Raw genomic sequence first — 68762 nt, forward strand, 5'->3', positions numbered from 1 at the left:
GGAGGAAGGCGCTGACCACGTTGCCGAGCAGCCCCAGCACCCCCGGTTCGCTGTAGAAGACGGCGGCGAAACCCTCGGCGCTCGCCATGGCCCTTCCAGACAAAACAGCAGAGTTTTGCCCCCACAGCCTCCCGGCCATGCCCTCTGCACCGGGCTCGGGCGCCCGGCCAGCCTGCGGAGCCGTGCCCCTGCCCTGAGCAGGGACAGGCTGGTGACAGGCTCAGGTGTTTCCACGTTCCTCCCCGCTCCGCGCTGCAGACAAAGGCTCGATTCAAAGCACCACTTGAGGTGCCTACTTTCCGCAGCCCTATCCAGAAAAAACACACACAGCCTATTTAGGCGAGCAGGATTCCTGGCAAAAACATGTTTAGGTGCCCCAAAGCGCTGCAGGTGGTGGTGATGGTTGCTGTCCCCTCTTCTCCAGGCTGCTGGAGATGGAGACACATGAATAGCCCAACATAAACCAACAAACATCCAGACGAAAGCCACAAGGTATTTTTGAGCCGTTCCAGGACGTTTCTTATCCACTGTTGCAGACAAACAGGGCAGGCACGGTGCGCACACACACTGTCTCCCTTCCAGATGGAATTTTCCAGCTCCATCCCTTTCTTGAAACCCCAGTGACTAAACAGGCTATTTTCAAACCCTTCATATTTCTCCCATGAACTCGTCTGTTTGCAGGCAGCCCCCACGTTTCCACTCCTCGGCACTCCTGGGTACCAGGAGCTGAAGTTTTCTCTCTGGAGGGTTTTGTTGGGAAACAAAGATGAAAATAAAACAGCAATGTTCTTGTTATTTAGGTATTTTTAGAATATTTGGTGAGCTAAAAAAGCTGGAAAGGGAGAAGGTGATGTATTCTGTTCTCAGCCATTCCAAAGAACCCTTTGGAAAGGGAGGAAAGCTCCACTATTGTTAGGGGGAGTGAGGAGGAGGGAAGGAGCACCACCCAAAGAAAAATAATGTGGGAATAATAATGAACCTAAATCCCAGGATCACACAAATCCACAGGCCAAATTTACATTTTGCAAACAGTACCCTCTGGACTCTCTTATTCTGCTAAAAACCCAGTGTTTTCCTCTCTCCATTTATTCTAGAGGATGTCACTTCCCCAAAGGAAGAAGGATGAAGGATAAATTGACTCCGACAGCTCCAAACTGCTTTGGCAACATCAACTCTCATCAAATAAGGAAAGGCTAAAAACCTCCAAGCAAAGCTTGGGGAACAATGAATTATTCAATTACTTAGTTGTGCTAAAGGCTGGGATTTTGGGTTCAGCGAGGGAGATGCACCAGATCCCAGCTCCCAGGTAGGATTTCTCCCTTTTCCCATCAAGGCACTGCCTTTAAGGAGGTCCCAAGCAATTCTGTGTCCTTGGGCAGAGCTGAGTGGATTTCATGATTTCATCTCTTTTATTGTTTTAAATGACACTTCTACATAAAGAAGGACTTTGGTTTAAATGGTTATACTTGGAAATGAGCCACAAAGTTAAGCTCCTCCAGATGTTTTGCCCTGAAACAGCCCAGGCAGTGGCTCAAAGGCACACTCAGAGCCCCTGCTTGGAGTGGGTCCCAGGAAGAGGGTGAGATAGGATTTGGGAGGGAGATGGGCTGGCCAGGTGACTCCTTGGCTCCCAGCAGTGGTTTTTAATCTGCCAAAGCTCATTTTGTTGTTTTTTTTTTTCTGAAAACAGGCCTGCAACAAAGAGCTGGGGATGGGGAGGGAAGGAGAGACACAACTCACAGGGATGTTTTCCTCTTCTTCCACTGCAGGCATGGGAGAAGGGAGGAAGACAAACACCAGAACCGCTGTCAGGCTAAGGGGAAGGATGTGAGAGGATCCAGCCCAAGATGTGGAAAAGGAGGAGGAAAGTGGGATTGGAACCAGCTGCAGTTGAACCCAGTGCTCACACCCACCCCCCATACACCAACCCAGGCTTGTGGTCCCTGCCCCAGGACATTGGGCACAATGGCCCTGGACATTGTCCCTACCTCTGCTGCAATTCCAGGACACATCAGACTGGGAAAATCCTCCTGGTGCTGCCTCAGGAGCAGCAGCACCCGAACACTGGGGGCTGCACTGAGCTGGAACAACGAGGCCCAGCGGGGGAACCCCCAAGGGGTTCCCTGATCAAATATGGCCTGGGATAACCCCACCCATGGGTGCTGTCACTGTCCCTAAGGAGCCATTTCACCACAGAACCCTGGTGGTGCGACAGGATAACGCGGGGCTGTGCAGGAGGCAGGGGAGCAGGTGGAAAATCCCTCTCTCCTGGGTGGAATCAGCAGCTCTCTGCAGCCCAGGGCACCAGCAGCACAGCCACAGTCCAGGGAAGCACGGGATGGAGATGTCCCCGTGCTGAGGAGGCACCTGGACACCTGGGATGCTGCCTGAGAGCTGCATCTCCCGGAGGGATGGGGCAGCCCGGGATGATCCTTGCCTTGCTCAAATCCCTCGTGCAGCGAGGGCAAAGCCAAAGCCACACCCTCCCTCATCCTGCCCCCTCCACCTTCTTCCCCCTCCCTGCTTGCCCCCGACATCCCTCACCCTGGGGTTGCAGGAATGCTGTGTGAGGTCCTCCCTCCCTCCTGGCTCTTGGCCCCCGCTGACCTCGGAGCCACATGGGACAGGCTCTGGACACCACTTCCTTCCCTCCCTGCTGTCCTCACAGCAACTTCCCTTCACCCCCTTCCAGGAAAGGTCATTCCCATCCCATCCCATTTCCACGGGGCTCTCAGCTTTGCAGGAATTTCTCTGTGCATCCAACGGCTGCTTCTCCATGACCAATATTAACACGAATATTCCAGGGCACAGCCATTCTGTCCCCAAGAGGCTGGAGCAAGGCTTCCCACACCATGGACACATCTGCAAACACTAAACCACTCCATTTTCACTCATCTCCTGCAGCACCTTGCCATTAGTTTTCCATCCCACCTAGTTAGTGATAACAAACATTTACAGAGCTCTGAGGAAACACTGCTTCTCTCCAGATAAACACGGAGAGAGAACCAAATTCATTTTGGATAAACACACAGCGAGATGAACAGTGCACAGCCACAACACACAGCTGGATTTCACATCACAGCCCTGTCTCTCCTCTGGTGCAGACCACGATGGAATTGCCAGGGATGCATTGCTGCAGCAAAGGTCTGCATGGGAGTTAGTAAAAAATCCAATTTTAAATAAAGGCGTGTCCCACCAGGCTGTTACTCTGCCCAAAATAATAAATGTTCCCAGGTTCCACTGCTGAACAAAGCTAACAGCCGTGGTATTCCCCCAAAATCCAAACATTGCTTTGGGAACAGAGGCTCCCGGTGTTCCCTGGAAGCTCCAGGCTGCACTCCCAGTTCAGTGACCCAGCAGAGCTGGAGATGGAGTAGGAAGAGAGCTGGGAAAGACTCAGCCAAACACCCAAACACTGAAGGTATTCAAGAAAAGCATCCAAGAAAACCACCACTGCCTCACTTCTGCCTCTGCAGCTGGGATTTACCTGCTTTGGTGACACTTCAGCTCAATGGGAGGATGCTCTTGTCCCTCTCATTTCCTGGTAAATCCCACTTTTATATTCCTCCTCGGGAGGAGGAGCCTGGAGCCAGTTGCTTCACCCATTGGCACCTGTGACACTTTGGAGACAGGAGTTTCCTTGAAACTTGTCAGTTATTGTCTGAAATCTTTATTTATTTCCTGAAACCGGGTGTGTGTGTGTGGGGGGGGGGGGGGGTTTCCCTTCTGTCCAGCAGGGACAAACCACCCCTCCTCACAGATTCCCCCCACCCTCTGGCTCCCCAGGGGCTGATGTCATCCCCCTGGAAATTTAGTTGCACAAAACAGAAAGCAAATTGCCTTTTGGACGCAGATATAAACCCTGCCACCAGCACCTTCCAGCCACACACCTCTGCCATCCCTCGCACCGAGCACTCCGAGCCGGGAAAGGCACTGGGAAAAGCAGCCACCAGCATGCTCTACTCCACCTTCCAGGTAAAACTCTTCCCTCCCCATCCCTGAGCTCACCTTTTGCACTTTAAGGAGGAAATGTTGCTTTCCGGGCAGTTCCTCCACTGGTCTACCTGATTGTGGCATTAAACGGGCACCTGCCCCAAAATTAACAAGTTCCAATGGTTTTCACAGTCACTTAATTCAGCTACTGACCTTTTCCTGCCATCCTGCTCCTTTCATGTGTCCCAAACATCCCCTGGACCGTGCCATGTGGGGATTGTTGTTGTTGGGATGTGCTCCGTGGGTTCTGCTCCTTGTGCCCACTCTGAGCTGGTCCCACTCGCTGCAGGATCTGGTGGCAGGGCTGCAAAGGCTCTGCTGCCCCTTCAGCTGTGTGCCTTTATTTCCCTGGATGTTCTTGGCATCCCTGCTGGATGCAGCTTCGGAAAACATTTTTCTCCCTCCTTTAAATATACTGTTACTTTTACGTGCTCGTTTGATCTGTGAGTGTCTCACGAGGAGAGGCACAACCAGGAAAACTGCTCTGAGAAAGCTTCCAGCAGCTCCAATGACAAATTCCCTCTCTGTGTCTCTCCTCTAGAAATCCCAGAAGTTCTTGGCAAGCTCTCGGCAAGTCCACAAAACTGCTGCCCACGGTTTGTATCTGTCAGCATTCCCCATCCTTTCCTAGCGGGCATCCCTAAATAATTGCTGGAAAAGGAGGTGCTGGGCTGAGCACACCCAGAGAAATCCTCAAATTCTTGGAAGGAAAAGCTTCCAAAAGTTTAGGGGTACTCTGGTGCTTCTTGCCCTCGGGGATAAAGGAACAGGAGAAAAGCAGCAAAGAGTAAAAATGTGGATTGTTAGTCCTGTGCTAAACCAGATCTTTAACTGGTTTAGAACCAGACTTTCCAAATTCTTTAACCACAAATGTAAGATGTTGAAAAGGTGGCTCAGATCCTTAACTCCTCCGCTTGTCACTGCTTCCTTCTTACACCTGATCCTACCCTGGGCATTGCCTGCAGACATTCATGGATCTCTTTCTGTGGCTCCAGCACTGCCCAGCTTTGGATAAATTAAATACACTTTGGCCATGTAGACACTTGGTCTATTTTGTCTCTTAACTTAGTCTATTAACTGATCTTAAACTATACCATGGTTTATTATGCTTATAAACTTATTTCTAAAGGTTTTCTTGGTTTAGTATAAGTTTATTATAAGTTTATTGATTTATTTTAAAAAGAGCTCTTGGCTTATTGTAAGTTTATGATAGGTTTATTAACGCATTTTAAAATATATTCTTAGTCTATTGCCTCAATTTATTTTAAAATGAGTTATTAACACAATAAATGCAAGGAATATTGCTTAAAGAGACCTGAGGACAAGAGAAATAGTAATCCAGAGGGATTTATTTGGTCTTGCATCCAATTTAATTTTTTTATGAAGTCCTGCCATACCAAGAGGAAAACCCCGGAGTCATGGAATGCTTTTAGCTGAAGGGTTAAAAACCCCGCTGCCTGCTGAGGTGACAAAGAGCATTTGAAGCCGGGGAGGAAGCAGTCCAGCTGTTCTGGGTGCTGGGTGACGGGGGCAGATGTTCCCTGACATCTGGGCTCCCGCTGCGGAGGGTGCGGGGGGAGCGGGGGATGCTGCGGGGGTCCCGGAGCGCTGAGAGCCGCGATTGCTGCGGGATCGGAGGGGAATGTTCCCGGGTGAGTCAGGCGGTGATGGCATTCCCAGCTGTGTTTACAGGAGCCGCAGGCCGGGCTCCAGGTGAGCCCGAGCGTGAGCCAGCGCTCCGTGAGTCACCGATGCGACATTTCGGGATGAATCCAAACGAGGGATATTAGGGAATGGTCGTTTCATTAATTGCCGTGTTTGCTGTTCCAAAACCAAAGCCTCTTGTGTACCTGCCGATCTGGATGAGCTTTCCTCTTGGAGCAAAGTATTTCTTTTTTACCTGTGATTCATTTAATTTGAACATTAATTCATCTTTTATCCCCATCTCTGTGTGCACCCCCACATCCACCCGTGAGTAAATTTTTAGATTTGCCATCCTGCAAATGTTGTCCACGTGGAATTTTATTTTTCCTGCTCTCCTGTGCACTCTCAAATTAAAAATATAAATTGTAACAGGCCATAACAATTTTCATTCTGCAAGTTATAAATATAATTATATTCATAGTATTCTGTATTTTAATTATAGTATTAAGAATAATTTTATAAATTATAAATTACTATATGAATTATAAAAGTTATTATTTAAAATTAATATATAATAATGAGATAGATATAATCTAAACAATTTGTCTCTGAAATTAAAATATACAATATACATAAACTGGGTATTTTCCACAGAATTTTAACTTACTTTTAATGATTAACATCCTATGGAGTACATAGGGCTTATGAGTTTTGGTGGCTGAGTCAAGACACTTCAGTGTCTTGTAGGATGAAACATCTGGATAAATCCAGGTTTTGGGGCTAGTCCCGCTTTCCAAAAAAATTATGGAAGTTTTGGATTTCTGTGGTCTGTTCATATTTGGCTTTCCTCTGGATAAAGGGACATAATTTGTGTTGATACTCCCCATAAAAATGCTTGTTGGAACCCCAAGGTGAGGGGATGGGGCTGAGCTCTGAAGTTTCTTCACCTGAACCTTCTGGAAGCCACCCCAGGAGGAGCCCAGAGCACCTGTGGAATATGAAACTTTATGTATAGAACATACGGAACCAGAGAGTATCCCAAGCTGGAAGGGAGCCACGGGGATGATGAATCCCAGCTCCCTGCCCTTGCTCCCCAAACTCACCCACCTGGCTCGGGCAGGTGCAGTTCCCTGAGCCTGGTGACACCGGGGGCACGGGGCTGCGGCCGCCAGCACAGGGCTCACCGCTGTCCTTGTCCCCTCGCGGTGTCCCGGCGCTGCAGTGGCCGCCCGGAGCGCTCCCGAGGACACCGTGACCAGCAGCTTCGCCTCGTTCATCCGCGCGGCGCGGCCCGAGCACCTGTCCCCGACCGTGCGGCAGCGCAGCAAGAGGATGATCCTGGACAGCATCGGCGTGGGGCTCGTGGGCAGCACCACGCGCGTCTTCGACATCGCCCTGCGCTACTGCCGGGTAGGGACAGGCAGGGACAGCCCTGCCACCGCCACTGCCACTGCCAGCCTCACTGCCACCGCCACTGCCACCCCCACTGCCACTGCCGGTGCCACTGCCAGTTCCACTGCCACCCCCACTGCCACCGCCTGTGCCACCGCCAGTGCCACCGCCACTGCCACCACCACCACTGCCACCCCTAGTGCCACCGCCAGTGCCACTGCCATCCCCATTGCCATCCCCACTGCCACTGCCACCACCACTTGCCACTGCCATCCCCACTGCCAACCCCACTGCCACTGCCACCGCCACTGCCACTGCCACTGCCATCCCCACTGCCACCACCAGCCCCACTGTCACTGCCACCGCCACTGCCATCCCCACTGCCACCTCCACCACCTCTGCCACCACCAGTGCCACTGCCAGCCTCACTGCCACCGCCACTGCCACTGCCATCCCCACTGCCACCACCACTGCCACTGCCACTGCCAGCCCCACCGCCACTGCCACCGCCACTGCCACCACCACAGCCGGGGCTAATCCTGGTGGCTGCTGGGGCTGGGGGTGGCTGGCACCATCCCCGTTCCCTCTGCTGCCTCGTGAAGGCTGCCCTAGAACAGAGGCTGGATGGAGCTAAAGAATAAAGTAGGGGCTTGTTAGGAGGTCTCAATGGATTCACCTTGGGCAGCACAAGAGACCAGCCAGGGCTACACCCCAGGTGAACCCAAAACAGTCACAAAATGCACGAGCGCTCACGGGGTCCCACACCATTGTAAGCCTTGGTCCACCAGCACACTGGACTTAATTGCCCAACTACAGTCCCAGCCTACAAAGTCCCACCTTTCCTGTTTTCTTTCTTCATTACACATTGTTTATGCTCTTGGGCCTGAGATTTGGATCATTTGTCCTTGGTCCCCAGCTAGAGAAGGAATTGTTTTGTCTCCCTACTTTGTGAAGAGAGCTCACCATGCCCTAATATGAAGCCCAGACCCACACACTAAAGCAGCTCAGAATCTGAAAAATATAAAAGCTGAAACCTGAGGCATCACCCCCAGGGCTCTCCTGACATTCCCTCCTTTCCACAGGAGCTGTACTCCTCCGTGGCCGTGAGCTCAGTCTATGGAAAGCCAGGAGTGAAGCTCTCCCCGACACTGGCTGCCTTCACCAACGGCGTGGCGGTGAGGCTGGATCTTCCCAGGGGATCTGTGCGCCCGGATTTTCCAAGGGGGATTTGTACTCCTGGATTTTCCAAGGGAGATTTGTGCTCCTGGATCTTCCCAGGGGAATTTGTGCTCCTGGCCCTTCCAGGGGAATCTTTGCTCCTGGCTTTTCCAAGGGGGGTTTTTGCTCGCAGCTTTCCCAGGGTAATCTGTTCTCCTGGCTTTCCCAGGGAAATTTGTGCTTCTGGCTCCTCCAGGGGATTCTGTGTTCCTTGCTCTCCCAGGGGAATCTGTGGTGCTAGGAATTAGCATTCCTGGAAGCAGAGTACTCAGTGGTGGGGAATAAAAGCCGGGAATCTCCTGGCTTTTACAGGAGCCAAACCACCCCGTGGGGACACCGAGTGGAAGCTTTGGCAGAATTTCCTCAGGAACAGCAGCAGGGAGCCTTCATTCCCTCAGCGTCCGACCAGCACGTTCTCACCTCTTTTTCCCTGGCAGACTCATTCCATGGATTTTGATGACACCTGGCACCCTGCCACTCACCCCTCTGGGGCTGTCCTGCCAGCTCTCCTGGCAGCTTCCCAGATGGTCCCACCCAACACCAAACCCAACGGCCTGGATTTCCTGCTGGCTTTCAACGTGGGCCTGGAAGTGCAAGGGAGGCTCATGCACTTCTCCACGGAGGCTCACGATATTCCCAAAAGGTAAAGCTCGTGTTCTTCACTGAGGATGAAGAGGGTTTGTGAGTCTGGGTTTTAAAATATTTGTTTAGGTTAAGCCAAGTTTAAGTCCAGTTTAATTTAGCTTTACCCCAGGGTAAAGTCTTAATGAGAGCCAAATGCCAGAGGTGATTGCACCGTGCATTTATTTGGTGATTTCCAGAGATTTTGCCTCAAAAATAGCCCTCAGGAGGACTCCCAGGGAGTCTGCAGTGCCACTGTCTGACCCAGCCAGGGCAGGATCCCAGAACCAAGCAGAGTTTGGTGGTGGACACTGGCCCTAGGCCAGCTGCCACTGGTGAGATCCAAGCAATGGAATCAACCAGGAACTGTTCCCTTGGGTGTGTTTGAGGCCGAATTATTAGTTTGAGGGATAGAAAGTTTGGCTGTGTGGACACAAACCATGGTATCCCCTGGAGAAAGTTCAAATTGCTTTTTGGAGATACTGAGCTCACCCTGGTGTTCCTGAAGAGGTTTCAAGGAGAAACTCCGTTTTCAGACTAAATTTATGTTAATTAACTCTAAATTCAGAGTTAAACTAAGCTGAAGTAAAACTCTGATTTTAAAGTTAAATTATTAGCTAAAATTTATGGTTAAATTCTGAGTCAGGTGAATCCCACCCGCACCAAAACCACGAGGGAGTTCCACTGGCTGACGGGTCCCTCATTTCCCGTTAATTTTTCCGTGGGAGGGGTCCTTTGGTTCTCCCTGTGCCAGGCAGCCAGGGCTGCTCATTCCTGCCGTCCCCCTGCAGGTTCCACCCTCCCTCGGTGGTGGGCACCCTGGGCAGTGCCGCAGCCACGGCCAAGCTGCTGTCGCTCAGCTCTGCCCAGTGCTGCCACGCCCTGGGCATCGCCGCGTCCCTGGCCGGGGCACCCATGGCCAACGCTGCCACCCAGGCCAAGCCGCTGCACGTGGGGAACGCCACCCGCCTGGGCCTGGAGGCCGCTCTGCTGGCGGGCCGAGGGATGGAGGCCAACCCCTTGATCCTGGATGACATCCCCGGCTGCTCGGGGTTCAGCGCCTTCTACAGCGTCTACCAGCCCAAGCCGCTGTCCGCGCCTGGCGAGCACCACGAGTTCCTCCTGGAGAAGCAGGACATTGCCTTCAAGCGATTCCCAGCCCACCTGGGCATGCACTGGGTGGTGGATGCTGCCTTGTCCGTCCGGAACCTCTTCATCAACTACGCGGGGTCCTTCTCCCCCTCTCTGATCCGCAGCATTATGCTGAAGATCCCAGTGTCCAAGTACATCAACCGGCCTTTCCCCAGCTCGGAGCACCAGGCGAGGCACTCCTTCCAGTTCAACGCCTGTGCTGCCCTGCTGGACGGCGAGGTGGGCCTGGGCTCCTTCTCTGAGAGCAGCATCCAGCGGCAGGAGCTCAGGGAGCTGCTGGACAAGGTGGTGGTGGAGCACCCTGAAGACAATGTGGCCAACTTTGACAAGATGTACGGAGAGGTGGCCCTGCTCCTGCACAGCGGGGACATCCTGACTGGCAAATGTGACACTTTCTATGGGCACTGGAGGAACCCCCTGAGCAAAGAGTCGCTCCTGAAGAAGTTTCGATCCAATGCCTCCCATGTTCTTCCAGAAGAAAAAATAGAAGCCATCATCACTCTGGTGGACAACCTGGAGAACCTGTCAGACAGCTCCCAGCTGGCCTGCAGCCTGTGAGGGGACAGCATGGGGGCTTGGTGAAGGGCTTGTCCTGGTGAAGCTGCAATTCCTTTCTTCATTGGTGCTTTCCTACTGATTCCCAAAGACAGGCAAGTTCCCACCCCTTCCAGTAGATAATTCCAAAGGAACCCACGAGCCAGGAGTTGTGTCTGGGTTAGCACATGGAGTAAACTTCAACTCCTGGTTGGTGCTGGCTGAGAAGCTCAAAGGCCACCACAAGTATAAAAAAATTCCCATGGAAATCTCTGAGAATCCTGGGTTATCATCCAGTTCTCCAGAAGGAATGGTGCTTGTGCATTTCTTACAGCTGGATTCCAAACCTTTTCTGTGCAGAATGCCTGACTGCCGAGCCCGGGAAGAGGATGAAGTTCAGCTGCAGAGCCTGTGCTTTTCTTAGTGCTCCTCTGGGCACTTTTGGGGTTGGGGTCAGGCAGTCCCACTGGCCACAGGAGAAATCCATCCTTGCTGCAAACAGCCCTGCCTGCAGAACTCTCCAGCACAGAGGGATTATTTTCCTTCCCAGTGAAAGCCTCCTATTTCTGCAACCTGTGGGCACTGTTTGCCACTTCTCTGTGTACAAAGGATGGTTTGTGGACCATTGAGACTTGGATGTCTTTTGTGAAGGGGAGACAGTTGGTAGGTGAGGAATCCTACATCAGTCCTACACCCTGAGGGTGATCCCTGCCCATCCCAAGGCTGTTCCACACCATCCCTCCTGGCTTTCCTAGGCTTTCCCAGGTGCCTGTTCTGAGCTGGCCCACCAGCTGGCCCATGGGCTTCTCTGTGAGGTGACTTGGGCACATAGACTGTGACTCCCATTGGGAAACTCTTGTTTCCCCCCTGTGAGGGGAGGGGAAGCTCATTGAGACTTGGTTCTTAACTCATCTTTCCATGAAAATGGATGAAATCTGGAATCTGTGCTCCTGAGCAGCCATTCCCTGGAAGGCCCTTTCCCCTGCACCCTCCCTGAGTGGTGAGATGGAGAACTCAACACTTCTTTACATTAAACACTGGGGTTGCTGATCCAAAGAGCTCCTTTCCAATATGATTGTGATAAAATTGTGGAATCTGCTGTGGGAATCAGTATTCAAGAGGGATGAGATGGGAGCAAACAAGAAGGAAGATCCTTTTCTCTTGCTGGTTGTGGTTTGTGCAGGGAATGAACCATCCAGAAGAAAACTGCTTTCCCACCTCTGTTCATCCTCTCTCTCCCACTGTCCAATATTCACAATGAATCTTGCTGAATAAAGAATGGAATTAAATTCATTTTCTCCATAAAGCTTTAATGCTGCATTATGGAAAACATCCATTTTAATTGGAATACTCACAATACAGAGGCTTTTCCAATAGATGGGGAGCCCAGCAGAGGTTGGGACAGGGACAGCTGCAATGCTGCCTGTGGCCAGTGGTTCCTCCAGGGAAAAACCTTGAGCCCCACTCTCTCTTTCTCCCAGAGACAACTACAACCATCAGCCAGCAAAGCCTCCAGTGCTCCAACACCATCACTCCAAGAGAAGTTCCTCCATCATCCACACATTCCAAATACTTGCCAAATTTCCATGACAAGTTTTGAGTTTCCCATGGTTTGGGTCAGGTGTGAGATCCCCAAAAGTGTCACTCCATGTTTCACCCTGCGGTGAACAGGAAAGCCACGGAGCCAGGCAGGTCCTCCAGGCCAGCCAGCACTTAAAGGGATTGATGTGTGGGACAGAACCAAGATGGGCTCCAGTGGAAGGAACAAAACCCTCTCCCATGGGCATTGACCCTCTCCCATGGGTGCTGACCCTGTCCCATGGGCTTTGACGCTCTCCCATGGGTGCTGATCCTCTCCCATGGGCATTGACCCTCTCCCATGGGTACCGACCCTCTCCCATGGGATTTGACCCTCTCCCATGGGTACCGACCCTCTCCCATGGGTACCGACCCTCTCCCATGGGATTTGACTCTCTCCCATGGGTACCGACCTTCTCCCATGTGTACCGACCCTCTCCCATGGGATTTGACCCTCTCCCATGTGTACCGACCCTCTCCCATGGGATTTGACCCTCTCCCATGGGTACCGACCCTCTCCCATGGGTACCGACCCTCTCCCATGGGATTTGACTCTTTCCCATGGGTACCGACCTTCTCCCATGGGTACCGACCCTCTCTCATGGCTTTGACCCTCTCCCATGGGTACCGACCCTCTCCCATGGGATTTGACCCTCTCCCATGGATACCAACCGTCTCCCATGAGTACTGACCTTCTCCCATGGGTACCGACCTTCTCCCATGGGTACTGACCCTCTCTCATGGCTTTGACTCTCTCCCATGGGATTTGACCCTCTCCCATGGGATTCGACCCTCCCCTGTGGGAACCAACTCTGATCCATGGGGATTAACCCTCCCCCATGGGCTTTGACCCTCTCCCGGGAGCAGGACCCTCAGAGGGATCCCACCGCAGCCGGACACGGCCGGGGGACATCAGCACCCTGGAGAGCAGCCACCGGCTGCTCCGCGGGCGCCGGGAACGAGGAGACTCCAAGGGACATCTTGGGATGCCATCCCAGATCTCCATTCGAGGACATGCCCGTGGCTTTCTCCCATGGAATTCCTGTCTATAGTTCCCACAAACGACTCAATGGAAACCGGCTCATCCCCGCTGAGCATCCAAAGCACTGAATTGTCTTGTAACCTTGCCTTTTTTCGCACCATGAAGAATTTTGGATTTCCCACAAAATTCCAGCAAAGAAAAAATGAGCACGATTCATAGGTTGTTTCAATTTTATGGAGGATTTGCACTGTAGAGGTCAGAAGAGTCCTCCCTCCTTTCCAGCGCTGTTCCCGTGAGGATATCGATGCTACCTCAGTGTGGCCAGCCTCGGAACTGCTCTGCTTGAGAATCCCCAGGTCCTTCATAGTTTTATACTTTTTAGATTACTTTGAAATGGCTTTTTAAATAACTAAGGGAAGAAGAAAACTCAGGACAGTCCCACAAATAACCAGGGGCCATCAGAGTCAGACTCCTCTGCGTCAGACCGTCCTCAATCCCTGTGTAAATCCAGGTGAACTCCTGGACTTCGGACACTCTGCCCTTCATGTAGGCTCCTCATCCCTGCTTTTTCCATTCCTGAGTGACAGAAATCCCACAATCATTGATACAGAGCTGAGGATGAAACTTGGATCTTCAGTTTCAGGAGTGTTTGAGTGTCACACCAAGGCCAAATTCCCAAACCCCAGGAGAGGAATGTGTTTGGACAGCCACAGCTGGATTTAAACCTCAGGCTTGGTGGGAGAGCCACCAGCACCAGGCAGCTTGAGACAAGAAGCAGGAGGATGAGAGGGAGAGAGACAGAAATGTCCAACTGTGGAATAGTGACTCTGGAGAGGAGTGACAGGTGGACAGTGTAGCAAAAGGAATAGCAGGAATTAGGGAAAATGTCCCAGCAATTGCAGTGCAGCAGCAGCAGGCCAAATCTTCCCAAAAGACCATGAAATCTCCATGATGGAGATGCATAAAAGCAGGATTCACACCCAGAGCAGAGCAGGCTTCTTTGGGAAAACTCCCAACATCCTTGCAGCCCTACTTTGTGGCTATGATTTGAGGCTTGTCCCAGGTTTATACAATTAAAGCTTGAACCTTTAAATGGGCCAGCCAAACGTGGCCTCTGCAGCCCAACTCCTGCTGGGATGGGCTGTGGTCAGGGCTCCCCTTCAGTGCCTGCAGCCACATCTGTGCAGTACCTGGAAACCTCAACCAGGTTCTCGTTGGGGTCTCGGAAGTAGACGGAGGTTATTGGACCCACAGCACCAGTTCTGGCCACTGGACCTTCTTCAATGGCCACCCCACAGGCCTGGAGGACACAGGAGAGCAGGGGTTTGATGCTCACATCATCACTGTGCCCTCCTCCCCCAGCCTTGACAGCGTGAACTGCTGGATGAGGCAACCCTGACATTCCCCAGGAAAGTGTCAATTAGAGGCTCTGGATTTGTGTCTCCTGGGGTGACACTGCCCTGGGGACACTCTGGGCCTGCCTCACCTGCAGATGCTCCAGCAGCTGCTCCAGGGGCACCTCTGTGATCAGGCAAAAATCCGCAGAGCCAGGAACGGGACGCCAAGCCTTGGGCTCAAGCTCCTGCCCAGCCTCGTGCAGGTTGAACTTCTGCTGGCCAAAACGCAAAGCTTTGCGATTCCCCTGCTCCCAGAGGAAAAGGCCAGAGTAAGGGAAGCTTCCTGGGCTGGACATCTTCAGCACCCACCCCCCCGGACATCCTGGACACCCTGAGGGCTGGTGGGGTCCTGCTAACTCAGGTCAGGGCTACCTTGAAAGTCACCACCTCCATGCCCACGACTTTGGAATAAAAGGCCACAGTGTCCTCAATGCTCTTCACAGTCAGCACAAGGTGGTCCAGGCGCTGGATGAAACACGAGGGTGGGCTTGTGCCCTCTTCCTTCCAAGCCATGCTCTCAGGGCTGGGAACTGGCATGGAAAAACAGAGAATATGGAAGTTAGGAGCATCCAGCTATGCAGGGAAATGGAAAACGGTCCAGGGAGCTGAGGGCTGAGTGGGGATCGCCCAGGTTTTCCTCTGTCCTGCAGGTGGCAGAAGTACAGAAGCAATAAATCCTCCTCCCTGCACGAGCCTCGGACTCTGCTCTGCACCTGGTGGTACTCGAGCCTGTCAGAGCCCTTGGGTGGGCCAGGTGTGGGGGACCAGCTGGGTGACATCGCTGAGGGCTGGTGTCACCAAAATGCCAAGCTCCCAACACACAAAACCCGTGTGCACCAAGGAAGGGACCATGTGTGTGATCCTTCCTCCAGCCCCCTCTGGGTCCTCCCAGGTGTGGGCACTCACCCAGGCGGAGCCAAGCCAGAGAGTGGAGACAAACTGGGGTCTGGTACAGCAGCAGGAAACATCTGGGGACGTTTCTTGTCATTTGTCTTTAAGCTGCCAGATGTCACCACCAGGCAGAGGGTGAGGCCAGGGCCTCAGGGTGATGGGGAACCAGGGTGTGGGGACTCACCGGGCTGGGGTCACAGAGGTTCCTGGAGGCTTAGGTTGGGCTCACATCCTCTGGCACTGCCCTTGGTTTTTGGGGACATGGGTTAGGGTGCTGGCAGGCCAGGAGTGATGGTGGGACTCAATGATCTCAGAGGGCTTTTCCAGCCTAAATGATTCCATGATTCTGCATGGGAAGTGGTTGGTGAGGAGAGATCCCACAGCCCCACTGGCACAGGAGCAGGGTCAGTGTAAAGCCAGGTGCAGTTTCACTGGGATATCTGCTCACTGCAGCCAGAGGAGCCCATTTGGAGCAAGATCCCATCATCCCAGTCCGTGGCACTGGGCATGGCTGTGCCCAGTGACTGCACCAGTGATGGGGAGCCATCACCCTGCCCCTCCATGCTCGTGTTTGGTGTTCAACAACCTCGGAGCCACCTGACCCAACCCTTCTGCAAATCCCTTCACCCCAGGCGCTCCCAAATTGCAAATCCCACCTACAGCCCCCAACTCCTGCCCTCTCCTCTCAGGTGAGCCCCTGAGCCAAAACCAGGAAGGAAACGGGGCTGCAAAATCCCTGTTACCTGCAGAGGGACGAGGAGCCGGGAAGGCAGCGCTGGATGATTTCCTATGACCATCCTCTTCCTGCTGGGAGCAGCCACGTCACGGGACAAAGGGAGGGAATGATGAGATTGGAAACGGGAGCTCTAAACATTGCTCCCTGCAGAGGTAGACCTTGACCCAAAGGCCAGCTGCTTGAAAAATCCCAGAAAAATACTCTGGATTTTTCCCTTTACAAGGGAAAGCTGGGTTTATGTGTTGGCTTAAAGTCCCCAGTGAAGAAGCCAAGATGTCCCTGGAGAAGAGGGGCTGTCCAAGCAGCCACAGCAGCCTCTCACATCCCTGGAAATGCACAGGGAATCTTGCCTCCAAGGTTATTTTCTAACATGCAAAACAAAATAATCTTTGTCCTGTGAAGCAAGTATCAAAGAGTTCAAACTCTTCAGTTGTTTAGGAAGAAGGTTGTGATGGACAACATGTGAGCCCCATGATCATCCCAAGAAACAGAGACAACAATTAAAGAATGACAATATATTGGTGAGTTGCTGTAGGAAGATTCCTAAAAATGGGTTACAAGCAGGAAATTCCCTGCAGGATTGGTTTGGATCTCTAGGACTGCACATTTCTCCACTTCAGTTAAGGTGTGAGTAAATCTGAGCTAAAAGCAATAAATACATTAATATTTACAGCTCTGGACTTCCATCTGCTGGATGACTTTCAGCGGAGAGCCGTGGAGCAGAAGCACCTGTTGGGACACCTGGATGTGGGAACACCTCACACTCAGAGTGTCTCCATGTGGTTTAACCCTCTGGTTTAGCACAGGCTCACTGAAATTCGAGCACAGAAAAGGAGAAAGTCCCTGGAGAGAAGACATTTTTCCATTGTGAATGTTCTGCAGAGGAGCTGCGGCACCAGCGCTCACTTAGGGAGAAATATGAGGCTTGAAGTGTCATTTCCTGGTGGCAAAATGATTTCCTGGAGCAGGGAAGTTGTGGTTTGGGTCTGACAATTCCACTTCCCCAAGAGAGATTTAGTCCAGGACCAACAAGTCAGAGGGACTTTGGGATTAAGTTCAGGGTAAGAACCCAAATATCCAACTTGGGAATGGTTTTGTGTTCAGCTCCTTGGGAACGTGGCTGCAGACAAGGATTCCTGCTCTGGACATCCAGAGAGGGATTTCCCTACATGTTGGATGTGGTGATGGAGTTGAAGTAACTCAGCAAGTCCTCCATGGTGAAGTCCAGGGCAATCCCTGCTCCTGCATAGCAGCGTTGGATGAGATCCTCAAACTCTCGGTACTGCCGGATGAATCCCTGCTCCATGGCCTGCCACACCACCTGGAAAAGCAGAACCCCTGCTCCATGGCCTGCCACACCACCTGGAAAAGCAGAACCCCTGCTCCATGGCCTGCCACACCACCTGGAAAAGCAGAACCCCTGCTCCATGGGCTGCCACACCACCTGGAAAAGCAGAACCCCTGCTCCATGGCCTGCCACACCACCTGGAAAAGCAGAACCCCTGCTCCATGGCCTGCCACACCACCTGGAAAAGCAACTTTCAGCTCCTTCCTCTGCCCCTGCAGCCACACAGGCAGTGCAGTCCTGAATCCCAGCCATCCCAGTCACACCCATCCCACTCCAGTTACCGGCAGAAGATTTTCCTCTGGGGACAGATGTTTGTGGATTGTCCTGTAGAGGGTCTCCAGGGCTCTTTTGACTTCCTTGCCAGGATATTTTTCGACGACTTTCCGGAGTTCCTGCTTGCTGTAGGCCAGCTGGAAGCTGACCTCCTCTTCCTTCACCCCCTGAGCCAGGCGGGCTTTGACCCCCTCAAAGAAATTCTGGGAAGGGAAGGAGACATTCCCTGGGGAGCCATCCCGAGCTGGATTCCTGCACCAGGGCTGACACCTGAGTGCTGTCCTCAGTTCCCATGTCTAATTCAGTTGAAATGAAGAATTTAAGAATGTTTAATAAAATGTTGGATATTTTTATCCTCCAGGAAAGCAGAACTTAGGGAATTTCATGGTTCTCTCCCCTCCCTGCTCAACAAGCAGCATCCCTAAGGGTTGCAGACCTATGGAGCAATGGGACTGCTGGAAAATCCCTCCAGATCCTTGGCGCTCCCTCCAGTTTTCTCGTCACAGAGAGTCTGGAGCCAGAGGTGGGGAAGGGGGATCCCAAAACCTGTAGAGGTGTAAAGCAAAACCTGAATTTTCTCAATTCTCCTGCCATCTCTGCCAAAGCTGGACAGGGCATCCCCCATCTGCTGTAAAACAAGGGAATAATCCCTTCCTTCATCTTCCTGTCTCTTCATATAGCCCAAGAATCTGTTTCAGTATTCCAGCTGCAACTTGGCTGTGGAGAAATACCCTAAATCCCAAGGATTTTGAGTTCCTAAATGCATTAACTGTTTCCAAGAACCAGGAATCGGCTTCTGCATTTCTTGAACCTCTTTGCACCTCCACTTGGTGAAAAGAACCTGGGAGAGCTGGAGAAGGCCACGCCAGGATTTCCAGGTGCTCTCATATCCCACTCATTTTGTCATGAGCAATAAAATGATCCTTTCCCCTGGAAAAGGAAGGATTTGAAGCCATAGCAGAGCACGAGGCACGGAGCTGGTTTTCCAGCCAAGCCAACAAATGTTTGACAGCAACAACTGGAAACTAATTGGAAGTAACAGGTCCCATAAATAATTCCAGCTGAGCTCCATCTGCGAGACATTTTAGGGAGAGGGAGGGAGCGGAAGAGCTGCAGTCTCGGGAAGGAGGGAATGTCTGTTTGAGTTAGCAGAGCCAGATGCTCTTAGCTCAGTTAACAAAGCAGCCACTTGGGAAGCGTTGGATGGATCAGCCCAGGCAGCTGTGAAAAAAGAGCTGGGGTCTGCCAGATGCCGGCACGCAACCGGAGTGGGAACGGGAACAAACTGGGAACAGACTGGGAACAGACTGGGACCAAGCTCCCCACCAATGCTTTGGAATTCTGTCCCCAATATCTTGGTCCACCATTTGGAAATGGGCACGAGGACAAGGCAGCAGGAAAATGAACAAACCCACACATGGTTTGGATTGTCAGAAGAGGGAGTGGGAAAGGTTTCCTTGGGGGAAAAGCAGGCTGATCGCATTGTCTGGATGTAAGGAACTGTCTCCAGTGAGAACAAGCTGGGATGATCGATCAAACCTGCCCAGGGATGTGATAGAGTCCCACCACTGGAGCTTTCAGGATGTGACTGGCCAGGGAGCTACAGAATCTCATCCAAGCAGCCTTCCCAGTGAAATCTGGAATGGGTCATCCCTTGGGATCGTTTCCAGCCTGGGATTCTGTAATGCTGCTGAGGTGGGACTGCACAGCCAAGCCCAGCACTGGTCAGGGAAGAGAACACTGTGGGCATTCCACATCTACTGTAAAACAAGGGAATAATCCCTTCCTGCATCCTCCTGTCTCTTCATACAGCCCAAGAATCTGTTTGGGTGCTCCTGCTGCAGTTTGGCTGTGGAGAAATACCCTAAATCCTAAGGATTTAGAGTTCCCAAATGTACAGACTGTTTCCAAGAAACAGGAATGGGCTTCTGCACCATTTACACCTCTTTCCACCTTCCCTTGGTGTCCATGCTCGGACTGGGAGAGCTGGAGAAGGCCACGTCAGGATTTTGGGAATCCCTGAGCAGAATGAAATCCCAATGTTCTCATATTCTGTGACAACAAAGTAACATAATCCCAGACTGGGTTCAGGGCAGGGAGATTTGAACACCAGTTAATCCAGAGTTTTGGGAAGAGCCCTTGCCCTTGGAGACCCAGGCCAGGGTCCTGCACTCACCTTGAGCCTCTCCAGGGGTTGGCCCACGTGCGTGGTGACGTATTTCTCCATGTGCTCCCTGGATCTTTGCTTGGCTTCTCTCTTCTTGCTCTCCAAGCAGGGGATGTTCCTTTGGCACAGGAAGTTGTGGATGTGGTGGAAGTTTTCCATCATCACCATATCTGTGTTCACCTTCAGGTTTGCTGAGGAGAGGCTGTTGACTGGAAAGGAAGGAGGGAATCAGGTGTGGAGAGGAGCCCCTGCAGGCTCTCAGGAGGGCTCATTTGAACCACCTCACTTCACAGGGAGTAAATATAACACAAATCCTGATCCCTGTCCATGATTCCCTGCCTGACCTGCTTCCCTGCAAACATTCCTGGAGCCTGGCAGGCCGTGTCCATGGATTTATCAGTGGGTCTCCCCAGGGTCACCTGCTCTGCACCACCTCAATGGTCAGCACTGGGAATTCTGCAGCCCCTCAGGCCCTCTCCAGGGAGGAAAACAGGATATTTCCACTGACAGGAAGCTGAGGATTCCACTGGGACAACACAGGGATCTACTGGAAGCTCCCCATCCTGCTCTCCCAACCCCTCTCTCCTTACCAACACCCCTTGGTGGTTTTGGGGGAGTTTTTCTGTCTCCCAAGACCTTGTAAGAGGAGTCTGATCCATGAGGAGCCCTGCCTTCCCCGTGGGGCAGGGGATGTTGGAACTGGAGCCAAAGCTGAGCCCTTGTGTGTATCAGCCCTGTCACCCCCGGGCCTGTCCTGCTGTGACAGAGCACCTGGAATTTGCCTGGTGCTCCCAGGACCTTGCTCGGGGAGAGAGATTTGGGTACCCAGGGACAGGCAGCTCACAGTGCCCTGGTGGCCCGGCTGGTCCCTCCTGCAGCCACAGAGGCACATTTCCTGACCAGAACACCCAGCCTTGGCACTCACTGCTGCTGAAGACGCTGCTGGCCAGCCTGAGCTGGGCCTTGTCCAGCTCGCCCCGGCGCTGGGATGTCCGGAGCATCTCCTCGGAGGAGGCCAGGAGCTCCTGGAAGCGGCTGACGCAGGGCAGGACCCCCCCTCTCATCCTGCTGGGTGGCCTGGCCTCCTCAATCTCCTTGCACAAGGTGCCCTGGGAATGACACAGAGAGGTGGCACCCTTAGATCTGACCTCATGTGGTGGATTTCAGGCCAGGAAACAAGGCAAGGAAAAAGGTTGGGAAGGCTTCTGCCATTTACAATGTCTTCTATAATCCAAGGAAAGTGATAGTCCTTGTTTGAGGCTGGCATGGAGCTGTGCCATTGGCAGGGGCTGCCCAGGGAGGTTTGGGGTCCCCGTCCCTGGAGGTGTCCAAGGAACACCAGGGTGTGGCACTCAGAGCTCTGGGCTGGGGACAAGCTGGGGGTCAGGCACAGCTTGGGCTCGGTGATCACGGAGGTCTTCTCCAACCTCCACGGTTCTGAGATTCTGTTTGGAAGGTTCTGGAAGAGGTCAAACATCGCTCGGGTCTGTCGGGCTCCCTCCCACGATGGACACTCACGATGCATTTGTTGAAGTTGCTCTTGGCCAGGAGCAGCACATTCCCCAGGAGGGAGTCGAGGAAGGACAAGGGGGGAGCTGAGGAAGGGCCCCAGGTCCCAAACACGGAATCACTCAAGGTCACCAGGACCTGCAGGCAGCCCAGTGGGTGAAGCGTGCTGCAGACATCCAGAAATGCCCTCAGCTCCGGCTCCAGGCAGCTGAAGATCTCACTCAGCAGGTGGGTTGTGGCTTCTTCTGGCCTTAAGAACCAAACCAAACCATGGGAAAGGTCAGGAATTAACTGGGAGGGGACACTTCAGCCTGTCAGAGCACCCAGGGCATCCCATCACCCACGTACTGGCTCCGGGTCTTGGTGTGAGGAGGGTCCTCTGGAGGTGCCATGGGCTCTCCTCCCTTAGTGGCAGATCCCTGAAAAAAGATTAGAGTGGAAACTATCAAAGGATCTCGGAATGGTTTGGGATGGACCCCAAACCCCCTGCCATGGCAGGGACACCTCCCACTGTCCCGGGCTGCTCCCAGCCCCAGTGTCCAGCCTGGCCTTGGGCACTGCCAGGGATCCAGGGGCAGCCACAGCTGCTCTGGGAATTCTATCCCAGCACCTCCCTCCCTCCCTCACAGGGAGGAATTCCTTCCCAATATCCCAGCAAAATCCACCAAATGATGATTTGTCTGCTCTCCCTCAGCCAGGAAAATGAGCTCTGGATTTATTTCTGCTGCCTCCTGCTGAATGTTTGGAGACCCCTGATTTTCCTGGAGCTGTGAATTAAATTCCATTTAATTCTCCTCTTTAAGCTTCCCCACTGCTGGTTCCTGGAGGATGAGAGCCCAGGAGAGCCCAGGTACCCCATGGATGTGACAGGCCTGGAGAGGACACGGTGCTCACCCTCACCTCCAGCGCCTGCAGCTCCATGGAGTTGCATCCCAGCCAGAAGAATTCCTGCAGGAATTGCTGCTCCGAGGTGCAAAGGGGCTGTATCTCGCTCAGCACCTGCTCCAACACCTGCTGAAAAACCACTTTTGGTCTGGAAACCCTCTGGGATTCACTGGGGACACTGGAGCAGGTCCGTGTCCACCTGAGGGGACGTGGGGCAGCACAGGGAGTGCCTCAGGCTCTGCTCAAGGGAGGGAGCACGGGGTGGGTGGGACATGGAACACCTCAGGAACCGTCAGCTCCTCACCTGTGGGAGTCCAGGGCTTCCCTCTGGCTGCCCTGGCAGGTCTGGGACCCTGGCAGGGGTCAGGAACCCCCCTGGACAGAGCCCCCAGAGACACTGGCTGTGATTTCTGTCCATGGAAAAGAGTTTTCAATCTTACAGGATCAATTACAAGCTCTGAGTGTTTGATATCAGTAATAATTAAGTGTGGCACAGGTGCAAAAGTAAAATTTTAGGATTCTAGATGGGGGGTCCAAAGGGCACAAGACAGAGTAAATTGGGTGTGCCTTGTCCTTTTTCTCCTTCTTCATGCCCTCCATGTCTCACTGTGGTGTTGGCATTTCTCTGTTGGTTCAGGCTGGGGACACACTGTCCAACGTAGGTGACAGATATTGGCACGTTCTTGTAAATCCAGCCCAGGGAGTTTCTGGTATTTAATGTTTGTCACATCCCACTGAGGGCAGAGCCCCACACGCTGCCCTGCAGGACAGAGCTGGGCAGGGCAGCAGAACATGTGAGAGATAAACAGAATAAACAACCTGGAAACCAGCACAGACCAATTATGGCTTCTGCTTTGGCAGCGGGGCTGACAGACAGAGACTTTCTACAATCTGGGAATCATCAATACCACGGATTCTGACACTCACCCTGCCGATGTTCCCCCTGGCCAGCGTGTCCTCCTGGCTTTCCCTGCTCCTGGGGAAGCTCCACCGGGGCTGCCTGGTCCCTGTTGGCTTCTCCCAAGTTTCCTGCAGACCTGCACGAGGTGTGGGATGTCAGAAATCTCGTCCCCCTGGGATTCTCCAGCTCCTGGCGTCCTAGATATTGAAAGTCTTAAATGTCTTTTTTATATCTCAGCCGATGCATTAATTAATCTTTTCCTGTTGCATTCAGATAAATGGGGAATTCAGATGAAGTCCCCATTTTTTCTCTGCCTTCTCATCTGTTTCTCCCTCTTTTTTGTTATTTTTGTTTCATTAAACTGCCTTTTGATTTCACTGATTGAGGTGTTTATCCCTTTGCTGCCTTGTGCTTCGTCCTTAAAGCTGGGTTGTGGAAAATCCCAGGGGATAAGAGAACAGATTGGCACAAAAACCTGCAAAAGTCTCTGGTAAATTGTTTGGTGCTTAATTTTTATTGTAAATTGCCATAAAAAAATATCCAGGGGAAGCGGGAAAGGCTTTTTCTCAAAAAATGCCCTTTTCAAATGAAAATCTTTCACCTGGAAATAAATATATTTCTCCAACATTGACAGTTTTAGCACTGGGGGCTTGGCCTGACTGGAAAAGTTGAAAAAAAACCCTTTGAAATGTGCTTAAAAACCAATTTTCTACTCCCTGAAAGGAATCAGTGTGGAAACATCTAGATTATTTCCTAATTATTTCTAAAAATGGGAACCATTCCCCTATTCCAAAGGTTCTGGGGGAGTCAGGTCACCTCTCCATCCACCATGGTATCTCAAATATCCTTATCTGAGGCACTCCCTGAAGAGTTTTCCCTTTGGGAATGATTTGTGAGCTCTGCGCTGAGCAGGGATGAGGGATGAGCCAGCCCTGCTCACGACCTCAGCCTTGCTAAAACCGGGACTAAATTAAGGAGCTGTTTTCTAGTCTTTTTCTCACCATTACATTATAATTTCACCAGCTGGGAAGTGAAAAAACCAGGAAAAAAGAAATCTTCCAACAGCAAATGGGAAAGAATTTAACAAGCCTATGGAAAACGGAATGGCAAAATAAGAAAGGACTTAATTACTGGCCTCTAATTAATTGTAAACAGCTCAAGGTTGCCTTCTAAAATCTCCCATCACATAAAGCAAGAAATCAGGAGGTGGTGCCATAAATAAAATCCTTTATGAGGGCAGGGAATCAGCCCAAAAAATTTACTGGGATAATCAGGAGAAAGGAAGTTGGCCTGGAGACCTGGACTGGGATATTTCCCAGCAGGGATGAGGGAGGTTTGACAGCAGGGATGAGGGATACTTTGGGCAGGGATGAGGAGTGGTTTTGGGCAGGGATGAGGGAAGTCTTGGGGCAGGGGTTCCATCCATGAGCAGGAGAACCTTGGTTGAGGTTCCTGCAGAAGTTCAGCAAAGCCAAAGCTGCCCTGCGAAACACCCCGGGAGCAGCCAGCTCCGCAGGAGGATGGCAGGGACAGCCCTTGGTGCCAACCTCCTGCAGCGGGACACGTGTGCAGCATCCTGGAGAGCCACACGGGGAATTTCGGCCGGGCCTGGGGCTGGGAAGGGGTCACCTTCCCCTGCTCTGCCCCCAGCGCTGCAGAGATGGCACAGAGAGCTCGCCTGGGACACCACCAGCCCCGGGGAAGGTGCCACGATCTCTGTGGGCACCACTTGCTAAAAATTCCCCCTTTTCTCACGAACAGTGAGGTTGTTCCAATGTTGTGCTCCCATCAAGGATGTGTTAAACAATCCCAGCCCAGCCTGGGGCTTCCTGTCTGTCCCAGACCTGTCCTCACCCTCTGGAGCGGAGCAGGGACATCCCAGGACAACAAAATTCACCCTGTCCTGCCAGTGGAGCAACCCTAGCTCTGGACAGACACTTTGGGATGATTTCTACCAGAGCAGGAGCACCTTGTAGCCTTCCAAGGGTTTTCTCCTGGGGTTTAATCCCTCCTGGTTTACAGGCTCATGTAGGATTTAAAGATGGATAAAATGCTGGAAGGAAATCCCAGTTTAACATTGATGGAAGGGGATGGAGCAGACTGGCTGCCACACGTGCCCTACACCACCTTTTGTTTCATTTAACAACTTTGTTCCCATAAATGGTCCAGTGGTGCCCATGTAGGTGCCATTAGGACTATTTAGGTGAAATTTCCCTCCTTTTTTTTTTCACAGACTGCTGTGCAGGTGTTTGTGTCAGCACTCCCCATCCTGCCTTGGTGCCAGGCTTTTGAGGTGCCCTGTTTTCCCAGCAGCTGAGTGACTTTCCCAGGGGAAGTGATGCTGGGCAGGAGGAGCTGGAGGGGGTGGTGGGGATGTTTTGGGTGTGAGGAACCCCAAAAGTGAGAGCCACCAACCCCATTCCCTCCCTTCAGCGCCATCCCCTGGCTTGGGATCTAGACATCAGTGATGAAGGAAGTGCAGAGCTGGAAGTGCTGACTCTGATGGACAAAACACAACAGCCTGACCTTCAAACTGGGCCAAACTGGCCTGGAAATTTCCATTACAGCCCTTTGTTTTGCTGAGGGAAAATATGACTTGTGGGCCATAAAAAAATCTCAGTGGAGACAGATCAGTTTCTCTTTTTATCTTCAGAAACACCTGACTGGAATATTTTGAGTCAGACCCAGCGATTTTGGTGGAAACGAGCACCTTGGGACAACACGGCCTCGCAGTCAGCTCACTGTGAAATCATTCCAGAAATATTGCTGTGAATTCCCTCAGTCTCCTGGGACAGGCTTCCCCCTGCAGGGGAAAGTCTGAGGAATCTTGCTTGAAATAAGGACCAGGCTTTATAGCATCATAAAATCACGGAATGCTCTGAGCTGGGGGTGACCAAAAAATCACCTTACTCCACCCCTGCCACCAGCAGGGACACCTTCCACTCACTATCCCAGGTTGCTCCAAGCCTGTCTGACGTGGTCTGGAACACTTCCAGGGATGGGGAAGGGTCTTCTGGAGCCTTCCCCAGGCTGAACAACCCCAGATCCCTCAGTGTGTCCTCACGGGAGAGGAGCTCCAGCCCTTGGAGCAGGTGAAGGCAAGGGAAGAGAAAACCTGGTTGGCTTTTTTAGGAGATAATGGTGGAGTGGGAATCTTTGAGAGCAGGGAGAAGGGAGCTGACAACAGGTTTTGTTTTCCAGGCTCTGCTACATCCCCCTGTCTCCCCTGTGGCTCCTTGGAACACAATCCCAGCCACCAGTGCATCATTCCTGAGCCCTGCACAGGGAAGGGAACAAAAGCTCCAGCCCTGAGAAGCAGCTGAACAAAAGTGGGGAATTCATCTCACAAACACTGCCTGGTGTGGAGCAGAGTTGGCTTTTCCCACTCTGCCACCTGCAGACCCAAGAAATAAAGTCCTGGGGCAAGCCTGGGGGAGCCACCTGTGCTGGAGGTGACTGTCACCATCCCTGGGTGCCAACAAACCCTGCCCAGCAGCACAGAGGGCAGATTTTGAATCACTCACTTCCTTTTCTTCTTCCTGACAGGGACATCTTGGCCTGTTCAAAAAGAGCTTTGATTTCCCGCTCGTAGAGTCTGCCAAGGTTCTGGGAATAGACCTGGAATGGGGAGAAAAGGCCAGGAAAGGGCAAAACATCCAAATTTGATCATTTCAGACCTTTCACTTCAACACAGCTCTGCCACCCCCCAGCTTCCTGCCAGGCACAGAGCTCCAGGTTGGCTGGACATTCCCAGAAGGACAAAACTCTGGAAGCTCAGGTGCCTCACAGCTTTGGTGAGAGCCATGTCCCACCAGGAGCTCCCAGCTGGAGCTGCCTGTCCCCAGGGAATGGTTTGCAGTGCTTGTGGAGGGTTTCAGCCATACCTTGGGGAGGTCCCAGAACAGAGCAGGGCTGGTGTTCTTCAGCCAGGCCATCAGGGGGGTGTAGGGCAGCAGCTCCTCGTGGTGGGGTCCATGGCTTGGGACAGCCACGGAGTGACCCAGAGCAGGGGCCTGGGAATTGCCCTAAAGGGAGAGAAAAGACAGGAAAAGAATCACAAAAAACAGCCTGGAAAATCTGCTGGGACACTGCACCCACAGACTTGTGCAGGTGGGATTGGAGTGGGGCAGGTTTGGAGTAGATCCAGAAGGAAAAGTTTGCTCAGGGCTGTGCCCAGCCAAGGTTTGCAAATCTCCATGGATGGAACTCCCACAGCTCCTTCCCAGTTCCCTTCTCAGAACCACTGCTTGAAACCAAACACTAAGGATGTAAGGAAGTAAGGATTTGGGAATTGCTCCTTTCCGTGGAAGGAAATCTCTGGGATTGCTGCCCACAGGGGTCTTGTCCATCAAATCTTTTAAACTGCCAGATCATTACTGGAAGGTGTTAATGAAAGGATCACGGAACTCGGGTTTACCCTGGGATTTTAGCTTACAAACAGATCAACAACCCCCAAAATAAAATAAGAAAACCTAAGTGAAAAATCTCCAGACCTAAGGACCTAAAGAATGTCACCAGAGGGATTTGGGGAACATGGATTTCTACATCCCCAAAAAATTAACCTGAGGACTGAGGGGCAATGGCAAGGGGAAGATGTCTTTGAAGAGACAATCTGGCAAAATCCTGCCCCAGCGGAATCCCCTGCACCACTGGCCCAACTTCCCCAGAAGATTCCAATTTCCCAGGATTTAAGGCTACCATGAAGAGTGGAGCCCACCTGCAGCTCGAAGATGTTGGTGATGTGGTGGATGAAGGCGCTCTCAAAGTTCTGCTTGAGGGTTTCAAACAGGATCAGCTGCTCAGCCACTGCCTGCAGCTTCCGGTAGCCTTGGGGGGAGAAAAGGATAATTTGGGATTTGAGGGGATCCAAGGGAGTTGCAGACCCACATCCATAAGAAAACTGGGAACTCAGACAGAACTCTGAGATAAATCTACTCAAAAGCTGATGAAGGGGCAAAAGCTTTCCTGTGGTACCAAGGAAATACAGACAAGGAGTGGAAAATAAAATTTAAAAAATAAAAATAATCCGTGAGTCTGACCTCAGCAAGGAGACACACCCAGTCCCACCACAAGGAAAACTTGGGATTTCCTGCCAGGATCAAGTCCCTGCACACTTCCAGGAATCCAGAAACTACTCACTGGGATGGATGGGAAGGTCCATGCAGGAGGACAGAGCCTGTGCTGCAGCCGTGCAGGCTCTGATGGCGGCGGGGCTGGACAGATCTGCCCGGCTCAGGGCGGTGTGGTGCTCCTGGCTCAGCTGCAGCTGGCTCTGCAACACAGCCAGAGAGGGCAGCTGCAAACACAGCCAGCCCTCATCCTTCCCTTCCCTTCCCTTCCCTTCCCTTCCCTTCCCTTCCCTTCCCTTCCCTTCCCTTCCCTTCCCTTCCCTTCCCTTCCCTTCCCTTCCCTTCCCTTCCCTTCCCTTCCCTTCCCTTCCCTTCCCTTCCCTTCCCTTCCCTTCCCTTCCCTTCCCTTCCCTCTGGGAATGCTGCTGGCTGGAACAGCCGAGGGCTGCCCTCGGCAGCAGCCGCTGTGTCTGTCAGGAAATCCATGGAAATCCCCATGAAAACCAATGTTCTGCACAGGAGCAGCTGCAGTGGTGGCCAAGGTAGGCCTGGTGTTGCAAACTAATTAATTAGTTCATTAATTGCTGGTTTACTATTACCAGGCCATTATTATTGGCTATTAAATCACTAATCAGCTTTGTCATTCCTAATCCTGCCCTGGAAAAGGACTTTCAGAGACCCCTCTGGGCCATGGTGAGGGTCCTGCACATCCCAGCTCTTCTCTGTCCATCCTTACCTCACATCTCCATCCCCCATTTCCCAGCCAGAGGAGCTCCGTAACCCTTGCAGACAATTAGAGCTTTCAGTGTTTAAAATTCCCTGGAGGTTTTTCCCAGCAGATTCACCAGCTGAAGATTAATGTCCTTGCACAGCCACGCACCGTGAGGAACACGATCTCATCCATCAGCCTGGTCCTGTTGGAAGCGAGGCGGTGCAGCAGGGAGCTGTCCCGGTGGATGTGCTCCATCTGCTGCCTCACAGCCTCCAGCAGCTCATCACAGACCCGCAGGGTCTCCTCCACCCTGCCCACCTCGGCCAGGGCCTCGTCAAGGGCGCTCAGCAGCTGGGCCACCTGCTGCTCCGAGGAGATGATGGCCCGGAGGTTGGCCTGTGGGAAGCAGGAGCAGAGGGATTCAGAGCTTGGCAGGGGATGTGGCACCATCCCGGGGTCAAATGTCCTGTCTGTCACCCTGTCCTGGCTGGTAAGATAAGCATGTGTTCTATTGCCATCTGTTGGAGGTTGGGCAGCTTTCTTATCTCTTCCATGAACAATGTCTCCCTCGGGGAGATATCTTCTGTTAATGGGCCATTAATGACTCCCTGCATGACCAGTAGAGTTCCATCATCCCATGGTGAGATGCTCCACCCAGAGGGAGGAGCCAAGCATTCCTACCTGCATAAAATCAGCATTTTTTGGGACACTGGCAGCCACTTCACTGGATTCCCAGAGAAGCAGCTTCTTCTCTGCTGGATCCCCAGAGGAAGACCAGGCCCAACTCCTCCATCACCAGACCTTCAGAGAAAACTCCACCCTTCTCCAGATCCCTGCTCCAGCAGCATTTCATCTGCCACTCCAGGAGGAGCTGCCACCATTTAACTGGACTATTCCCAACACCCTGACTCCTCAGGGTGTCAGGTTTCTGACTCCATCCCTGTGTCCTGTCCCTCCATCCCCTGTCCCCAGCCCCTTCTCCAGCTCTCCCAGACTCCCTCAGGCCCTGGCAGGGCTCTGAGACATCCCCAGGTCTCCCAGCCTCTCTAACTATGCACTCTCATCTCCAAAAGCACCAGCCATGCTCCAAATTCTGCTTCCCTGACACACCCAGGGACTCCATCCCATCCCACCAGCTCTGCCCAGAGCTTCCCATTTATTAATTGTTCTCTAATTAGAGCCAGCAGCCTCCCCCATGCCTGTTTCTGCCCCTCCTTCAGGCTGTCACCACGGGGAGCATCCCCGGTGACACTGATGGGACAGTGCTGATGGAAAGGGCTCTCCAGAGGCTCCAGGAACAGGAATATCATCCAGCTACAGCACAGGGCTGCTGGGAGCTGCCTGCAGTTCCACATATGTTAGGATCCTGGAATTCTGGAGGAATATCAATGTCCAAATAAGAGCTTTTGGCCTCCCGGTGTCCCGGCCGTGCCGTCCTTCCCTTTGGAGAAATCAACTTTTCCTTGCTGCCAGTGCAGGGATTTCTGTGATTCCCAGAACAGCTGGGTTAGAGGAGGGTGATTAATATGGGAGAGAAAGCCAAAGTGCTATCACTGGGATGTGGGGAAAACATTTAAATGGATGCATGTGCTGGTCTAACTTGCTGGGATTAATAACATTTAATATTGGAGATTAAGGCTCGGAAATGGAAATGCTCATTAATTAATTTGTATTAGAGGGAAGTCACATTTATTCATTAGAGGGCATTAAAATAATGTATTCAACGGTGCCTTTCATCTCAAGAAACTTAATAAAGATGTATTTGTTGCTCTCCCAGGGTGTTTTACAGATTGGAACTGTCACAAAGTGCCTGAATTCCTTGCCAGGAGCTGGCAGGAACAAACCTCAGGAGTTTGGGCTTCCAGATTAACTTCCAATTGTAATAAATCATATATGGGAATACTGCAAACTCTGCAGCTAAAGGAGGTTCAATTTAGGGTTTGTGGTTTTTTGTATGGTTTAGGATATTTCCTTTGGCTTCTTTTTCCCCCCTTTTTCCTCAGCTACCAACCATAAAAACCCAGATATTTTAGCAGAAGATAAATGCTCAGAGCAACTTTCCCAGGTTTTTTGTTCCAGCACTTAAAGGAGAAATTTCCTCTGCAGAAATGCAATAAATCACAGCAACACAAATGGAGTCAGTAAAGCTACTGAGTTTTACTGACTTCAAAAGTCATGGAATGGGTGGGGTTGGAAAGAAGCTTAAAGCCCATCCAGTTCCATCCACCCAGTGATGGGAGCCAGGGATACTGAAGGATCCTCTTCCAGAGGACCCTTGAGCTCCTCGGTTTCATTTCCTCCCTTTCCCTTCCAAATCTATGGAAAACCACAGAATCCTGGAAGGGTTTGGGATGGAAGGGACCTTAAAGCCCATTTTGTTCCACCACCTCCCACTATCCCAGGCTTCTCCAAGCCCCATCCAACCTGGCCTTGGGCAATTCCAGGGATCCAGGGGCAGCCCCAACTGCTCTGGGCACCCTGTGCCAGGGTCTCCCCATCCTCACAGGGAATTCTGGAAATATCCTGTGCCTTTCCCACTGCCCCTTCTTACTGGTTTATATTTTTCTTTTCACTCTCCTTCCACCTCTGTTTCATTTCCCCCCTGCCTTTCAATCCCCTGGATCCTGCTTTTCCTTCTTTAGGGACCCCTTTTGCCCCTTGCCTTTCCTCAGCCAGCCCCAGAGCACCCCACACCCCAGTGCCCCACAGTCAGACCCTTCCTATTCCCATTCCTCCTGGAATTTCTCTCAGAGCGCAGGGAAGAGCTGCTGATTCCCAGGGGCTCAGTCCCTCCTTCCAGGCACCTCCGTGGCTCCGTACCTCCTCCAGCCCCTGCAGCTCCTGGCCCAGGTGCTCTGCGAAGGCCACGGAGTGGTTCAGCAGGGGCTCGTGCTCCTCCAGCAGCGCCAGCACGGCCGTGGCCTCCTCCGGGGTCACCTCCTGGAACGCGCTCAGCCCCTCCTGCAGCTCGGCCTCCTGCCCGTGCTCCTGGGGCCGCTGCATCCCTGTGGGGGTGGGCATGGCCAGAGCCTTTCGGTGAGGTCATTTCAGCAGCCCTGCTCAAATTAGGGGTGAATCCCAACAGGTGGAATGAGACCACGGAATGGGGCAAAGAAAGATGAGTGTGGGATAAAGGGTCAGCTTTGCAAGAGGGACAAAACAGACATGGGGGTTGGGTTGGGTTGGCTTGGCTTGTCTTGGCTTGGCTTGGCTTGGTCTGGGTTGGGTTGGGTTGGGTTGTGTTGGGTTGGTCTGGGTTGGGTTGGTCTGGGTTGGGTTGGGTTGGGTTGGGTTGGGTTGGTCTGGGTTGGCTTGACTTGGCTTGGCTTGGCTTGGTCTGGGTTGGGTTGGGTTGTGTTGGGTTGGTTTGGGTTGAGTTGGTCTGGGTTGGGTTGGTCTGGGTTGGGTTGGTCTGGGTTGGGTTGGGTTGGTTTGGGTTGGGTTGGGATTTTCCTGGCTCATGTCTCCAGGATTTTGTGCTGAGCCATCCTGATGTGTCACACAAAGCTGGGACAAATTCCAGAAGTGAAGAAACAGCTCAATTTAAATTAGGAACTTCTCTGATTTAAATTAGACATGAGGAAGAAGGGTTTGATATTGAGGGTGGGGATGCCCTGGCACCCATTCCCATGGAAACTTGGCAGTGCCCAAGGCCAGGCTGGACACTGGGGCTCGGAGCAGCCTGGGACAGTGGGAGCTGATCCTGTCCATGGTCCTTGAGGCCTCTTCCAACCCAAACCCGTGTTTTTCTATGAAATGGACTGAGAGTCGTCTGCTGTAGAGTTAAATATACGTACAAATAATGCATATAAAAAATACACTTTGTATTCACAGATGTATTTATTTCTTGATGAGGGGATGTCACCAGGCTCCTGCCCCGGTGTTACCAACCCTCACCTCCCCAAACCAGAGACTCCTGGAAATGAGATAAATTGTTTTTATTCCCAGCCTGGCTCTGTGTACCCATGGATAAATTGATGGCTGTGCCACCAGGCACCAAACCCAGCTCCTGCTGCTCCCCTCTCCAGATACCACCTCACCCTGTCCCACCACCCTCATTCACTGCCTGAATTTATTCACTTTTCACCAATGGGGACACTGCGAAAAGCTCAGAGTGCTCCAAGTGTGACAAGGCCATTAATTAATTAATTAATTCATTAATTACCTTCCACTGCACCCGAGGGGATGTTCACACCGGGGACAGCGCTGGTTCAGCTTCCACAAGCACTGAGGAAGGTTTTCTTCTCCAAGCTGCTGGAGGTCCACTTGTAAAACTTCTCCGAGTGAAGCTCAAAGTCTAAGCTGGCCTATACCTAATACCACAGGTAATTAACACATCAATTAACATGGTTCAACCAGTCCTGGTCAAGCACTTCTCATCTAATTCCACGTTATAGAACCCCTTCACCTTTCCCTGCTGTTCTGGGGGATGAGTGATGAGTTTTGACAGTGGCTAGTGGCAGATGTTTGGGATCAAAAGCAAGCCTGGAGTTCTGGTGCCTCCAGGATTCCCTGGCAGCTTCCAGGATCCCATGATCCAGCAGCTCCCTGAGCTGGAGGTTGGATGCACAGCCCTGTGTTTAACAGCCCTTGAAGGAGCTGCTGTCCCTGCTCTCCTCTGGTGGTTTTCGGGATAATTCAGAGCATTGGCACTTCCAGCATCCTGCGGGAATGAGCTGGAAGTGCTGAGTGGGAAAGGGTGAGCAACTGGAGGTAAAAATTTGGGATAAATCCAGCACCCACCCCACCCCCACTGCAGATATTCCCTCTGCAATCCCCATCCCACTGGAATCTCAAAGCTCTCTTCACTCCAGGCTGGAAATACCCAAAGAAACCCCAGGAAGTCTGCCACGAGCTCAGCCCTGGAATGCCTCTGGAGGCAGTGTGGATAATCTGGATATCCCGTATTCTGGCAGGGGAAGGAAAATGGATGGGGAGGAAACACTCTTGGCATTTCCCATGTTGTTTCCATCCATACAAATGTTTCCATCTCCCTGTTCCCTCTTGATGCTGTCTCCTGGAGGGCATCTCCAGCCACAGGAGGTGCAGTTTTGCCACTAAACTTCATGTAAATGCAAAGAACAATGGAGGATGCTGAACTTGGAATAGCCCACAGCTGGAAATTCCTTCCTGCACCATCCCAGCTCTGCAGCACTGCCTGACCCTCCTGGAGAATTTCTAATTATGGGTACTAATCACCGTCACAGCCGTGGGGAGCTGATTGGGGTCACTGCAGTCCTCAAACGTGTTCACCCCTGGCCAGGTTGCTCCAAAATACCTTCAAGTGACACTTCCACACGGGTGCCAGCCCCTGAGATGACACAGAATTTCATGAGGAGCTATTAAAGCAAGGAGGCATTAATTAATCACCTCATGAATATTCATGATGTTTTGGTCAAGGCAGCTGGAGCTTTAGCAGGGCTAGACCTGTCAGCATTTGCTGGTGCCAAGAAAATCCTGGTTGGAATTCCAGCTGCTGAGGGGGTCCCATTTGAGGGATGAGAGGAATCATTCTGGCTGGCAGGGAGACAGGAATGGGTGAGGAAGAGGCTCCAGGCCTGGTGAGGGGAAGAGACAATCAGAGAATCCAGGAATTGTTTGGGATGGAAGGGACCTTAAAGCCCATTTTGTTCCAACACTTTCCACTATCCAGGGTCTGTCCAACTCAGCCTTGGGCACTTCAGGGATCCAGGGGCAGCCCCAGCTGCTCTGGGCACCTGTGCCAGGGCCTGCCCACCCTCCCAGGGAGCAATTCCTCATTCCCAATATCCCATCCAGCCCTGCCCCCTGGCAGTGGGAGCCATTCCTGTGTCCTGGCACCATCAGAGGAGGATGTGGAGAGGTCATCCTGCTCATCCTGCCAGCAGGAAGGTGAAAGGAGACGAGGCTGCAATCTAAAAATACATCTGGGAAGGCAAAGAGCTGCCTGAGCTAAAGGACATCACAGCACAACAGGAGCAATGGGGGAAGGAATGCAGGCTGGGAATCACAGGAAGGAGAACCAGGTTCTCTCTCTGCCTCCCAGCAGGAGGTGGGCAAAAACACACCAATATTTAAGATCAGTATGATCGGTTTATCCCATGGGATGTCAAATGAGAGGGAAAGGCTGAAAATACAGCAGGTATCTCTGAATTCCTGAGGAGCCCAAGCAGTTGCAGGAGCCAGGTTCACCTGATAAAGGACTTCTCAGGTGTGGTGGGAGCTCCTGATCTCCTTGTGTGTGGGAAATGTGAGATAATGAGGGATTGGAGCAGATCTGGTGCCTGCATTGGGATTTTTCCTGCCACCCATGCTGTACTTCATTTGTTCTGGATGTAAAACTGGGAAGCTGCTCCTTTTCCCATTTATTTTCACATTTCTGAAACCCCAGGCGTGTTGCCAAAGCCTCTGGAACATTCCCATTAATAAAAACCCTCATTATCCCAACTTCAACGATGCTCTGCCAGCACCAGCAGCAGAAAGAGAGAACCTGATCCAAGCTGCATTTCCTCAACACCTTAACGTCACCCTAAAGGCACAAATTCCCACTGACTCCAGCCCTCCATAATCCCTCTTTCAGTAAATCCAATCTTTAAATCCCTTATGGAGTTGTCTGTCAAGGAGCTTTTTCCCCATGGCCAGATGGGCCTGGCTGTGTCCTGCCAGCGCTGGTGGCCAGAGAGGAGCAGAGCTCTGCAGCCTCCCCGGGCTGCTGCAGACAGCTCCAGAGCTCCTGGGCCTTCCATGGAAGCTGTGTCCATGCTTCAGCAGGGAATCATGGAATAGGCTTGGAAAACCACTCCAAAATCAAGCCCAGCCCTTGAGTGAGCACCACTGTGACCTCTAAGCCACGCTGAGGTATTTGGCCAGGTCAGGTGTTTGGGCAGCCTGACTTTCCTAAATTAGAGATGGATGATCCAGGAGGGAAGGAAACCCCTCAGCATCCCCTCAACATCTTGGACACAGGGGGCTTCTCCCTGCCAAACACAACCAGGATGGAGAGAGATCCATTCAAGCTCTGGCTGCCCCATCCCTGGAAGTGTTGGAGCAGCCTGGGCTCTGGAAGGTTCCCTGCCCTTGGCAAGGGGGAAATGGGATGGGCTTTAAGGTCCCTTCCCAACCAAACCGCTCTGGAATTCTGTGGCTGCCAGGTCTCAGGAAGATGGGTTGGAAGACACCCTAAAGCTCCTCTCCTTCCAAACCCCTACCATGGGAGATGTTATTGGGGTGCTTCCCCATTCCCAGCAGAGCCAGCAATATCAGGATTCCCTGCAATCCAAGGCCTGTAGGTCCTGGATAAACCCTTGGAGACCCCCAGCCGTCCTTTCACAGCCTCTGAGCGGCATGGGGAGGGGAAAACCCAGTGGCTGCAACTGCAATATCAGGTTTTGCAAATATTTGAGTGACAACCAGTGGTAAATAAAAATACAGACTGCAGGAAAATAATAATAATAATAATAATAATAATAATAATAATAATAATAATAATAATAATAACAGGCACTAGGAATGTTTGGGAGGAGGAATCTGTTGTTGAATTTGTGGCTCTGCAGTGAACTGAAAGCAATGAACCCCTCAAAAGCTCCCTCCTGGTTAATCCCTCAGCTCAGCCACACATTCAACGAGCTTGGAATCACATCCCCAATTATTAAAAACTCCTACCATGCCTGTGACCTCCCCAAATAAAAAGTAATTTACAGCTAAAATGATTCTGTCAGCACCACATCTCTCTGAACCTTTCTGGGTTACCCGGGTTCCTCCATTCCTGTCAGGTTTTCAGTCTCTCCAGAGGCATTTCCCCCCCACACCCCCATTTCCCAACACTAATTCATTTAGAGCAGCACTTGAACTCCAGGAAAATGATGGAAAGGCAGAGTAATAGAGGGCTCCATGCTGCTGGATGAGTTAATTCGGGAGGCTTGACACTTCCCGTGGCTGGAATTGAAAAGCTGTCGGCAGCAGAGCAGGATCACAGCCCCCACCACACCCCCCCAGCATCCAGAGACAACCTGAGAGACTTAAAGATGTCAGGGAAAGCTCCTGAGCTTCCCCCATCACCCACCCAGCTGCTGGGAAAAGGGAAAAGGGAAAAGGGAAAAGGGAAAAGGGAAAAGGGAAAAGGGAAAAGGACTTTGGGAAAGGGAAGGGAGGGCAAAGATTTACCAGAGGAGCAGAAATGGAGAGGATCAGTCCCAGGGAGCCTCAGAACAGGAAATGATTTGTGGGTGAAATGAAAGCCCTGAGAGCAAAACAGGAAGCCTGAAGGACCTGAGCAAAGCCCTGAGCTGAGGCCAGGGCAGGAAATCCCCAGGTGCAGGACGAGCATCAGAGCTGCAGAGGGAGAAAAGCAAAGCAAAGTGAAATCCCCCTTCATTTCCTCTTTGTTTGGGTAAAGAGTCAAAATCAGGGTTAAATCTCCCTTCATTTCCTCTTTGTTTGGGTAAAGAGTCAAAATCAGGGTTAAATCCCCCTTCATTTCCTCCTTGTTTTGTTAAAAACAGTCAACATCAGGGTTAAATTACCTCCATTTCTTATTTCTCTGTTAAAAAAGAGTGAAACAGGGTTTAAATCACCTCTATTTCCTACTTCTTGGTTTAAAATTGTCAATCTTTTCAGAGAGAAATGGTTCCTCCATCTGAGCTCACCTGTCCCCCAACAAGCACAGAACTGCAGCTCCAGGGGGGATTTGGTTGGGATTTTTCTTTCTTTCTTTTTTTCTTTATCCTCCTTTTAAAATTCTCCTCCTGGTGCCAAAGGCAGGAAAATCCCAGACATGCCAACCCCCCCAGCCCTGGCACTGCCTCCTCCTGTGGGTTCTTGTGTGGATGTTCAGCATTAAAAAGCACAGACTCCACTGATCCAGATCATCCAAAAAAATCAGGGAAAAGGGAAAACTGAATGGGACATTGTGGAGTTTTTGGTTTTTGGTTGGCTTTCTTTTTTTGGGGGGGGCGGTGTTCTTTTTTTTTTTTTTAGGGGGTTTTTTGTTTGTTTTGTTGTTTGTTTGTTGTTTTTTTTGCTAGGGTTGGGATTAAATGCACGAGATGGTATTTTTTGTTTGGACTCACTCAGATGCTTATTAGTTTTTATCTATATTATACTTATATACCTATATTACATGCATGAAATATATATATTAAAATATATCTATATTAAATGCACAAAATGGTATTTTTTGTTTGGACTCACTCAGATGCTTATTAGTTTTTATCTATATTATACTTATGTATCTATACTACATGCATGAAATATATATATTATATCTATATTAAATGCACAAGATGGTATTTTTTGTTCAGACTCAATGCTTATTAATTTTTATCTATATTATGCTTTCACACGCTGTGAGTTCTACAGCACTTCACTCTAACAACCTAAAAATGGAGCCCTATCTCTATCTCTACCTTTTAAGGATAAACTGTCTAATTAACAAATTGCACTTAAATTCTTTTTACTTTTAACCCAATAACCAACCACCCATGGCCCACAATGTGGACTTTTTTATCCAATTACACAAAACCACCCAAACCCATGGAGAAGGAGAAGGAGAAGGAGAAGGAGAAGAGAAGGAGAAGGAGAAGGAGAAGGAGAAGGAGAAGGAGAAGGAGAAGGAGAAGGAGAAGGAGAAGGAGAAGGAGAAGGAGAAGGAGAAGGAGAAGGAGAAGGAGAAGGAGAAGGAGAAGGAGAAGGAGAAGAAGGAGCAGCCTCTGCCCTAAAACCTCCATCTTGCCTTATATATATTTCTATATTCTAAGCCCTTAAACTCTAAGTTTCCCACCCTGTGATGTCACACACTTCTATTCAAACTCCACCCCCACAATCCCAGTTCTGTCATTCCATTTTGGAAGCCTTCTCCATGGCCTCAGGTCAATGCAGAGTTCTCCTGGGGGTCAGTGCCTGGCAGCACAGAAAATCCGAAATTCTCAGCACCCAGGGTTCCAACAGGACATCAGGAGCCAGTGGCACCAGTGGGGACCCGGTGGCACAGCCAGGCCTGGCACGTCCCCGCTGTCCCCAGCAGGACTCCTCCATTCCAGGGTGATTAATTAAACATAAAGCCTCGCTTTTCACCTCCGCTGCTCTCCACTCACATTTTTCTGGCCTGCTGGGTTTCTTCATGCCCCAGATAACTCCGGGAGCTTCATCTCCTGGCAGCCGCCTGCTCTTCGTTCATTTTTCATGAAGATTTTCTTGCTCTGCTCGCGTGCTCTGAGCCTCACTGAGTTCAAGGGGGGCTCTTTGTTCTCAGCTCTCCATCTGCTTTCCTGCACACAGAGACACACCCAGGCCCTGTGCTGGAGCTGCATCCCAGGAAAGATGATTTCTCCCCTCTTCCCCGCTGGCAGTGAGCAGAGTTTGGGATTGGAGGTGTTCCCGCTTCATTTTTCTAGGGAGAAATTTGTAGAACCCATGGGAACATGGAGAAATGGCCTTTTCTGGGTGAAACCACCTTGCAGAGAGCTCTGAAAAGTTGGGAGGGTGGAAACAGATTAAATAGATTAGATTTAAGGTTCCTTCCTGTCGGAATCTGTGCTATTGATGATTTTGAGATTGTAGAAAGTCTCTGTCTGTCAGTCCCGCTGCCAAAGCAGAAGCCATAATTGGTCTGTGCTGGTTTCCAGGTTGTTCATTCTGTTTCTCTCTAACATGTTCTGCTGCCCTGCCCAGCTCTGTCCTGCAGGGCAGCGTGTGGGGCTCTGCCCTCAGTGGGATGTGACAAACATTAAATACCAGAAACTCCCTGAGCTGCATTTACAAGAACGTGCCAATATCTGTCACCTACGTTGGACAGTGTGTCCCCAGCCTGAACCAACAGAAAAATGCCAACACCACAGTGACACATGGAGGGCATGAAGAAGGAGAAAAAGGACAAGGCACACCCAATTTCCTCCATCTTGTCCCCTTTGGACCCCTCATCTAGAATCCTAAATTTTACTTTTGCACCTGTGGCGCATTTAATTATTACTGATATCAAACACTCAGAGCTTGTAATTGATCCTGTGCGATTGAAAACTCTTTTCCATGGACAGAGATCACAGCCAGTGTCTCTGGGGGCTCTGTCCAGGGGGGTTCCTGACCCCTGCCAGGGTCCCAGACCTGCCAGGGCAGCCAGAGGGAAGCTCTGGATTCCCACACCTTCCCAAAGCCAAACCTTTCCATGATCATAAGATCCACAAACTCAAACTGGGATAGCACAAAGGCTCCCATTAACTTCTCCTGACATTCCCGGATTCCCAAGCCCTGCAGCTCTCCTGCCCATCCCTCCGTGAGGAGCAGGACTGCAGAGAAGCCACTGGTGGGGGATTCCTCCCAGGCTGTGGAGCAACAGCCTGGAGGCAGCTGGAAATGGGAATCGGGTCAGGAAGCAGCTCCCTGCCAGGAGATGGATGAGGCGTGACCTGGCCTTGCTCCTCTCCCATCCCTTCTCCTGGAGATGAGGGCTGGAGGCAGCAGCCCAGTGGCATCTGGATGTGCAGACCTAGAAAAAAATTTTTCCCTCTCATCTTTGCCACACAGGAATCACACCTGGGATTATAAAACCTCACCAATCATTTTTTTTTTTCCCCTGGGTTCTGAGGTGCTTCATGTTAGGAAAGGATACAGCAGCAGAAGGAAGATTTATGGAAAGTAGAAAATATTTTAGGAGCAGCCGTTTGTTCTGTTCCATATCCCATAAAGTCCCCAGGCATTATTTGTCCCCCGACTCAGGGCTTGGGGACAAAAGACACTCTGCAAATGAAGAGGCAAAGCTTTAAAACACACAAAGCAGCAGCTTTTTAGGTCAAGTGGAATTGCCCTGGGGAAGCCACAGCCTCAGGATTCCAGCTGAAAAAATGGCTCCAACAGTTTAGGAAAACTGGCTGGAGTGTTCCAAAGGATAACCCAGGAGGGCTCTGCTCTGGAAGATCACATCCAGGTCTAGTCAGGAAAATGGGCTGGGGCTGCCCCTGGATCCCTGGCAGGGGCTGGACACTGGGGCTTGGAGCAGCCTGGGAGAGCAGGAGGAGTCCCTGCCATGGCAGGGGAGGGATGGGATGAGCTCTAAAGTCCTGTCTTGGTTTGAACAGACAGGTTCTGCTAAGGAAAGCAGGAGCCTCCCTTGAAATGGAAAATGTAAAGTCCCTCCCTCTGAATTATTATAATTTTGAAATTAAGGGGCTCTCAGGCAAAGATATGGGAGTGGGAATGACAGTTCTTTATTAGGAAAATGAAAAATACAAATGCAATAGAAGAAAAAAAAGAGAACAAACCCCTGACAGAATCAGAACATGCCCTGTCCCCTGTGGGTCAGGGAGGTGGCTCAGCCCCATCCCAGGGGGGCTCAGCCTCCTGCAGTGCCAGCTGTGCTTCTGCTGGAGCAGGATCTGCACAAGGGGGGAGTTTTCCTCTGGAGCTCCAGGGCTGGGGGAGATGGGCCTGGGCTCCTCTGGGAATGCAGGGGGAAGGAAGCTGCTCCTCTGGGAATGCAGGGGGCAAAGGCTGCTGTGCTGTTCCCAGGTCAGATTGGATCCAGGTAGGAATGTTTGGCTCCTCCCCTGGGTGCAGCATCTCCCCATGGGATGATGGAATTTTCTCAGCCATGCAGGGACACTCAGTGGCCATGAACAGGAGATAATTAATAATTAATGGCCCATAAGCAGAAGAGATCTCCTGGAGGCAGGATTGGCTGTGGGAGAGATGAAGAAAACTGCCCAAAGAACAGCAGAGAACTGCCCCAGCTCTGGCAGATGGGAATTGAACACACACCCCTGCCAGTCTCTAACCTAAGTCCCTTCCCATCCCAACCATTCCACAATTCCATTTTCCATTCTAAAATAAATCAGGCCAAGAAGGCACTGCTTTGTTTCAGGGGGAAGAGTAGGAACGAGTTTTGCCTCGCATCCTTTAATGGCAAATTCCCACAGGATGATTTTCCATTCCCCCAGGTTTTTTACTCTGCAGCCAGAAAGGAAACGTACCCAGGGATGCAGGGAAGCTGCAACATTTGGGATCTCCCACCCTGGAACCCTGTGGCTGATCCCCTGTACTGTCTGGAGAACTACCCTGGCTCCACCCCAGATTTTGGGGGGCTCTTTGATCCCAGAGCATTCCTGGGGTGCTCTGATCTGATCCCTGTCTCCATTGACCATCCCAGGGAGCAGAGGCAGAGGGGACAGGAGGGATTTGGCTCCTGGGGCACCGTGGGGCCCTGATTTTTGCAGTGTGGACAATTCCAGGGCTATCCCTTCTTCTGGAAAAGCTCCTGAGGCCGCAGGGACCTTCCCCTTCCTGTGTGAGCAGCCCTGGAGTGGATCCCGAGCCACTGGTGGGTGACAGGGCCACACACCCTCATCCTCCCGTCTGTGCCAGGTTTTTGGGATGCTCGGTGGTTTTTGGGATGCTCGTTGGTTTTTTGGGATGCTCGGTGGTTTTTTGGGATGCTCCAGAGGTGGAGATCCCACTAGAGGGTGCTGGGAATCACGGAAAGGCTCTGCCTGCTCCTGGGCCATCCCTGCCAGGTCCTGTGACCACTTCCAGGTGACCCCTTCCAGGTGACCCCACAGCCATTTATGGCCCTCTTTTTGGTGTGGGTGTGTGTCCTCACCTGGGTGTCACAAGGGTTAGAACTTTGTGTGACACACGTCCAGATGAGATAAAGGTTTGCTCCAACATGAATTATAAACTAAAAATGAGAATTTTCCCTCTTTCCCCCAATGTTTTCAGAGTTCCAGCCCAGTGAGATGGTGATAAATGCAATGAATTCTAATTAATATCTATTAATTCATCACATTGAGCAGGCTATTAAGATTTCTTTTTCTGATAGACTGTACAGATAATCAGATTAATTGAATTTAATTATATCTGGGGGGAAGGGGAAAGACAATTGGACACAGGGAAAAGTGGGACTCATCTGAATTTTCCTGTCATCTGGGAATCCCACAGGAGCTGATCAGCTGGAATTCCATGGGTTTTGCTCCTTGACTCTTTAGATAAATTGGAATGATGGCTCCAGCTTCAGCCATTAACTCTGCCAAGGCCACCCCTAAGCCCTGTCCCCAAGTGCCACACCCGCAGGGCTGTGAAATCCCTGAAGGGATGGGAACGCCGGGGCTGGACGAGCTTTTCTTGGAGAAATCCTCTCTCATATCCAAGCTGGAGCTCCTCTGGCACAACCTGAGGCTGTTTCCTCTCATCCTGTCCCTTGTCACAGACACCACTGGCACTGGCAGGATGGAGGGAGCACAGCCTGCCGGGGGAGATGCTGCAGATCCTCCAGGAAAACTCATCCAGGGCCAAATCCAAGCTCTGCTGGGAATGAAAGCCCTTGGGAAGACTCCACATCCACCAAGATCCCAAATCCCTGCACTGCTCCTCCCGGTGGAGGGAAACACTAGGGAGGGAAGTTGGGAGACATTTCTCCAAAAATTATTCCTTGCCCCACTTCCAAACACTCCTGGCAGGAGAAGGGGGAGCCAGGCAGGCTCAGGGAGCTGGGGGCCAGGAAGAACTGGCAGAGAACTCCCCTGGGAGTGCCCAGCACGTGTGAAATGTCACTTTGTCACTCAGGGCAGGGCTGAAGTCCCTGACCCCTCCTGGCACTGGCCTGGAGCCACTCGGGGACAGCAGCACAGCTCAGTCACTGTCACCTCCAACCTTCCAAGGGGGGTCCCTTGGAATGAGATGGGCTTTAAGGCCCCCTCCCAACCAGGATTTGAGGATTTTTGATCCTTCTCTCAAGTTTGACAGGATAAATTGTCCATTCAGTTGTTGGAATTTGTGGTATTGATGATTCTGAGATTGTAGAAAGCTTTTGTTTTTTAGTCCCACTGCCAAAGAAGAAGTTGTAAATTGTCTGTGTTCGTTTTTAAGGTTGTTTATTTTTGCTTATTTATAATATGTTCTGCTGCCCTGCCCAGCTCTGTCCTGCAGGGCAGCGTGTGGGGCTCTGCCCTCAGTGGGATGTTACAAACATTAAATACCAGAAACTCCCTGGGCTGCATTTACAAGAACGTGCCAATATCTGTCACCTACGTTGGACAGTGTGTCCCCAGCCTGAACCAACAGAAAAATGCCAACACCACAGTGAAACATGGAGGGCATGAAGAAGGAGAAAAAGGACAAGGCACACCCAATTTCCTCCATCTTGTCCCCTCTGGACCCCTAATCTAGAATCCTAAATTTTACTTTTGCACCTGTGGCGCATTTAATTATTACTGATATCAAACACTCAGAGCTTGTAATTAATCCTGTAAGATTGAAAACTCTTTTCCATGGCCAGAGATCACAGCCAGTGTCTCTGGGGGCTCTGTCCAGGGAGGTTCCTGACCCCTGCCAGGGTCCCAGACCTGCCAGAGCAGCCAGAGGGAAGCTCTGTACTCCCAGATTCAGGAAGCTCCAGAGCTCCATCCCTGTGCCAGGTTCAGCAGGGCTCTGCTCTTCCAAACCACCCTCAGGGGAAGAGTTATCCCAAACTGGGCCGGGGTCTGAGGAGCTGATCCAGGGAGATGGGGGCTGTGCTCCAAAGCCCCTTCCAAGCACAAGGAATGCTCCCTCCCCAGCCCTGTGTCCCTGGGAGCGCTGGCACGGCTGGATCTCTCCGAGTCATGAGGCACATGGGGCTCATGGCCAGGGAAATGGGCCAGCAAATTTCCCTGGCACAGTGCTGGGGTAGGGATGTGCCTTCCAAAATCCACCCCTGGCTGGCAAAGTGACACTGGTGCTCCTGGGCCTGTCCCTGGCCAGCTGCAGATGCGGGCAGTGACCCCCTCCCTGCAGGGCCAGCAGGGCTGGAATTGATGTTCCCAGCACAGCTCCAGTTCTGGCTGGGCTGGCCCCAGCTGGAGGTGGCCTTGGACTCGTCCTTGACCTGCTGGGACACTGGGAAAGAGCTCCAGGGGACACAGGGACAGGGACTCTGCGCTGGAGGGTGAGGGTGGCATGGGAAGGAGTGGGAAGGACAAGCCATGGACCCATTTGGGCTGGACATCACAGAATCCCTGAGCCTGCAAAAGCTCTCTGGGACCATCAAACCCAACCATTCCTCCAGCTCTGACCCACGTCCCCAAGTGCCACATCCACAGGGCCTCGAAATCCCCCCAGGGATGTGACTCCACCACCGCCCTGGAATGACCTTTCCAATGCTGGGAAACCCTTCCTGGGGGGAAATGAGTGAAGAAGAGAAGGATCCCAGCACTCTCCTGAAACTGGGAAATCTGGAATCCAGGAAGCTGAATCCCTCCCATTTGCAGGAGAGCGAGGGGAGGGCACGCCTGGCTTTGCTCTGGGGGATTCCTTGCTGCCCAGCCAGATCCCCCTGCTCCCTGTCCTGCCCCAGCAGCATTCCCAGGCTGGCTCTGGCAGCCAGCTGGCACCTTCGTGCCAGGGCAGTGCCTTGGCAGAGCCTGAGGAACAGACTGGCTGCACCAGGCCCCCACAGGTCCCTCCTGTCACCCACCTGCCACCTCCTCCCTTCTTCTTATCCCATCTCAGCTGGGTCTTACTGAACAGCACCGGAATAAATCCTCCCTGAGTGGAAACCCGAGTGTTTGTGGGGAGCCTGGGAGCTGGGCTGTTCCCAGCTCACTGTGTGGATGATCCACATCCCAGAAATCCTCTGGGATTTTCACAAGATTTTTTTTAACCCATTGATTTTTGTTTGCTGGAGCTTTCCCTGGATCCTGCAGAGGACCCAAGGATCCATGTGGGAGTGAGAAGGAAAAGACCATGGGACCTGCTTCAGGGAAAGGTTGGATCACTGGGTTCTCCTGTTCTGGGAAGAGAATTCAGAATTCAGAATTCTCCTCCTGGGAGAATTCCCTTGGAGGAATAAAATCCTCCAGAATGCTGGCAGAGAAACTGGGAGGCCTTGGTGCCCCTCGTCCCTCTGGCTCCGCGCTGCTCTTCAGGAGATGTTCCTGCTCTGGCCAGGCCATTCCTCACCCCTTTCCTTCTGGGGCTGAAATATTCCCAACCCTGCTCCAGCTGACAGTTCTGGCCTGAAATCCAGAGGTGTCTGTGCTCCTTAATCAGGATTTTAATTGCCCAACTTGGAAGAGGCCACAAGGAAGTGTCTGGGTGAGACATCTCTGCTTCAGGGACGAGCAGTTCCAAAGTGTCCATCCAGGGATGAGATGAGATGAGATGGATGGACACTCCTTTGTTTCTCTGGGCAAATCCAGGATGGAAGCAGGTCCCTGACACAGCATTTCCATCATCCTGGTGGTGACAGTTCCAGTCCCATCAGAGCATGCCAGGAAACCCTCCCGTGGTGATGCCCTCAAGCTGTGGCTCCTTCAGGAGGGGTTTCCAGCCCTGACCTCTGTGGGATTCCTTAAAATCAGAGGGGTTTGGGCACCTTGCAAAAGGCAGGCCTCAGAGACAGCAGGATGGTGATTAGAGCTAAGCAGTAGCTATGAGATTTGTCAGTAGAAAAACTATACAAGAAGTAGAAAGAAAGGACAAATAGAACAATGGTCTGTGTATTAACGCTTGGGTAGAATAACTTCCTAAGTTGCAGAAAAGTACATCTGGTGTGATGTTAGGAAGGTCTAAGCTTAGTAATGGAGCTCTGTGCATTGTATCTTGAGGCTTACAAGCAAGTATTGTATTCAAAAAAAGCCAGCGTTGTTTTAACCAAAGGTACGTGTGCTTACAGTGATTGGATAGAACTACTGTCAATGTGCTTTTGCTTTGTGTGACTGGTCAAAAAGCTTATAAAGTAAGTTGTAACATTAAGTTCTTGGTCTGTTGCCTGGATGTGAGCTGCTGGCATCTTCCCATTGTCATAACCATGGAATGAGACTGCATGCCACAGCAGTCCTGTCCCGTTCGTGATTTGTACATAGCCCCTGGCCGGCGATACCCTCACCTCCCTGCGCTCTCCTGGGCATCTCGGCCGGCTGAACCCCCCTAATGAGGAGCCAATTAAAGAGCACCACTGATCAGAGCCTTTTTCCTGCCTTGTCCAACCCGATCTGTCACCAAAAGGCCGCAACAACCGCGGCGCGAGGCGGCGGCCGCTGCTAAAAGCGGCCCAGACCCGACGTGTGGCTGAATTATTGAAGGAGTCCCGACTCTGCTGGGGTCACACCGGTGTGGCCACTGCGTCCCCAGGGCTGCAAAGCCACCCGAGCTCCGGGCAGAAGCAGATTAACCCCTTTTATAGAAGCTGGCAGCAGCTGGAGCTTGCAGGAGCTTCGTGGAGGCGCAGGGAGAGCACGGGGGTGGCACAGCCACACTGGGGACATCGCTCCTGTCGCCTCTCCTCAGCCTCAGGAGCTCACAGCTCCGTGCTGCCGGCAGACCTGGCAGCTCCGGGTGGAAAAGAGAAAAAGATGGGCTTTAGGGATGCTGGGGGGAGTTTCCTGCTGAATTTTGGGAAGTTGGGACCCTGCACGGCGCTCATTCAAGGCTGAGAGCCCCTTCAGGCGTGAGCTCTTCTCACCCCAAACCCAACAGTGGGGTTTTATTAACCCCACAGAGGAAAACCCTGCACACAGTGGGGTTTTAATTAACCCCAGAGAGGAAAACCCTGCACACAGTCGGGTTTTAATTAACCCCAGAGAGGAAAACCCTGCACGGGCGGAGAATGAAGGATGGGGAAGAGGGAGACAGAGCTGGGAGCACCAAGAGGAGCATGGATGCTGCAAAGGGGGATTTTCCCACTGATGGACATACAGCCAGAAGACCCTGAAGGGATTAAAAATAATTCAGTGCCCCAAATGTCCTAAAAATAATTCAGTGCCCCAAATGTCCTAAAAATAATTCTGTGCCCCACAGGAGCCTGGCACTCAGGGATTCTGTTGCCTTTTTAGGACTTTTTAGCTCCACTTTGTTTAAGGATGAAAGATTCCTGCCTCCAGTCCTGGCTCGTGAATCATGGCCGTGGCACCGAGGAATCTGAACCTCAGTGTGGACCCTTCTGACATCCAGGAATGAGGGTTTTTTCCCTCTGGTAAATATTCCTGCCTCCACAGGCAATTCCCTTGGTTATCTCTGGACAAGGAATGGATGGAGCAGCATCAGTGCTCTGGGATAACATCCCTGCAATGTGATGTGCCACAGGATACTCATCCCAGCATGGCTTACAGTTGATTTATTATATTTTGGACTTTTTTAGCTGAGGAAAAATCAGGCAATGGAAACATTTGCATCTCACTTCCAGCTGACACTCCTCGATCCTTAAAAATGCAAATTTAAGGATATTTCAAGGAGTTTTGGGGCAGCACAAGTGGGTTTTAGCAGTGCTGGGGAGCGGGCTGGACTCTCTGGAGGGGCATGAGGAGGATGAGGCACTGTGGGGTGAAGGGATTTGTGTCCAAGCTTGGAAAACATGGGAATAGCAGCCAGGAAGTGACTCCAGGGCCTTGCTCACAATCGCTCTGTGGAATCTCAGAGTGGACACAAACAAACTCTCATAAAACCCTTCCCTGCCTTCTCTTGGGATGGGGATGAATCATCTGCCACTCTTGTGGTTGATAAAGTCTTTAAAGCCAGAGAGGGACCCAAATTCCTGCTCCAGTCTTCTTGGAAGAACTTGCAAAAGCTGCTTTATAAAACCTCCTGGCAACTTCTCTTGAGTTTCCAGGCCCCCTGGTCGCTTCCATGGTGCCAAACATCTTCCCCTTCCCTGGAGATCCCATTCCCTGTTGCCTTTGGACACATTAGCATTGGCCCAGGTGGTTTCCATGATTTCCACATCAGCTCATGGGAGGATTTGCACCAATTTGGGTGCAATTTTTGTCCCCGCTGAGCCTCAGGCATGTGAGGAAAAAGCACAGAGGCAACTGGGAAAAGGGAAAGGGAAAAAAGAACGGGAAGTGCCATCATTGCTCCTGTCACTGGGCCTGTCCTGGGCTCCCATCCCAACTCTCCCAGCACCGCCTACAGAGTAAATCAGTTTAAATTGGATTTGAGGAAAAATGTCTTCATTGCTGAGCCCTGGCACAGCTGCCCAGGATGGAGGCCCTGGGCTGGAGCAGTAACTTGGATCATGGCTGGGTGACGGTGTCTCCCCGAGACAGGGAGTTGTGAGCCAACAGAGCTGAAAATTCCCTGGGAATTCTTTGATGAACTTGCAGCTACATTGGATCGGACCTCCAGAAAAGTGGGTCAAAACCATACTGGATTTCATCCCAATCCCAAAAATCAAACAGGCTCATGGTGGCTAAATTTTCCCCCCAGGCCAATTTAAAAGATACTTCAAGTATCTTTTGAGCCAATCTCTGTAATCTATCCATCCATCCATCCATCCATCCATCCATCCATCCATCCACTCATCCATCCATCCATCCATCCATCCATCCATCCATCCATCCATCCATCCCCCATCCATCCATCCATCCATCCATCCATCCAACAAACTGGTCTCATTTATAACTCTCCTCCCTCTATAAATATATCCCACAAAATATCCAGGCACAGTTCCTGCAATTTATGGGAAAATAATCGAACAGCCCTGAGATACAAGAAAACAACACGGAGAAACCCAAACAGAAAAATTCCTTGGACGTGGGTGCCCAGACTCAGGGATTTAATTTGTAGGAGAAGAAGAAATCGCATCTTCTGCTCGTAAAAAATTTAACACCGACAAAAATTCGTGGATGAACTCAGGCCAGCTCTGCTGTCAGAGAATGTTGGAATTTAAGCTTCACTGGACTTCCGATGGAAAGGATTCCAGGAAACGTGTAAATATTGGGATGCTGTTTGGAGTTGTCATACTTTCCTGAGTTTACATGAACTGGAATTTTCAAGTAAACTAAAAAGAGCTGAATTCTCTTTCCTTGCTTGGTTTTTCCAGCCTGGACAAAAAGGCTGCCACAGCAGCCTAAGCTCCTTATGATCCCACTGGTGTCATTCCTACCTTGGGAAAGGGCATTCCAGTCCCTCCAGCTCAACAATATAAAATCATCCAAGGAATAGCAAGAGTTTGGCTGCTGTAACCCAGCTGTTTGGCTGGGTTTGGAATTGTGGAACCATTGAATGGTTTGGGTTGGAAGGAACCTCAAAGCCATCTGACCCCCAGCCATGGGCAGGGAGACCTTTCACCATCCCAGGATGCTCCAAGCCCCAGCCTGGCCTTGGATATTCCCAGGGATCCAGGGGCAGCCACAGTTTCTCTGTGCACCCTGTGCCTGCCCACCCTCAGAGGGGTGAGTTTCTTCCCAGTACCCCACCTAAATCCCCATTCTTTTCACTTAAAACTCTTCCCCTTGTCCTGGCACCATCTGGCTGCGTTACAAGTCCCTCTCCCTCCTTTTTTACCAGCCCCGCGGCATCCCCAGTCGATGGCAAGGGATTCCCCGGTGAGTCCCGGCCGGTACCCAGAGCGGGCAGGATGCGGGGATGGGGGACGCGGGCACGGGGGATGCGGGGACGGTGGGGGCTGGTCGGCTGGAGGCGGAGGGAGGCGGGGGAAAGGCGGTCCTGGGGACAGCAGGGGACGGCCCTCGCCGCCTTCCCGGCCATAAAACGGCGGGGCCAGGGCTGGGCGGGCGGAGAGGAGCGGCGGGAGCGGCGCGGCCGGAGCGGCGCGGCGGGAGCGCAGCGGAGCGGCCGGGCCGCCCTGCCCAGGTAACGGGGGCCGAGGGGTCGGGGTCCCCCGGCCGGAGAGCGCCGGCACGGCTGCGGGGCTGAGCCGGGCTGGGCTGAGCCGGGCTGTCCCCGCCGCTGTCCCCGCCGGGTCCGCGCCTGGGATGGGCAGAGGGGACAGCGGCGCCGCTCTGCCCGTCCCCCCCGAGCCCCCAGCCCACCATGGGCAGCCCCCCGAGCCTGATAAAGGGATGCGAGCTCCGGGCACGGGCGGCTTCTGCCCGCTGGGCTGTGCCGTGGGCATGGAATCGCCAGGAAAAGGGACCCAGAGCCACTGCGGGAGGGGAGCGGGGAGCCGGGACCGCGCTGATCCTCTTTCCATCCTTCCGGCTCTTCCTTGCCCAAGTCACTCCTTGTTCAACGACGATTCTCCCTGTGAGCCGGGAGGAGTGTGGCCGTGAAACGTTGGCTCAGCTCTGCCCCCGTGCCCGAAAGTGCCCACAGAGTTCTATCTTTGTCCTTTAGTTGCTCCGAAATTTGTGCTGGGATCCTTTGGAGCAGCTCCTGGCAGTTTTTGCGGCAGGACATGGGGACGGGGCGAGCCCTTGGGCTAATCCTTGGGTGTGGGACCAGTCCTGGGGGGTGCCAGCCTCCGAGCAGACCCAGGGCAGCACTGAGACCACCCAGGGAGGGGGCAGAGCTGGAGGTCAGCCCAGGGAACCCCTTCTCTCCATGGTCTCCCAAATGCCTGCACAGAGCACGGCATGGATCCAGGCTCTGGCTGCTGAGCCAGGTTTATGTAAGCTGCTGATTTGCAGTGTCAAGAGACATCCAAGAACCGGCTTGCCTTTGGAAAATGTATAATTCCGTGGCATCTGCCTCGGAACAATCGCTGTAGCAGCAGCCCAGGATTTGTCTTGGTCCCAGCCCCTTGGAGAGGTTCTGCCGTCTCCCAGCTTGGCTGCGAGTCCGTGTTGAGCGCTCTCCAGGAGCAAGGACAGAGCGGGAGTGCCAAAAGGCTTTGTTCCCCATTCCCTCTGTCCTTCAGGGAGCTTCTCCCCAGCCCCGGAGTGCTCCTTGTGTGGCACCACAACCCCTCCAGCCCCAGCTCTGCAGGGCCCCTGCACCAGGAACTCCTCCCTCGGCAGCTGCTCCTGCCCGCAGGATGCCGGGCTGGCGGGTCCCCAGGGTGTGACAGCCCTGCCTTTCCTGTTGTTGACAGCAGCTCCACGTCCCTGCACCTTCCTGGGCAGAGGGGCCGAGCCCCTGTGCTGCCTGGAGAGCTCAGGTGGAGGTGGCACGGTCAGACCACGGGCAGTGTGCCACGGCAGGGGAGGTGGCTTTGGATAATGCTGCTTCTTCCAAAAGTCAGGGACTGGGGAAGAGAGATGACTTCCAGACTCCTGGAGAGACAGGATCTGCTCCTGCCCTGCCTGCTGAACAAAACTAGACATTGAGTGGTGGCTTGGCAGTGCTGGGTTGGACTCCATGATTGTAGAGAGCTTTTCCAATCTAAACAATTCTGTGATTCCATGTGCGATCTGGCTTGGGATCATTTCCAGTCACCTGGGACTGGGGCAGTGGCTTGGGATGCCCTGCAGTCAGTTGGGATCAGGGCAGTGGGCTGTGTTTCCCGGCAGCTTTAACACGGTTCTGACCCGTTTGTGCTGCAGGTGGGAGCAACAGGAGCTCACCATGGCCCTGGCAGACCCCGCGAGCTGTGCCAAAGGCAGCGAGGACAGCAACCCCTTCCCTGACATCATCGAGCTGAATGTGGGGGGACAGGTGTACATCACCCGGCACCCCACGCTGGTCAGCGTGCCCGGCTCGCTGCTCTGGGAGATGTTCACCCAGAAGAACGCTCGCTCACTGGCCCGCGACAGCAAGGGCCGCTTCTTCGTGGACCGGGACGGGTTCCTGTTCCGCTACATCCTGGATTACATGAGGGACCAGCAGCTGGTGCTGCCCGAGCACTTCCCGGAGCGCGGCCGGCTGCAGCGCGAGGCCGAGTACTTCATGCTGCCGGAGCTGGTGAAGCTGCTGGTGCCCAAGCTCAGCCAGCAGAACTCGCTGGGGGACGATCCCTGCCAGAGCGACCCCGAGGAGCCGTCCCCCGGCGCGGACGCCGCGCGCGGCCTGAGCCCGGCCGCCGCCGCGCTGCCCGGCGCTGCCAGCACCGAGGGCCGCAGGGCGGGCTTCATCACCATCGGCTACCGCGGCTCCTACACGCTGGGCAGGGACAGCCAGACGGACGCCAAGTTCCGCAGGGTGGCCCGGATCATGGTGTGCGGCAAGACCTCGCTGGCCAAGGAGGTCTTTGGGGACACCTTGAACGAGAGCAGGGACCCGGACAGGCCCCCGGAGAGGTACACGTCCAGGTACTACCTCAAATTCACCTTCCTGGAGCAAGCCTTTGACAAACTGGCCGATGCCGGCTTCCACATGGTGGCCTGCAACTCCACGGGCACCTGTGCCTTCGCCCACGAGCAGACGGACGACAGGATCTGGACCTCTTACACCGAATATGTTTTCTATCGTGAGTGACACAAATCCAACCCTCCGCCAACCGACCGCTGACCGTCCTTTTCCCGTCCCTTGCTGGCTGTGTCCTAGAAGGTAGACATCCGTCCCTGAATCCCGGCGTCCTCCCTCTGCCTCCTTTTCAGTTGGTTCTTGAGTTTTTTCCCTCCTCCTTGCTCCAAGTTGAATCCTGCCCAGCTCTTCCTTGTAGCAGCTGCTGAGCACCGACCTTCCTCCCTCTCTGTGACTGCTGCAGTCGCTCCCAACCCTCCCTGGATGTGTGGACTCGGACACTGCTGTTGGGTGGGAGGGGTGGGACACGCTGGACACTGCTCTGGGCTGGAATTCCTGCTCATGGATGGGCTCGGACACTGGACTGGGCTCTCTGTCCCGTGCAGCTCCACGGGATCCTGCTGCACACACTGGGACCTGCCAAGGGGGTTCGGAGAGGAATCGTTGGGATAAAGACATGGGAAAGGTGGGAAGCAGAGCCGGGGAGGGGGTGGGGGTTGGGAAGTGGCAGCCTGGCAGCACGGCTGGATTGGCAGGAGCTCTGTAAGCAGCTTAGCCGGAGACTGGCAGCGCTTGGGAAGGGGAGAGGCTCCCCCTGTGCTCGCAGCTCTGAGCTGAGACATGGCCGCGGCTCCGGGATGCTTCGGGCGGGATTTTGGGGGGGATTTTGGGGAGGGTGGGAGGGCCAGATGTTCTGTGAAGGAGGTGGGGGGGAGCAGGGAAGGCTTGATGTTCTTGGGGGTGTAAAATGCTTATACAGCTCTCCAACTCCTTGGAGTCTTATCAGCCAAAAAGTCCCTTCATGTTTTTCTGGGGAGGACAATGGGAATCACGGGGATGAGGTTGGAATGCTCCAGTGGTGTCCAGGCCACAGCTTCACCCAGCAAAGGGAATTTTGGCCATTTTGGTGATCTCCCATGAGGTGTCTCCAATCTCAGCCCTCCAGGCCCACCTGGGGCTGGAGCTGCTGCTGCTCTCCCCCACTGGCTGATGCGGAATAAAGGGACAGCCCGGAGTGACCGTGTGTCCACATGTCCAGCTGGCACAGGACAGGGGAGGTTTGCTGAGGGGGCTCCAAGGGGAGATGGAAGGAAGGAACACAAAGTTACCAGAGCCTCTGTGAACTGCTGTGCCCCTCCTGTCCTTGCTGGGCAGGATCCCAGGGCAGCACATCCCCAAGCCCAGCGCTGGGTGATGCCCAGCCCCAGCTCTGGCACATGGCCTCAGCCCGCAGGGGAGGTGAGCCTGATGTCCCTGATGTCCCTGTCTGCTGCCTGTGCCTGTCCTCTGGTTCTCTGCCACCCATTCCTGACATCCACCATTCACCTAAGGCACCTACCACCCATCCCTGCTCCTCCTCCACCCATCCCTGCTCTTCCACCATCCACCCTGCTCCTCCACCCTCCATTCCTGCTCCCACCACCCATCCCTGCTCCTCCATCCTTGCTCCTCCTCCACCCATCCCTGCTCCCACCACCCATCCCTGCTCCCATCACCCATCCCTGCTCCTCCATCCCTGCTCCTCCATCCTCCATCCCTGCTCCCACCACCCATCCCTGCTCCTCCATCCCTGCTCCCACCACCGATCCCTGCTCCCATCACCCATCCCTGCTCCTCCATCCCTGCTCCTCCATCCTCCATCCCTGCTCCCACCACCAATTTCTGCTCCTCCACCACCCATCCCTGCTCTTCCACCCTCTATCCCTGTTCCCACCCTCCATCCCTGCTCCTCCTCCACCCATCCCTGCTCCACCACCCATCCCTGCTCCTCCACCCTCCATCCCTGCTCCTCCATCCTCCATCCCTGCTCCCACCCTCCATTCCTGTTCCCACCCTCCATCCCTGCTCCTCCACCACCCACCCCAGCCCCTGTGAAGCTCCTGGAGTGGGAACTGCAGATCTCCTCCCCGGCTGGACAGCCTCCAAGGGGCTGCTCCTGCTTGGCATTCATGTGGGAGGAAGGTTTGCAGCTTGTTCCTGGAGAGGAGGGAGGGCTCTGGGGCCAGCAGAAGTTTCAAACCAGGTTCTCCCTCTCTCCTGAAGGAGGGGAAGGCAAAAAAACGGTATTTTGACATTTTTCATGGTCCTGTTCCTCATTCCAACAACCTCTGGAAGAGGAAATGACAACAGGCTTTAAAAAAGACAAGAAAAAGGAACTTGAGCTCTGTGTGCACACAAAGAAAACCTTTCAATAAAGGGGGAGGGGAGCTGCATTCCATATTTGCTTTATCTTTTTGAACTCAAGGTTTTCCTAAGTAGGATTGGGAAAAGAAATTGCTGCCTTGTGGGAAATGGGGCTCTTTTGATGTTTATCCCCACTGGAACTGGGCTGAAAAATTGATCTCTTGGGAGGAGAAATTTTTGCCTGAGGGAGAAACCAGAATGGCAGAGTCACCATTCCGGGGGTTTTGATGTGGCAGGTTCTGGGATCGGGGCTGACCCCCACAGGAAACACGAGCAGGAGTTATTCCTGAATCCTTCCAGAGCCTAATGGTTTTCCTGGAAACTGAGACTTCATGAAAAAATCCTTTGGTTGAGATCCATCTCCACAAAAATGCACACGCTTTGGGGTTGTTTCTTTTCCTTGCATGTATTTATTTATAGGAAAAGTGTCCTTGTCATGGGAGGAGAACCTGGCTCATTTGATCCCCAGGAAAGATCTTGGATCAAACAGATCAAATTTGCTGGGAAATGGTGGCATGGAAAAGCATCTCAGGGAGGTCTCCTCCTCTGAACAATCCTGGCAAGCTGGGAAGAACCAGGCAGGGAATGATTGGAGTGAGCTGGGAGCTCTCAGGGCCTCAGGGGGACAGTGGAGAACCAATTCCCTGATGCTGCCTGGGTTTCCTGGGAATATTCCCATATTTCTGTGATTCCCAGACCCTGAGCTCCTGCTGGGCCATCCCTTGGGCTTGTCCAAACCACCCAGAGCTGCTCTACTGCTTCTGGCCTTGTGCTCCCCCCAGCACCTCCCACCCCCAGGCTGTCCCTAGGGAAACTCCAGCCTTGTCCAGCTCCTTCCCTGCTGGATTTGGACTTGGAGGTGGTTCTTCCTCCCCACCAAGAGGATGGGATGCTGCTCCTCAGCTTTCTGCCAGGGCAAGCTGGGTTAAGCCAAGCTCCAGGTGCTGCTGGAGGTGCCGTGGCAGCATCCTGCTCTTTTCCAGGAGCTCCATCCCGAGATCCCACCCACTGCATTTCCAGGGCTGGGAAGAGGTTTGGGATGCCCCAGCTCATCCCTGGGAATGCTGGCAGCCCGAGGGTGGGCACGTGGGCAGAGCACACCTGGGGCAGGGATGGCTGGCATGTGCCAGGGGGGATTATCCACCTTGGTGGGAAAACCGGGGCCGGGAGGGATTCCTGGGATTATTGGATTTCAAAACTCAGCAGCTTTTCTCATCCTGCTGGGAATGAGAGCTGAGGGCTGGAATGGGTTTGGGATGGGGTTTGGGATGGGTTTGGGATGGGTTTGGGATGGGTGTGGGATGGGGTTTGGGATGGGTTTGGGATGGGTTTGGGATGGGTTTGGGATGGGTCTGGGATGGGTTTGGGATGAGTTTGGGATGAGTTTGGGATGGGGTTTGGGATGGGTTTGGGATGGGTTTGGGATGGGGTTTGGGATGAGTTTGGGATGAGTTTGGGATGGGGTTTGGGATGGGTTTGGGATGAGTTTGGGATGGGGTTTGGGATGGGGTTTGGGATGGGTTTGGGATGAGTTTGGGATGGGGTTTGGGATGGGTTTGGGATGGGTTTGGGATGAGTTTGGGATGGGTTTGGGATGGGTTTTAAGGTAGTGAGGTCCCAGGGGTGTCCAGGCAGCAGATCCCATGTGGGTCCCTCAGTGCAGAGCTCAGCACACACCGAGGAAGGAACGCTCCCCTAAAGAGCTCCCGGCTTCCCAAGGGTGCTTCCCTCCCAGGGGGAGCACAACCCAGCCTCTCCTTTCGAGATTCCTGGAAAATCTTCCATCCCAAAATAAAACCCTGGTGGGAGGGAGGCAGAGCAGGAGCTGGGGCTGGCTCTGCCTTCCCAGGCAGGCACCTGCCCACAAATTGCCGGTTGCTCTTCACAAAAACTGAACTTAAGGAAAAGCCAAATCCCATCTGTCTCCATCAGGCACTTCTGCCACTCCTGGAGAACATCTGGAAACACTTTGTGTGCTCGGCCTGGCTCCAGCCCCTCTCCAGGGGCACCCTTGGGAGGCAGAGGAGTCCCAAAGCTGAGCTCCCCCATCCTCGTGGAGCAGCTCAATCCCATGGGGTGGGAAAGAGGACAAGGAGGATCCTGTGGGGCTTAGAGGGGGACACAGAAATCCCAGTCCCAGTCCTGAAATCCCATCCTGCCACAAAAATCCAAGGGATTTGATGGAATGTTGAAATAGAAAGGATTTGGTGATGGAGGAGCACAGAGAGGGGAGGAGCAGCTGGAAGTTGGAACCAACCTCTTCCTCTTCCAAATAACCAGGCAATGGTTTGCCTTGGAAAGGACCAACTTCCACCATCCCAGGCTGCTCCAAGCTCCCCCTATCCTGACCAAAATATTATTTATTTTAAAAACAAACCCCCAAAAACTCCCTTTAACAACAAGGGCATCCAGCACAGGGAAAAACCACCGGAGAGTGGGGGGATTTCTCAATTCCAGGTGCAGAAACTGCAGCCTGGATGCTTTGTTTAGGAGGGGTTTAACTAAGCAAGGGTTTGGGCTCAGTTTAGCAGCTGCTGACCACAGAGAGACCTCTGGGCCTCCTTCCCAGGGCTGTGAGGAGCAGGAGGGGGAAGGCAGAGGAGTGTCTGGGTCTCTTGGAAGTTTTGGGAGCCGTTGGATGTGTTGGATTCTGGTGAGTGCCGGAGAATTTGCCAAATAAATCTCGTTCAACCTGCACTGACAGTTTGTGCTGAGTTTAAGCAGGCTGGACTTGGGGATGTCCAGGTGGTTTCCTTCAAAGGCTCTGGCAGTCCAAAATGTTTTCCTTCATTCCGGGTGATGGATGGCTGGGAATTTTCCCCTCCTGCTCCAGGAGAGCTGGGCAGGATCTGAGGGAAAGATGTTCCTTCAAGGAACCTAAACCAGATCCCAGCTGAATCTCTTTGGAGCCAAAGCACAACCTCTGCATCCCAAATGTTTGCTGTCCCTCCTTTCCCTTCTCCGGGATAAATCCCAGTGGGATAAACCCACTGGCATGCAGAGCCACCAGCATCCTAAAGGATGAATCCTTCCTTCACCCCCACACCCCTAAAAACTCCCATCAGGGATAAATTTAAGGTCCCTTCCCACCCAAACCAGTCTGGGATTCTGGGATCTGGAATTCTGAAGGGAGATGGAGCCTGGCCTTGTCATGGATCTGTGCCATCATTCCAAAGATCCCTGTGGGAAGCAGGCAGGAGGAGCAGATTGTTCCCTGGAATAAAATCTCTGGAATGTTCTTCCCAGGGAGCAACGGCCCCTTCCCACCAGGAGCAGGCATGAGGGGCTGCAGATTTTGGGGCCATTTCACAAGGAAAACTGCCTGAAAAAATCAGATTTTTCCCTCAAAATTCAGCTTTTGAGTTCCCATCCAGTTAGAACCATGGAATATTCCAGATTGGAAAGGACCCACGGGGATCATCCAGCCCAACTTCTCAGGAATGGCCCCTGCAGGGATTGAGGTTTGTTTGGCTTTGGTTTGGGGCCCTTTCTGGGACTAGGGAGGGCCCAGCCCCGAAAACCCAAACAAAGCCCAAATGTTTAAGGCTCAAAGATGAAAAGAATAAATAAAAGAAAGTGGAAAAAAAATCAAGTTTTCCTTAGGCCAGCCCTGAGCTGTGGGATTGGCCGGACAGGGAACATTTCTTGGGATCAGATGAGGAGTGCACAGGAAGCTTTGGGGACCTGGACAACCCAAAGAGACAACAAAACAACCTCAGACTGGGGCTTGTGCCTCGCCCAGCCTGTCCTGCCTCAGTTTCCCCAGGCACAGTGTGAGGAAATGGGTCCTTTGAGGTCCTCATTGGGTGTCCCAGAGAGCAGAGCTCTGCTGGGAGCCGTGGAAAGGATATTCCAGGAGTTCCCTCCCCTCTGGGATGTGGGGAAATCCTCGCTCTGGTGAAGCACAGCCTGCCCACATCTGGACCCCCAAGCACTGAGAGAACCATGGAATATTGTCCTGCAGTCATGGAATGGTTTGGATTGGAAAGGACCTGAGAGCTGATCCAGTTCCATGGGCACTATCCCAGGTGTTCCAAACACCCCCAACACTTCCCTGGCTCACTCCAGCTGCTTTTCACCGGGCAGGATAAACCAAACCCTGCTTGGCCCCACCTGGGGATCAGCTCCTTAGACACGAGACTTCCAAAAAATCCCAGGATAAACCCAAATCCTTCCCCTCTCCGGCAGAACATGGGATTAGAGCTCGCTCAGTGCCGTCCCCTCTCCCAGAATCGCTCCCTGAGCACAGCCATTATTCCCATTAGTCCCTAATTTGCTTTTAATGGCCCGCTTTAATCAACTCCGAGGATTAAATGCCATGAGGAGCCGGGGGAGCGGTCTTTTCCAGGGCAGGGATCCTGAGCTGGGATGGGTGCGGAGAGCAGGGCTTGAGGCTGAAGGAAAGGGATGACAGGGGACGGGGAGAGGGCACAAGTGACACTTGGGGAGCATTTCTGCATTTAACTGAGAAAAGAGAGAAGTAAACAGGAAATTGTTTCGCAACCTCCCTCCACTAAAGCCTCCCCTGCTCCTCTCCGCCGCCACAGACCCCAAGGGCATCCCAGGAAAGGGGTTTTTCCCTGGATCTTGGGATGCTTTGGCTCCCACGGGATCCTCTTGGCGTCTGGGGGGTGCAGCAGCAAACCTGGCACCCTAAAAATGCCATTGTCCGGGGAGGGGATCCCGGCTGCTCCCCCAGAGCCACAGCTTCCATCGCTCCAAGAGATCCCAGCAGGGATTTCGGAGCAGGCAGAGCCTCCCTGACCTTCGGGACTCCCGATTTTTCCTGCGGCTCTTGCACCTTTTAAATCCCCAGCTGCTTTCCCAGCTCCTCATCCCTGTCCCTGTCACCGCCTTCGGTCCCTTCAACGGAGCAGCTCCAAATCCCAGGGAAGCGAGGGCGCAGCCAACGCTTCCCATTTTATTCCCAAATTATCATTGTCCTTTGCGTGCCTGGAGGGGATTTAACGCAACCCCCAGGGGAAAAAAAAAAAAAAAAAAAAAAAAAAAATTAACTCCGCAGCTTTTGACTGGAATTTGGCTCCGGGGGAACTGAAATCCCCAGGTCCTGGTTTGGAAGGATTCCCGGTCTTCCCAAAGCCAGCAAAAGGGGCCGGGAAAGCACTTCCAGCAGGCTGGAAAGCGGAGCAGGCAACGAGGGGCTGCGATGAGGTGCTGATGTTAAACACTCCTCCCAATTCCTGACATTTCCCAGTGGTTTCAATCCCCCTCCGGCAAACCGCTGCCGCTGGAAAGCGCAGCTGCTTCCTTCCAGCGGGATTCATTTGTATTTGGATGAGGAATGAGGTTTTGGCACCAGGGATCTCCACCGTGAGCGGTTCCTGTCCCTCCGGAGCTGAGGTCATCCAGCAGTGTCAGGGAAATGAAGGACAAACTGTCCTGGCTGCTGCCACCGAGCCTGGCAGGGCCAGGGACCCTCCCCGTGCTCCCAGGCGTGCTCCCGGGTCTCTCCCAGCTTGGGAATGACTTTTGTTCCCAGGTTTGTTCCCGGGTCTGTTCCCAGCTTGGGAATGACTTTTGTTCCCAGGTTTGTTCCCAGGTTTGTTCCCAGTTCTGTTCCCAGCTCTATTCCCAGCTCTGTTCCCAGCTCTATTCCCAGCTCTGTTCCCAGGTTTGTTCCCAGATCTGTTCCCAGGTTTGTTCCCAGTTCTGTTCCCAGGTTTGTTCCCAGGTTTGTTCCCAGGTTTATTCCCAGGTTTGTTCCTAGGGTTTTTTCCAGGTTTATTCCCAGCTCTGTTCCTGGGATTGTTCCCAGATTTATTCCCAACTCTGTCCCCAGCTCTGTTCCCAGGTTTATTCTCAGCTCTGCTCCCAGGTTTGTTCCCAGCTCTGTTCCCAGGTTTATTCCCTGTAGGGAATGCTGTGCTGTTCATCCTTTCCAACAATTCCCTGCGCTGTTCCCAGGTTTGTTCCCAGTTCTGTTCTCATCTCTGTTCCCATCTCTGTTCCCAGGTTTGTTCCCAGTTCTGTTCCCAGCTCTGTTCCCAGGTTTATTCCCAGCTCTGTTCCCAGCTCTATTCCCAGGTTTCTTCCTGGGTTTATTCCCAGCTCTGTTCTCATCTCTGTTCCCAGCTCTATTCCCATCTCTGTTCCCAGCTTTGTTCCCAGGTTTATTCCCTGCTCTGTTCCCAGCTCTGTTCCCAGGTTTGCTGGCAGATATCCCAGAGGGGCTGGCTCCTCCTGGGGGAGGAACCTTCCTCCCTTCCCTCCTTCTCCCCCTGGGATCTGCCCCTTCCAAGCTGGGGCTGATCCCACCTGCCCTGCTCGTGCCCCCAAGGATCCTGCAGCAGCAGCACGCCTGGAATTATGGAATGTTTTGGATTGGGAGAGACCTCAAAGCCCCTCCAGTGCCACCCCTGCCATGGCAGGGACACCTCCCACTGTGCCAGGCTGCTCCAAACCCCTGAACCTGGCCTTGGGCACTGCCAGGGATCCAGGGCAGCCACAGCTGCTCTGGGAATTCCATCCCAGCACCTCCCCACCTTCCCAGCCAGGATTTCCTTCCCACTATCCAACATCTGGGGCTCGGAGTGGTCACTGCGACCTCCCGTGCTCGTGGATGTCCCAGATGAGATCTCAGCTCCGTGATAATTAATTGGATCTTGGATGAAAGCATTGGAGGAGGCTGGGAACAGCTGGAGCACCTCGGGTGTGCTCAGAGCAGCTCCTTTGTGCTGATCCATGGAGGTTTCTTTTGGTTGGTTTATTTTGTTTGTGGAGTTTCTTTTTTCTCTTTTTATCCTGAAGACTAGAATCAAACAAAAATCCCAATCCATTATTTAAATAATAGGAGGAGCTTGGAGCCACTGATTGAAAGGGATTTAATTCCAACCTTAAAGCTGCAATTTCCTGATTAATTCTTAAAAAAAAAAAAAAAACAACACCAAGGCTAAAACCCCTCCTGGCCTTGCCCCTGCTCTCCCTGGACCCTTCCCTTCCCAGGTGAACATTCCCAGCTCTCTCCTGAGTCTCTGAAGTTGACGTAACCCCACCAAGGTTTATGGGACGTTCCCAAGGCACATTCCTGTGTCCTGTTTGTTGTTCCATCCATCCCAATGGAAGATTCACCATCAGAGCTGATCCCAAGGTCCTTTCCCACCAACCTCCACCACTCCATGATTCCATTTCCTCTGTTCTCCTCTTGGCTCTTTCCCCTTTCCCCCTTCCCTGGGTAATAAAAGCCCTTCATCCCGAGATGGCCTCTTGGGAACATTCCATTATTCCATTATTTATATGTTGGGAGCAAAAATCTTGATTCCATCCCTTTTTTCTCTCCCTTAATAAGCTTTTAATCCATGCTGGAAGTTCAACAATCCCCCCTTGGCTTCAGAGTTTCCTTAAAAGCCTCTTGGATGGCCTTTATCCAAGAGCCCTCAGGAAAATGGAATAACTGCTCTCCATTATCCACACATTTGTGGACTGAACATAAAACCAAAGGATTTCCCCCCCCCCAACCCCCCGTTTATTAGAAGGCTTTTAATTCTGCTTTTAATTATGATTTCAGTTTAATTAACACACAGCCACAATTCCTAAATGGAATTTGCAAATGTGCTCAGGTAAACCTTTTATTCCATGGGGAAATGCACATTTGGTATTAATTATGACTGGTGCCAAACTGATCATTAATGAAGCTTTAGGGTTAATTAGAACCAGGTGCAAATTTCTCAGGAAGGGCTGGAAACAGTGCAGAAAATCCCTTTTTTGGTCAAAAATGTGTTTATTCCTTCAGCTCCCACATGGAATATCCCAATTTCCCCCTTTCCAACAATATTTTGGTATTAAGGGTGATTTTCACCTCCCTCTCCAGGTTGTGTTAATGGGTTTCCAGGGAAAACTCCAATAGTAACTGGCTCCAGCCAGGCAGAGTTGCCTCATTCCAGCCCCCTTTGCTTCCAGCAAAAGCCATGGAATTCATAAAGCATTTGGGAGTGACTCCAGACTTCCCCTCCTTCCCTCAGAGTGGAAAACAAGTTGTTGATCCCAGTTCACAGCTGAGGATTTCTTGGATGGAGAGCAGGGAATATTCCTCAGGCTTCCAAGGAGCACAAGGGTGGCTCTTTCCTTTTTCCAGTGGAAAAATCTTGGGCTGCTGCGATGCCCAGGCTTGATCTGATCCCAAATCCCGGGGAAGGGGATGCACCAGGACACTGCTTTGGCCCTGCTCCTACAGGATATCTGGGATCAAAATTCCCTTTCCAAAACCTCCAGGTTTTTGCTGATGCAGGGGCAACTCTTGCTGAAATTGGGATGAGGTTGAGCTGGAGAACTTTCCCATGGATTAAGGGGGGGGGGGGTCAGGTTACTCCCAGCTTCCAAAATGCAGGAAAAATTGGGAGGAGCCCAGATATTTTGGAAAAGCACCATAAAACCTGGCTGGGCTCATGGCACATCCAAGGGGAAAATCCCAGGGAATGATTTTTCACGGGACACAACCACAGTGCTTATTTTCCTTGCATCCCTCTCCAGTGGGGGTGTGGATGTGGAAGAGCAGAATTCCTGATTTTGGAGCAGGACCCAGACCCACACGTGGGTGGGTAAGTGTGGAGGGAGGTCACCAGAATTCCATGATCTTGGAGCATGGATCCAGATCCAAACCTTCTCCTTTGTTTCCAGGTCCCGTTGTGCGAGGCCAACTCTCCAGGCAGCTCTCCAGGCACTGCAGCCTTCCAGGTAAATCCATGGGAAAGGCTGTCCTGGGAAAAAACCTGGGAGTGGGGGAAGGAAGAGTCCCAAACATTTGAGTTTCAGCAGTGACTGTGATTCCCGAGGGTCCCAGCGCTTGGTGACTTCCATCCCTTCACCACATCCACGGAATATCCCAAAGCCGTGGTGCTTGTTGGACAACATGGATTTGAGCCAACACTTCCCAGTGGTGGCTTTGAAATCTTCCCAAACTCCAGGAAGCAGTGAGTGCCCATCTGAAATCTGAAATAAAATGGGATTAATGCAGATTTTCTGGCAGAGCAAGCACGGACAGCCAGCACATGGAGAGGATTTTGTTATCCCTGGGATGAGGGAAAACCAGGACAGAGCAGCTCCTCTGCTCCCACTGTCCCAGGGATTAACCCAAAATCCCAGAGAGATGACGGGAGACGCTGGAAGAGGAACAAACTTCTGGAAAGCTCCAGCAAAGAGTGCAAAGCCTCTGGAAGGAACAAACCCTCCCTTGGCTCCTGGCGCTGCTCCAGCCTCCGCCTCCTCTTCCCAATCCTATTAGAATTAGAGGGACAGAGCTATAAGAGGAAAAGTCCATCCCCAGAGCAGCGCTGACAGCTTGGCCTTTAAATCTTTCATAAGCACGGGCTGCAGGTCAGCACGTGGAAGTGGGAATGCAGCGCCCTGGAGCTCTGCTGGAATGTTTGGGAACACCTGGAGAAGCTCAGCCATGCAAATGAAATTAATTTAATGAATGAAATGAATGAAATTCAGAACTGTTCTTACTCCACAGAAAACCTTTGCCCTTCCACTTTTGTGCCAGGAATTCCACTCCAAGCCACGTCCCTGTGTCCTGTCCAGGTGCTGTTCTGCCCAAAAGGCTTTGGAATGCTCCACTGGAATGGAGCTCAGCTCAGATTCCCTCCTCCAGGACTTTGGGACTTAACTCAGGACTTTGGGACTTAACTGGATGCAAAGCCAGCTGCTCTGGGATATTAATTGGAATTGGGAATGGAACCTTTCCAGCTGCACTGGTGGTGACCACAGAGCCTCTGGATGAAGCTGGTGGTCCTGGGAAGCAGGATGCCTGGGAGGAGCCAGGAATTGTCTCGGGAACCACAATTAATGAGGGAAGCCATGGGCACAGGGGATCCTGCTGCCATCTCCTGGAGGCTGCTCCTTCTTCTGGATCATAGTGGACCCTGGAGGTCCAGCCTGGCCAGGCTGTGTCTGGGCAAATTCCTGCTATCCTGGTTTCTGGCAGCCACTGAACACAGAATCCTGCTCAGCTCTGGATGTCTGGGGAGCTGGAGCATCCCCTGCTTCCCATAGCCAGGTGGAGCAGGATTGCCTTTATCCCAAATCAGGGTGGCCTTGGTGAAAGTCTTCATCCTCCTCTGGAAGAGCAGGGTTAGGTGGGATATTGGGAAGGAATTCCTGGCTGGGAGGATGCCCAGAGAACCTGTGGCTGTCCCTGTATCCCTGGAAGTGTCCAAGGCCAGGCTGGACATGGGGCTTGGAGAGCCTGGGACAATGGAAGTGTCCTGGGTGATCTTCCTGGGTGATGATTCCAAGATTCCCTGTCTGCCTGGTGGGAGGAGCTGTGGAACTGGAGCGTTCAGGGGATTTACTGCTCTCTGTGCCAATGGGATGATCCTGCTCCAACTCATGGAGAGGAAAATGGAAAATCCCTTGGATGGGGCAGGAACTGCAGCTGGATCCAAAGGCTCATCTGGGCTGGTGGCAAATGGAAGCGTCTGTGTGGAAATGTCAGGGAAGAAAACGATGGAAAGCTGAAGCACTAATCCCAGTGTAGGACAAACACTTTGTATTCCTCCCTGTTTGTAAATCCATGGAAATGAGGCGATGTATGGAAAGGCAGGGATAGAAAGGTTTAGGGAAAAGGCAGGAGAGCAGGACCAAAGTAAGGGGCAGCAATTCCTGGTGGAAAATGTGGGATGTGGTTACAGGCATTGCCCAAAGCTCTGGGATCACCATAAGAAGGGTTTGGGAGGCACTGGGAGTTTTCCTGATCATTTCTCACCCTGGAAACCCAGCGTGGTGCTCTGGGAGGTGCTTTGGATTCTATTCCCATCCACCAGTCTTCCCACATTCCCTGTGCATCATTTCCCTTGTCAGATTTTCTCCTTTGGGTGTTGATTTTTAGGAAGCTCCTGGCTCAGCCTTCCCGTCCCTGAGCCTTCAGAACCGGAGCAGAGCCCCAAAAAGCCCATGTCCTCCTCCGAGCCCATCCTGGACCTCAAGGGAGACACGGTGGAAGCACTTCCAGGTGAGAACCAACAATTCCAGGTGGGGATAAGCAATTCCAGGTGGGAAACAGCTCTTTCAGGTGGGGATCAGCACCTCCAGGTGAGAACCAACAATTCCAAGTGGAGATCAGCAATTCCAGGTTGGATGCAGCTCAGGCTCACTAGGAGCTGCTCCTCTTGGAAAAATTCTTGGCAATCTTTGCCATCCACACTACAGATCACTAATCCCAATAAAAAGGCAGGTCTTAGAATCATGGAATTATTTATATGGGGAAAGACCCCCTAAGACCATAGCCCAGCCATTCCCAAGTGTGGCAACACCCCAAATGCCCATCCCCAGGGATTTTAAATCCCTCCAGGAATGGGAAGTCCTGCCCTGGGCAGCTGTGCCAGGCCTGGAAGAACTTTTTGGGGAATAAAAGGTTATCCAAATGGATGGGCTTGGCAAGGAGGGAAAGCTGTTTTTGCTGCACGTGGTCCCAAGCCCAGGCAGATGTTGTGCTGATGGAAAGCAGGATGGCTCCGTTGGCTCCCATCAGCCCAGGCCTCTGCGCCGCCACCGGAATTTGACCTCTGGTGTCTGAATCCGTCATAATTCCCACCCCGGCCATAAAGCTGCAGTGGCTGCTCTGGAAAAGTGATTGGGAGTCGCCCAAAGTCCTGCTGTGGGACAGCTGCTGTCCTTCACTCCCCCTCAGCTGGCTGCACTTCCAGGGGAGCCCCACAGCTCCTCCTGCTCATCCCATCCATGTTATCCCAAAGGATTTGGCGAGGAGCGGCAGCGTCCCAGCTCTGGGAAAAGCAAAACTTCTGCCCATGGAGAGAAGGCAGCGAGAGCTGGGAGACCCTTGGAGAGGAGATTGGGACACCTTTGGAGAGAGAATTTGGGAGACCTTTGGACATGGAATTGGGAGACCTTTGGAGAGGGAATTTGGGAGACCTTTGGAGAGGGGATTTGTTGTTCTTTTCTCAGTTTTCCTGGGAATGCCAGAACTGGAGCAGATTAGAGCAGATGTTAAATTAAGCAGTGACAGGGAATATCCACTGCTAAATGGGTCTATTTTATAAATATGGATAAAAATAAGCAGGAAAAAAATACTTGGACTGCACAGATCCACAGGAAACAGCCTAACACCGACAGCAGAGCTCCCAAAAAAACAAAAAAGGGAATGTTTTGGAAACAAGAACAGCTGTACAGGGGACGGATTGAATTGCAGGAATCAACTGTGATGAGGGCAGCCAAAATTCCAGCCCCAAACACTGCTCCCCTCGCTCAGCTCTTGGGCGTGGGCCCTGCCAGCTCCAGGGAGGGCAGGAAATCAGGAGAATCAGGAGGAATTGGAGATGAAAGGCGCCGTGGGATGATCGGGAACAGTAATTAGGTGCTGATGGATATCGGCTCGCTCAGGGGGTGGAGTGGCCAGGGCTGATTTAGATCCCGGCGGGAGCTGGCTGGGAATTAAAGGCACAAAAACCTCGGACGGGTTTGTTCCAGCTCCGAGGGATTGAAGTCCTGGGTAACAAAAGGTGCCTGGAGTTAGATCTCCATCTGTCAGTCCTGACAGACACGCGGATTTAAAGGCTAAAAGGGTCAGAATTGTACAGCATCCCATGCTCGGGAGTCCTGGAACAGAATCCCAGACTGGCTTGGGTTGGAAGGGACTTTAAAGGTCACCTAACCCCCCCTGCCATGGGCAGGGACATCATCCACTGTCCCAGGGGGCTCCAGGCCCTGTCCAGCCTGGCCTGGGACTCCTCCAGGGATGAGGCAATGCAGCCCTGGACTCCAGGCTGGAGGCATTCCCACATTCCAGCCATTCCTACAGCCTGTGGACATCCACAAGCACTCGGCAAACGCTGATTTAATTTAGATAAAGGATCTCCAGGGCATTTCCTGCAATCACATTATCCCAACATGGACTGAGATCCTGCAGTCAAACATCCTTATAAAACTGGCACACATTCCCAGAGCAGCTGGGGCTGCCCCTGGATCCTTGGAAGTGTCCCAGGCCAGGCTGGATGGGGCTTGGAGCAGCCTGGGACAGTGGAAGGTGTCCCTGCCATGGCAGGGGTGGAACAGGATGAGCTTTAAGGTCCCTCCCAACCCAAATCATTCCAGGACTCCCAAGATTCCTACAGAAGGTGGAACTGTGAGCTCCATACCCACAGGGTGATGTTTGTGAGCACATCTCCACAATTTATGCAATTCTTGTTCTCACAGAGAACCTGGGAGGAACAGGGGAGCAGAGCTTCTGCCCACCACGGGACCCTCCAGGGAGTGGACAAGCCCTGGAACACACGGAAGCAGCAGGTACCAGTGTCCACCTCCCCTCCAGCCCAGGAACCTCCCCAAAACTCAGCCCTCAGGAAAATCCCTGAAATCCCTGACCCCACCTTGCCTCCTCCTGGCAGCACCTGTGGGACAGAGGAAAATCTGCATTACCCTCCCAGGGTTCCAAGGTCGTTCAGGAGCTGCCTTTTTGCTGTTTGGAAGTGGCTTTTTTTGTTAATTTTTTTTTGTTCGTTTGGTTTGGTTTGGGTTTTTTTTTTGTTTGTTTGTTTGGATGATTTTTTTGTGTGTGTGTTTTTTTTGTTGTTTGTTTTGGTTT

General features: G+C 52.5%; 4 protein-coding genes across 4 annotated transcripts; 2 read left to right on the forward strand and 2 right to left on the reverse strand.

Annotated features, from left to right (window-relative positions):
- Nucleotides 1-3954: 3954 nt before the first annotated feature.
- LOC110477957 (cis-aconitate decarboxylase) lies at nucleotides 3955-10578 on the forward strand. The gene is made up of 6 exons (XM_021544219.2): nucleotides 3955-3975; nucleotides 4535-4589; nucleotides 6860-7047; nucleotides 8112-8204; nucleotides 8685-8890; nucleotides 9660-10578. The coding sequence occupies exons 1-6, from the start codon at nucleotides 3955-3957 to the stop codon at nucleotides 10576-10578; spliced, it is 1482 nt and encodes a 493-aa protein (XP_021399894.2).
- A 3600-nt stretch (nucleotides 10579-14178) lies between these two features.
- Nucleotides 14179-15048, reverse strand: GLOD5 (glyoxalase domain containing 5). The gene is made up of 3 exons (XM_031504812.2): nucleotides 14884-15048; nucleotides 14601-14756; nucleotides 14179-14414 (listed from the first exon to the last, which is right to left on the reverse strand). Exons 1-3 carry the CDS (start codon nucleotides 15046-15048, stop codon nucleotides 14262-14264), a joined length of 474 nt encoding a protein of 157 aa, XP_031360672.2. The 3' UTR covers nucleotides 14179-14261.
- A 2255-nt stretch (nucleotides 15049-17303) lies between these two features.
- Nucleotides 17304-50795, reverse strand: LOC110477959 (exocyst complex component 1). The gene is made up of 17 exons (XM_077786624.1): nucleotides 50713-50795; nucleotides 50284-50353; nucleotides 33231-33309; nucleotides 31823-32007; nucleotides 29171-29398; nucleotides 28361-28493; nucleotides 27939-28048; nucleotides 27106-27246; nucleotides 26746-26839; nucleotides 23248-23357; nucleotides 22336-22446; nucleotides 21784-21854; nucleotides 21445-21685; nucleotides 20852-21035; nucleotides 19936-20135; nucleotides 17768-17962; nucleotides 17304-17459 (listed from the first exon to the last, which is right to left on the reverse strand). The coding sequence occupies exons 1-17, from the start codon at nucleotides 50793-50795 to the stop codon at nucleotides 17304-17306; spliced, it is 2391 nt and encodes a 796-aa protein (XP_077642750.1).
- On the forward strand, nucleotides 50470-55241 carry LOC110477982 (BTB/POZ domain-containing protein KCTD12). Its single transcript, XM_021544256.3, has 2 exons — nucleotides 50470-50533; nucleotides 52165-55241. Exon 2 carries the CDS (start codon nucleotides 52187-52189, stop codon nucleotides 53033-53035), a length of 849 nt encoding a protein of 282 aa, XP_021399931.1. The 5' UTR covers nucleotides 50470-50533; nucleotides 52165-52186; the 3' UTR covers nucleotides 53036-55241.
- Nucleotides 55242-68762: the final 13521 nt, after the last annotated feature.

The sequence above is a fragment of the Lonchura striata genome, chromosome 14 (genome assembly GCF_046129695.1).
Source record: "Lonchura striata isolate bLonStr1 chromosome 14, bLonStr1.mat, whole genome shotgun sequence".
NCBI classification, from domain to species: domain Eukaryota; kingdom Metazoa; phylum Chordata; class Aves; order Passeriformes; family Estrildidae; genus Lonchura; species Lonchura striata.

What these genes read in the sequence shown, in the direction of transcription:
- LOC110477957 (XM_021544219.2), top strand. Translation starts at nt 3,955, where the DNA reads ATGCTCTACTCCACCTTCCAG. An exon ending in TCGCCCTGCGCTACTGCCGG is followed by an intron (nt 7,048 to 8,111) that starts GTAGGGACAGGC and finishes TCCTTTCCACAG; the next exon opens with GAGCTGTACTCCTCCGTGGC. An exon ending in GCTCACGATATTCCCAAAAG is followed by an intron (nt 8,891 to 9,659) that starts GTAAAGCTCGTG and finishes GTCCCCCTGCAG; the next exon opens with GTTCCACCCTCCCTCGGTGG.
- GLOD5 (XM_031504812.2), bottom strand. Translation starts at nt 15,048, where the DNA reads ATGCCAGTTCCCAGCCCTGAGAGCATGGCTTGGAAGGAAGAGGGCACA. An exon ending in TGGAGGTGGTGACTTTCAAG is followed by an intron (nt 14,757 to 14,883) that starts GTAGCCCTGACC and finishes CTCTGGGAGCAG; the next exon opens with GGGAATCGCAAAGCTTTGCG. An exon ending in AGCTGCTGGAGCATCTGCAG is followed by an intron (nt 14,415 to 14,600) that starts GTGAGGCAGGCC and finishes TGTGTCCTCCAG; the next exon opens with GCCTGTGGGGTGGCCATTGA.
- LOC110477959 (XM_077786624.1), bottom strand. Translation starts at nt 50,795, where the DNA reads ATGCCCACGGCACAGCCCAGCGGGCAGAAGCCGCCCGTGCCCGGAGCT. An exon ending in CCGCATCCTGCCCGCTCTGG is followed by an intron (nt 33,310 to 50,283) that starts GTACCGGCCGGG and finishes TATTAGGTATAG; the next exon opens with GCCAGCTTAGACTTTGAGCT. An exon ending in CACACCAAGACCCGGAGCCA is followed by an intron (nt 21,686 to 21,783) that starts GTACGTGGGTGA and finishes TTGGTTCTTAAG; the next exon opens with GCCAGAAGAAGCCACAACCC.
- LOC110477982 (XM_021544256.3), top strand. Translation starts at nt 52,187, where the DNA reads ATGGCCCTGGCAGACCCCGCGAGCTGTGCCAAAGGCAGCGAGGACAGC.